The sequence below is a fragment of the Lepeophtheirus salmonis genome, chromosome 5, assembly GCF_016086655.4.
Source record: "Lepeophtheirus salmonis chromosome 5, UVic_Lsal_1.4, whole genome shotgun sequence".
Lineage (NCBI taxonomy): Eukaryota > Metazoa > Arthropoda > Copepoda > Siphonostomatoida > Caligidae > Lepeophtheirus > Lepeophtheirus salmonis.
Genome location: NC_052135.2, coordinates 28,016,307 through 28,088,395, shown reverse-complemented (window position 1 = coordinate 28,088,395; position 72,089 = coordinate 28,016,307). Strand labels below are relative to the sequence as shown.

The following is a 72,089-nucleotide window of genomic DNA, read 5'->3' as shown; positions in this document are numbered from 1 at the left end:
CAACTCATCTGTTGGCAATGCATGATACTCGCATAGGTAGGCAGTAAACATGATGATTCATCCACCCATCTAGGGAACTCTTGACGAGTTGATCTCGATCTAGGGATTGGTGAAGTGACTGAGCGAACTAATTGGGCTTCTCTTCTATCTGTAATCCACCTACCTAACCCAATTCTTCCCTTTTTTTAAAGTTTCGGTTCGAACTACCGATTTTATCAATATTTTTATGATCAGTATAAAATGATTTGATTGGTTGTCCCCATATAGTCCACTTTCTCCATAAAGTCCACTCGGGGACTTTATAGAGAAAGTGATTTGATTGGTTGTCTCCATATAGTTCACTGTCTCCATAAAGTCCGGCTACCCTTATGAATATATTAATTTCTTTATCTTTTAATGAGTGACAATGTGATATTTGAACAAAGTCTTTGATTATGAAATCATTTACTTCTATAATTTTAAGAGCTAAATTTTTCTCTTCAGATTTATACAAAGACTGATCTAAATTTCTGATGGTATTTTCTATTGGTAAAATAATATTTTTGAATACTTTATGTGGACAATAAACGAGGCTACCTCCAGTGTAATCTGCATTTTTTGTAATTTTAGTGATTTTGTCATCGTAGGATTCCCTTTCTGTTATTTTTGACATATGTAGACAAGATTCACAATGAGAACTATACTTTTCAATTTTAAAAATAATATAATATATTAATTTCATGATTTTATAGTTGAGGTTTTATTAATAGTTAGAAGCACAACGGGGGAAAATAACTAATAATTTTGATCCTATGTCTGAAACTATTTTAGACGATGATGATGGTCTTTCATCCTTACCTTAATTTCAGTAATTTGGTTTGTAAATGAAACTCAATTTTTGTTCATAATATAAAATATGCAGTAATTATGTCTTGTTATGAATAATAATAGTAAAAATTCAAAAATAAAATATATTTATTAATATATAATAACTATCATACACAACCAACAGGAAGTTTCAAATAAATTATATCTTTTAAAAATTATATTATCAGAGAAAAGAGAAAAAAATCAAAAGCTATTAAGCTCATTTCTGAAGTCAATAAATTAAAATAACTTTTCACTATCCTTTTAAATCTTATATAATTCCTTCTTTTCTTTTCTTTTAAAAAGAAAAAGAAGATTACTAAAGAGGCCAGACCTCAGCTCGATCTCCCTCCTCATGAGGAAAACTCTCTTCGTCTCATATTGGGAGGACTCATATCTAAAGTCCATCCAGATGTGCGGAAATCTATTGGAAAACAAGTTCCCTCAAGCAACTTTTTGCTATTAGAGTACGAAAAAGCTTTTTGATAAGTTCAAAGACTGTCTTCAAGGAAAGGCATTCTTTCTTGCAAATCAGACAGCTTCCTATAGTCCAGCCATGGAAGAGCTTAACAAAACCTTTGAGGACAGCTTTAAACTAGCAAAGGCTTACTTAGATGAGGTTAGAGCTGGAATGTCAATTCAAAAGCTCCAAAAAGCTGCCAAAAATGTGATGTACCAGGTCAATCAAATCCCAGAGGATGCTCTCGAAATTTGATTGATTTCCTACTCATTACTTTTGTCAACAAGAAGCTCTTGGCCCGAGCTGTAGCTGATTGGGAAGCTCTAATGATATTAAAGGAAGAGAAGCAAAAAATGGCCTTGACGGAACAAATATTCTTTGGGAGCCAGGATCTATTTTAAATAAAATTGATTTTTGTTTACGGCTTGAAGAGTATGCAACGCGTCATAAGAATGTTCCCGAAACAACCCAACAACTTTAAGGATACTAAAAATTCTAGATAGGGGAGGATTTTACGGTCATCAAATCGCATATTCCCATCCAGAAATTATTTCGAAGATTGAGAAAGAAAGAATTGCTCCTCCAAATCAGGAGATTTCCATTCTTGCTTAGAAATTGGACACAACTACGGATGAATTCAAATTTGATCTTGCAGACAAATTTGATAAGTTCAATCGTGATTCTGCGTCCTTATCTAGAAGGGATATTTTATCCCTAGCAAGTCAAGTCTTTATAATTTATAATGTAGTTCAAGCAGGTTCTTCCTTTATTATGGGAGGACAAGCTTAATTGCGACAAAAACCTTAAGTCTACAAACACCGAAGCTGTTAAAGTCTATACCAAAATGGTAAAGCAAATCCCTTTCTTGAGAGATCTTTGTTTTCCACGTTATCACAGGGGAGGCATTAAGTTTATTGCAGTCTTTAGAGATGCCTTCAAAGTAGAAATGGGTGTGACTGCCTATCATGTTGTAGAAACTGAGGAAGGAAAAATATTAAGTCAACTTGTTTACTCGAAAAGCTCACTAATGCCTAAAGCACTCCGAGAGAAAAGTAAGCTTGAAGACGTGTCGACGATTGCTCGAGCAGAAATTGTTGTTCTTACTATGTCGGTGACTATGGGAAATTATATTCAGAATGCACTGAAACCAATGGTTTGTCCTAAAAAATACAGTGATATTTACCTGTCTCTCTCTTGAATCTGCAGCGGATACAAAGAAGTAAATGTTCTTGCAAACCATGGGAAGAACGTAGAGTTTGCAATCAGAATGGGCAGAAGCTCTCTTAGTTAGATCTGAACAAGAATCAAGGTTTGCAAAGGAAATTAAAATCCTTAAGGATAGTTGCTCTGAGTCTGCAAAACGAAAGATAGTTCCAGGATCACCTCTTAGACATTTTCCTCTTTTTTATGACAAAAAGTTAGAAGCTATTAGACTTCAGAGTCGATACACGTGTCTTCCACTATTACTTTTGACATTACTAATCCTGTAGTTATTCTTAAGGGAACTCTGGCTGAATGATTCGTACTTGATACACATCAACAACTCTTTCATTGCTAGAAATTCATTAGGCTTAGAATCTGGTATTGGTTTATCAGTAATTATGGATATTCCAAATCTTTAGTTAGGAAGTTATGCAAAGTTCCTAGATGTCGATATGTAAAGTTTGAGTCGGCAAAAATGGCTCACTTACCTACTATAAGAATGGATCAGCCTATTCCATGGCATAATGTAGGAATCGACTATTTGGGTCCATTACACTGAAAACATCAGTGTGATGAAGCATATGAGAATTATTGTCCTCATCCACCAACTATGAAAGTCTGGATAGCTTTATTTACATCCCTTCATGCGAGAGCTATCCACGTAGAGATAATTAAATCTTGTTCCACTCGAGTTTTTTAAACCCTTTGAAGATTCGTTGAAATTATCTACTCGGATAATGCTCGACATTTTATAGCCGCAAACCGGCAGCTGCGATCATTTAAAATCTGGACTTCAAAAAAAGTTCAAGAGGAGAATTACTCAAGAGAACACACTGAATCGAAATTCAAATACCCCTGAGGCCCCTTGGACAAATGGAGTCACAGAACATATCTTTGCTATCTTTAATAATAAAATAAAAGTTCTTAATTGAAGAACTCATTGCCCATTAAAGATCTCCAAAAAATTATTTCTTAACTAATTGGGGCTATAAATGACCGCCCACTTGGAACAACTCAAGATGGGGAACTTATCATATCACCGAACATGCTACAGTATGGCAGAAATCTCTTCTCCATTAACACACCTTCAAATAATGCAATGAAAAATGTACCGTGTTCTAACATGTGGATCACTAGAAAACGGATATTGAATTTGTTTTGGTCTGCATGGTGCAAGGAATACTTACAGGAACTAAGTATACCTTCAAAATGGATGAAAGAATCTACACAACCAAAAAATAGGGGATTTCGTTCTGCTGAAACCAGACACCCTAGAGAAGAATCAATTGAGAATTGGAAGAGTCGCAGAAATCTACGAAAACAACCAAGGCATTCCTTCGTCTATCACTTTAAAGCTACCTCTATCTAATATGATCATTATCAAATCGGCTCTCATGAGCATAAACTCAAAAACAGGTTTTAGCTTTGGAAAAAGGCTTAGTTACCTTAAAATGAAAATATAGAACTAATTCAAGGATTGACCTATTTACTTAATTGAATTAATTAACTTTTCAGAAGACTGAAAAAGGATGTTGTTACTTAAGTGTAGTCAAACCTTCCGCTCTACCTCTCTTCTCCTCCCCCTCTTCGTAGACCTACCCAAGCATCCGCTAATGGCCTACAGTTACAGTTCGAAAACGAGCGTCAGGAAGCCTTGAGGCTCAAAATGTTTGGAGAGGAAGAGGCGCTGACCATTACCGAGCTGTATGATAAGTTGTTAATTGAAACATTAACATCCGGATTTATACTCATTAAATCCCCCAAAATGGCCCTTGTTAAGCTGGAAGCGACTGAAGGTAGGGACCTTGATATTAAGGCTAGCCTTGAAATCCAAGAAGAAATTACCTTTCAAATTTTTCATGGGCATCATAAGCTAAGCAAGAGTTCAGTCTCCCACTGCCTTACCACAAAGGGTAATGTCATCAAATCAGTAACTGAAGTAATCAACATTGCTGCGTATTTAGGATCAACAGAGTTCTTGAATAATTTTGAGACTTATGAAATCATCATGCACTAACTGAACAAACTAATTGTATGCCCAGAATTGGAGCCAATTCATTGTCCAAAATTGTCTTTCATCATAGAACAGATGACATAACTCATCAAGACAACCAACAGAAGGAGATTTTTACCTTGTCTTCTTTCTGTTTATATTCTGTGGCAAAATGTTAGTACGACCCTCCATGATCAAACCTTCAAGTCGAATTGCCTTACAGTTCCATGTACCAAGTATCTTTGAATTCTTTCAACAGCAGTTACCATAGAGACTAGCAGTAGATAAACACCCTGTCAAAAGGAAGTATTAACAGAATAACATATTCTTGAACTTCTTGGAGCGCGCGTTTTCTAGTCTGTTGTCCAGGTGTTCGAGACGTCTATGATAAAGTACTCCTGATAAGCTTGTGCGCGCCTACAAGGATTTCAAGAAACAAGAAAGAGTGATAGCTGAATGGAGTGCGCTGGTTTTTTATTGTTTGTTTTAATATACAGTTAGATACAAATTATTATTAATATATATCGGACCTAAGTCCATAAAATCCAGAAATAATTTAATTAATTATTTTTGGATTTTATTACTAGTACAATAGGCTGTCTGAGGTTTGTTTCATAAGTTAATACAGTCTAATAGTTTCGTTCACATAAATCATTAAATTGTCATTGATCTATTGATAAACTAAAGAATAAAAATATACTATTAAGTGATATAATAACAAATAACCTTATCTCCTTTTTTCTATCCATACATATAGGATTTTATTTCAAACCCATAATTTGCAATGGAATAGCCATTGTTTCTAGGATATATACTGGCTAAATAAAGGAAAATGGCTGTAGGTATTTCATTAAGGGGGAATACTTATTTCGTAGGTGGAGTACAAATCCCATACGGGAAAAGTACTGGGGGAGTAGTTATCCCATAAGGGATTTGTTCGGTGGAGTACTTTTTATCGGAGTATATATTCCAGACTACACAGGTGGATAGCATTATTTCCCGCTTTGCTCATAAATAGGGAATGTAAATTTTGGAGATCCTAGATCTTTACGAGAGTAATTTTCAAATATAATGATCAGCAATTTGCTGCTTAGAAAAGGATGCCCGACTCATGAAGTTTGGGTATTTCAATGACATTCACATATTTCAACATAAGTTAAATTAATGTAATTTTTACAAACTAGTTACATCTAATTACCAATTATGGCTGATGAGTGAGACGGGAGTCAGAAGATTCACATATATTTTCTCTCAGATGATAAATTTCGAATATTCGATTAATGAAGATGTAATTTAATAATACCAAAATTTACTGGGTCACACCTATATTTTGAGTTAAATCATAAAATATTAAGATAAATTTATATAATCACAGCACAAGGGTAAAACCCGCAATAAATTATGTTCAAATTCATATGAATTAATTCCATGATCCATAGTTCAAATAAGGATTAAAATATTGTTGATACAATAGTTGCTGTAACAAACTGTTACTATAGTGCTGTCTTATGGCTGTCGTCAGGAACGCATATATATATATATATTTTTTTTTTTTTTTTGTTTGAGCCTATGCCTAACCAAAAAAAAGAATTTATGCCTTACTACTTGATATTTTCAAAAATATTGTCCTTACTGAATAAATTACAAAGTGAGGGGTCATGTCCCTCATAGCCACATCGGTAAGGTAGATCTTTTAGTATAAATTACATATTGATTCATCCAATATTTAAAATTTATTATCGACAATATAAATATATCGAAAAACAAGGACAACACTACAGTAAAATTTGATTAAATGAGCATTTATAAGAAAAAGCAAAGTTAATAGAAGTCTTTCTATTAACCTTGAGAAAAAGTAATTTTTTGGTGTAGTTTTGGCTGGAAATTAAAAATTATTTTTTCTAGAGTGCTTTAAACATACTCTTTCATCCGTAAAGTTGGGCTAAAATTGACTAAGTAACTCACTTCATCAAATATGTTCCCAAAAATAGAATTAAAACCCCAATATAATAGTGAAACAATTAATTGTTTATTCAGAAATATATATTTATTATCATAATTTTAATTTTACATAAAATTAGGTACATTAGTCTTTAAAAAATGTTTTGCAGGGTAGAAGATATCTATATATTGAGACTATAATATCAATAATTGATTTCTTGGGAATATAAACATCGATGTTGATCTTTAATAAATGCTTGAAAGTCTAATTTATCTTCATTAGAGAGCTTATCTCTAAACCAATTTTCCTTCATGAGATTCTTTATTGAGTTGAAATCATTAGTAGTTTTGTACTCTTTGACGAAGTTTTTAAATGTCAACATTTCTTCTTTACTTAAACACTTTTTAAGTTTCAAGACCAAAGATTGAGCAGCTCCCTCTTTGATAGATGTGTAATTTGGCACTTTAGTTGACGTATGTGGTTTAATCACAATCTTTTTTCTTTTAGAAGGATACAGAGTAGAACTCGACTGTACATGGGATGAAATGGGTAACGGTCTTTTGACAATTGTAGATGTTGAAGGAGCCTGTTTGGGTGGTTGAGGTCTAGATATCTCTTTATAAAGTTCTTGATTGCATCTAAAAAAACTCTTTCATCTCATTTAATAAAGTATTAAATTTATCAGAGATGGCAAATCCTGGTTGAATCCAATCAGAAAGTTGAGACTTTACATTAGAACCAGAGAAACGTCTATCGAGGAACAATATAGCACCAAAATCGTTTTTATGTCTAATAACTCGTCCTATAGCCTGGTTAATTGCTCGATAGGCCTCTAAATTATACCTAATTAAAAGTATTAATATAACCAATAAATACTACTACTGACTTACCAGTCGTTTCCAGTAAGGTTAGTTGGATCTAAACCCCGTCTTAAGTCAAGATATTTTCGTTTTAATTCGATTCTAGAATCTTTTACATTTGGAAAGGGAATTCCTGTAATAATAACAACTCTAGCATCTTTGTCAGCAAAATCAATTCCCTCAGACACCTTGCCACGCATCACAGCCATAAAACTAGCTCCACTTGAAGAACGAATAGATGCTTTATAGTCATCAACGACTTGGGGAAGAATTCCTTTTTCCTTAGGTTCAATGAAAATAGGCTTATTTGCTTGCATAGCAGTCCAAAGAGAAGAAGTATTTTGCCAATATTCAATACATGAATTCATGACCGTATATGATGGGAAGAAAATTAAAACTCCATCGGGTACGCTCCGAAATATCTTGAGTATACTAAATCCTGAGGTAAAAAAAAAAGTAAGTAATAATCCAAAAAGACAGTATGCTTAAAAACAATTAAATATATTTACCTAAGGAATTTAAATATTTGGGATCCGATCTAGTTAGATAAGCAGAACTTAGGGGGGAAATTATCAACACCGTTTGGGGCTACACGTACTAATATTTGTTGATTAGTTATAATGTGATTGTTTTGAAGTTTAACTTGAAAGTCAGTCAACAGTTCAGAACAGAAAGAATCCATGGGTTTAAGAGTCCCACTGGTTAAAATTATGCTTCTTATTCCAGTTTCAATCAATGATTTCATACAAAAACCTGGACTGAAACACCATAAATTAAAAATTGTATTTTTGTTATTACTGCTTTGAAATGAATTCTTTTGTACATTCTTATCAATATGTAGTTTGAAGTAGGACTTGAGAAGTTCTTTTGTGTTGGAATTATCTTGAAATACTAGGTTTAAAACGCTAGATATAGCTCCTGTCCCACGGCCTTTTGCTTGTCCTCCAACAAGGCTTGCACTTGTCAAAAAGTTGAAGACTTTACCCAAAATATCTTTCACTTCAGAGGCATTCTCATTGTTGATGCCAGAACTTTCAAGTATCTCATGAATCTTATCTCCGTTGTAGTCTTGTATTGAGTTTTCTCGCAATGATATGAGTTCATTTTCAAATTTGATTATAATTTCTTTCAATGAGCAAATTTCAGGCACTGTAAATTCTGCGGATTCAAGGTTTTCTAAAAGCGATTCATTGTCAAAAATTTTGATAACATAATCCAATTCAGTGATAGCCACAGCTATATCCTTAGCATCAAATGTAAAAGAATTGGCATCTTCACAATTACGAAGCACATTATGAGCCTCATCAAGAATTATGACTGCAGAATCTAACTCGATATTGAGAGTTTTTCGAATTTTAGCATCAAAGAGGTAGTTGTAAGGTAGAAAAACTATATCTGCTCTCGAAGAAGAATTTCTTGAGTAATAATACGGACAAATTTTTTGTTTGTGGCCCATTTTTTTAAGATTTTCAATATCGTCATTCTGACAGGGATCGACGTTAGACAAAATTCTATCGATGTCTTTCTCATACTTATTGTAATATTCACAGCTCTTTGCCTGGTTACATGAACAAAATCAAATTCAACAACAGCAACAAAATTAATATCATGAAGATTATAAAAAATAAATAGACACTTATCATTTCATTTGATCTATTAATAAAAGGAATTACACGAAGTTAAATTGATTTCGTTTATATACCTTGAGTTTTGAACGACATAAAATATTCTTATCAATGTTTTTCATATTAAGAACAGCAGGATTGATACATAGTTGATCTCTCGAGCCCAAAACGGCGGAAGGAAAATGTTTGTAAGCTGTCGATGAGAACTCAGATATAACCTGTGTAAGTTGCGAATGAGTTCTGGAGGCATAAATTATACGTGTAGCAGGAGCTGTGGACTCAAGTCCACCTGATTCTAATTTCAGCTTAGCTCGAGCGACTTTATGGGTTTGGAGCCAAGCCAATGAAGAACAAAGAAGACTTAGCGTCTTTCCTGTCCCCGTTGGAGACTCCAATAAACCAAACTTTGCATAATTAAGGCATTTGATCACAGATTCCATGTAAGCAGTTTGAACAGGATAAGGCTGAAATGGGAATTCCACAACCACATCCTCAATCTCTACTTTATGGGTCGAGGCAGGACCCTTTACCTCAGCACCAACTCCACATTCGAAAGACGCTGAGGAACCGTTCATTTTTTTCACGGTGATAATCAAGTATCAACTATAGCAGTCAACAGAAGACGTCACGCTCATGCATACTTCTTCTAGTTTTGTTTTGTTCTCAACGCCCCCCATCAACTAAGCAGAAAACATAATATTAGCTACGTAATTACTAGGTATGTTAAAGGATTTCAAAAAATTTAGGTTTGAAGGATACCTTCATTTGATGTAACTTTTTAACGTCATTTCAGTGATGTCAGTATTTTAAATATTTATTCAATAGAAACGGAGTAATTCGATAGTTTTTGATTGGGAATTCCGACCTCCCTTCTCCGAGGTTTTATTCAATGTTATTGTTTGTTTATTTTGCTATGACGTATGTTTTGTTTATTTTACGTTATGAGAAGAGAAGAAAAGAATAAGAATCAAAGTGTATATATTTTTAATATTTTTTATGTACGCGATGTGGAGAGGACAATTTGTTGTAAAATAATATAATTATTAAATATTTTATACATATTTGATATTATAATTACTAATTAATTTGAATTAATATAATATTTCATACATATTATAATTGATAATTAATTTGAATTAATATAATATTTTATATTATAATTGATAATTAATTTGAATTAATATAATATTTTATACATATTATAATTATAATAACTATAATAAATTCCTTACTAAACACAGTTAAGGGACAACAATATAAAAAACAAATTGATAAGTCGAATAATCGATTAGTAACATTGGAATCATCAATTATGCGTGACATTGCAGCTATAAACGAGTAGAGGCAAAGAAACAAAATAGTTTATGAGTCCTTATAAAAAGCAATAAATAACATTACCAAAATTAATTTATCTAAAACAATATTGTCTTATTGCGAGCAATTAATCACAGATACAAGATTTTCCTTATTGTATTTGCATAGCAAAGTGGAATCGTTACTGCATGGAAATCTAACTCGTAATATTTTTAATCAGCAAAGTTTTAAAAATATTTTGATGAAAAAAAGTTCAAAACTACGTAATGCACATTTAGAAATATCAATTAAAAACTAGGAGGAAGCTTTTGAACTACCTTTAACTTTTAAATATGAATGTAATAAATATCATTCTCTTTACTCTATTAATAATCTATTGACACAATATAGCTTTCTACCTACACCAGCTTTGATCAATAATCAAAGTATTGAATTTTTTTAAGATCTTGATTTCATTGCCGTTGATAGACAACAAGGCATGTACATGACATATTCTTTAGTCCAACTAAAATAATGTCATGTATCATCCGATTTATATGTTTGTGATAATAGAAATGTAATGATTAGGAATAATGTCTCCTGCATTTCGTCGCTTTTCTATTTCAATTCAGTTAACATTAAAAAATACTATCAGATTAGAAAATTGGCACCATATACATACTTTTTATTTCAGCACGGAAGTAAAAGTTTTACTTTGTATACGAACAAACGAACAACATTGGGCATCCATTCTATTAACAATAGGTAGAATACACATAAGTTAATATCAAGGCTCTCGATAATCATCTTATCTCAAGGATGTACGGGAAAAATCAACAATATCTCCATAACAGAAAACTACGACATAGATGTCCCAAACTTTATCATAAGGTCATACCCCCTTTCTATTAACAAGTAACTTATTTAAAAATTTCAATAATTGATAAATTATTTACGAAGAGCCAATTAATAACTTTAAACTATATGGAAGATTTTGAAGGAAACAATGGTGTAATTAGTAGTTACTTATACGACAATATTAACATAACAATAATTGGCATCATGATTGGAGTATTGATTATTAGTCTCATGTGTCTACTGGGTACATTCAAGTGTTTGCTACGATATCAACTACATAAGTTTAAAGAATATGTCAATTGGTATCGTTTAAAGACAGTACATTCTAGTTCATCAATAAATTCTTAAACTTTAACAAAATAAATTTATAGAGTAAAGAGGAATATACTGCATTATATTTAATATTTATAATAAGATTTTATTCATGAAATAATAACAATTATAATTATTTTTCATGTATTATTAAAACTTCACATATATATTATCTAAAGTATCTAAATAAAATAACTACAAAAATATAAACGATTATCCTTGACTAGAATTATGTATAATAATAACAATAATTAATTAACATAAATTGAAGCATATACATTGAACTACATAAAATATCGACACAAATATTAATAATTATCTACCAAAAATTATAATTAGTTAGAATTATAAAAGTTATTGTAACTAAGATTGTAAAAATAAACAATTGGATAATTAAATTGCCCAAATAATTAATTTTTCACTTAATTTGTCAGGTGATAGATAAGAACTTGAATTGATTTGAGTAAATAGGAAAAATGGATTGAAAGTACAACTTCGGAATTATAAACGAATAATAAAAGTTATTGTAATTAAGATTGTAAAAATAAAAAATTGGATAATTAAATTGCACAAATATGTTATGTCCATGAAATTTTGTCAGATGATAGATGATAATTTCAATTGATTTTATTAAAGCGGGAAAAAGGATTGAAAGTACCACTTCGGAAATATAAACGATTATCCGTGACTTGAATTAATATTATTATTAATTCAACAAAAATTAGGAATTAATTCCTATCTCCTTTTTTTGTGTTAGTAGCGCCACTACAACGTTTTTAAAATTCCTAGTAATTACCTAGATTCACGAGAGGTTGCGATGATAAATAAGGGGTTTGTCAGTTGAGTCTACGTTTACTCAACACTCGTACTTTCCTTTTAAACTACTTTGACAGATGTTTAGTTAACTCGCGTCATAGCGTCAGAGACCCGCCTTGTTCATTGATACCTTGTCTATTGCTTTCAAGGACACATCTTTTTTTTAAACATAATACATGTAAACTTGAATCAAATGAATTGAAAGCAAAATATTCTTGTCGTTTATCAATTAGTTCTTGTATGAACAAGAATCCTGTCTCCGCTTAAGTCCTCTTGACTTAAAAGGATCACATCGACATACATGTAGATTATTATTATGAATTATCGGTAAATCTGGTTAATTTTTTACCTTTTTTGATGAAATACCGGGACTGTTAGAAAATAATAGTATATCGAATCTTAATCGAAAGATTTCTCCATATTATGTATATTAAAAAAGTTGAGAAAGTACAAGGTCAACCTATTAACAGTAGCTTTCTCTGTTTTATGATATTTTTTGCAATATTTTTGTCGGTAAACCCATATTAATTGTATCGAGGAGAATAGTGTCTCTATCTATTGCGTCTCTTAAAAAATGTACATACTGAACAATAAAACAACATCTCCAAAAAAATTCAAATTCTTTATATTCAACAATTTTTGTGTAGTCAACAATGACATTGCACCTGTTTTCCCCGCCTTTTTCTCATATAAAGCTTACTTCTTATTTACTGTGCCTCAGTTAGTTAAGTATGTTTTCTGGTTAAGAAATAGCTCAACGTTCTATATAAAAAAAATAATTTTCATAATATGCTAATAAATATTGAAGTTGTAAGATCCTCTTAAAATCCACAGATAAGCATAATATATCAAAATGAAGACAAACACAGAAGGAACCACCATGGCCCATGGCATTCTCTATACTTTTCTTTTTTACTAATAATTTTGTATCCTCCCTCCAAAAGATAAACTTATGATGGATAGGTTTGAGCATTTAATAAATTAGAGGGTAATGTTCATTCAAAATAGGGTAAGATTCCGCGTATTTAATGAACATTTTTATTTGAATAGCTATTTATTTAAGATGGACCAGATGTTCAAATATGATGTTAATCACTTATAGGGCTAGTTATGCGTATGCAGGGAATAAATTAATAGCGATGGAGTCAATCTAGCTAATTATGTTATGTACCTCCCCAAATGACGTCAGGAATGAATATTGCTTAAATGTATATGGAGAAGGACTTGTGTTCATATATATATATATATGTATAGCAGAATTGTAGCAGAAATCAAGAAAGAAAGAAGAAGAAGAGAGAGAGAGAGACAGAGCATTCTTTTTTGAGCTGGCGGTGTGAGTGACTCTCAAGGAAAAAAGAAAGAAAGAGAAATAGAGATAGAGACAGAGAGTGGGAGCGAAAAGGAGAAGCAGAGAGTGAGAGAAAGTATATAGAAAGAGAGAGAGAGAGAGAAGAAGAGAAAGAAAGAAGAAAGAAAGAAGAATTATATTAGAAGTTTGATGTGTGAGTGTATAACAATTAACTAAGTATATTTCAATCGATCTTTGTGTTATAAGAAAGATTTCTACGACTTTTTGGTAAAGGCTCATCTATATTTTTGTATAATCGAGTATCTGCGTGAGAAAAGCCTATTTGAAAAATGTCTGTTTTGAACCCTTCTTCATCAAGTGGGGATGAGTCTCCAGAATGTCCCCTATGTATGGAATATTTGGAACTGGATGATATGAATTTCTATCCCTGTTCATGCAGTTATCAAGTGCGTACTGCCTGGAATAAGGAATCGTAAAGAGCAAACATGATTAATTGTACTTTTTTCTTCTCTAGATTTGTCGATTTTGCTGGAATAAAATCCGTACTGAAGCCAGTGGTCTTTGTCCTGCCTGCCGTACACCATACGGAGAAAATCCCGTGGATTTTAAACCTCTCACTACCGAAGAGTTAGCAAAAATTAAAGCTGAAAAGCGTCTCAAAGATCAGGCCAAAAAACTAAAGATATCTGAAAGTCGTAAGCACCTCGCCAATGTACGAGTTGTGCAAAAAAATCTTGTTTTTGTTGTGGGATTGCCTCCTAGAATAGCCACTGACTCCGAATCCCTAAAAAAAAACGGAATACTTTGGTAGATTTGGTAAAATTCATAAGGTTGTAATTAATTCATCGAATTCTTACGCTGGAAATGCACACCAGGTACAATATTCTATAAAGCTATTATACAAGGCAGCTTAATAAAGTATTAACCTAAATTTCAGGGTCCTAGTGCTAGTGCGTATGTCACTTATTTGAAGTCAGAAGATGCACTAAGAGCGATACAAGCAGTTAACAATAAAACTATAGATGGACGCACATTGAAAGCTTCCCTTGGAACGACGAAGTACTGTTCGCATTTTATGAAAAATCAATCTTGTCCTAAGCAAGATTGCATGTATTTACATGAATTAGGTGGGTACTTTTTAATATCATTTAAACTTAAACAATTTTGTTGTGATCCATTTTAAGCATATACTATTTTATTTTAATATATATTGGCCCCTAGAAATAATTACTATAAAATTAAAATTTTGATGTTTTTAGTCAAAATATCAATATTAATTATTTTTCTTATGGATTTATATAATTGTATCTAGATAACCACGAAATATTCTATTGGAACGAAATCAATCAATGAGTTTATCATTTAAACATTTATTTATGATATATAAGAAATAATACTATTTGCCTCTCAGTGAAATAACTGTTGAGTTCGAGAGTTAATTTGGATTTATAATGCAAAATATATTATTACTATTCTTTACATATGGCATTACCATGAAATGAAAGTTAAAGATTGTGTAATCTCTTGTAGGGGTTTATGGAAATAGTTAATTTTACGTTGCTTTTTTTCTTCTTGATAATACAATGCCTTTATTTATTTCCTAGTACATTATTTGAATATTAATACCTTGACGGATGAAAAGTTTATTATTTTCTAGTTTGACTTTGTTTTTAAATTTATTTTCTGATATTTTCGAAAACCACATCTAGATAAATTTCTGATTTTTTCAACTAACTTTTGTACGTTCATATATTATATTTTCTTTTCCATATTTAATGTTCAATTATATTAAATAATTAATAAAGAAGGTAATTTATTCAATATGTACAAACACAGACATTAAAATTGTTCTTGAATGAATATATGTACAAACTGTCTGAATTTATGCCGTTTTAAAATACTTAATAGGTGATGAAGCAGCGAGTTTTACCAAAGAGGAAATGCAACAAGGGAAGCATACTGATTATGAAAAAAGTTTACATGAAGAAATTCAGAATAATATTCAGATTCTTAGCCACTCGGAATCCCCTCCTTTAGCTTCAGCCAATGATAAGTCCTCCCTGCTCTCTTCCTCGTCATCTTCATCCAGGGACGAACCTAAGTCTCCTTCACCCCAAGAGAACTGGCCAAATTTATCCCTTAGGTCATCTGCATCTTATCAAGAATCCAACTGCGAAAATATTAATAACATAATAAGGTATTTCAAGTACTCCTAATATTAATAATCTTGATTATTTAATTTTGCGTAATATTCATGATTCTTCATGCTTATTATTCTTTGTTTATTTCTTCCTCTTTATTATTTTCTTCTGATAGATCAACTATTATTTATATGCTTGCAGAGATGTTATTCCTTCATTTGAAGGAGAGCCATCTGAAGAGATGAAGAATAATGAAAACAACTTTTTTGAGGATAGTTTAATTAATTCAGGAAGTCTCGTCGTTGATCAACATGTTATTAATAAAAACATAGAAGGATGTAATTTTAATAGCAGTCATAATGGTAGTTTAAGACTTGGAGGAGCAAATGTTGGCTTTGAGTCTTCACCTGACTTACAAAGTATGGGATTTAAATCTGTCTTCAATATTAATTTAATGAATGTTTTTTTTTTAAATATACAAATGATAGAATGGTCTCCTTCATCCATAATAGAAGAATCCAAGGATATTGTGCATCATAGCACAGATGACGAAGATGTTGAAGAGGAAGATGAATTAGGTTTTGATCCTTTCCATGAAACCCAAAAAGCTTTGGCAGAAATGTTAGAATCTGAATCGAAACTCTACCAGGAAACCCCTGTTGTTGAACAGGCCCCAGTTTCTCATCAGTATCATTCATTTTCTTCCGCTAGATCAAAATTACCCCCTCCAGGTTTTAATATGGTTAATTTAAATCCAACTAACGTTTCTCATGGTAAGTTTTACACTTAGTGAAATAAATTCAAAAGAAATATTAATGCTGATATACTATATATTTTCTTCAAAGATATTCATAGTTATCTTCCTGGAAGTTTAGACAATTTATCTTCAACATCCAGTCAGTTTACACCTAGTGGATTTTTAAATGGAGATTATGGATATCGTAATAATATTCATTATCAGCAGCATCATCCTTCTGAAAGCCTATTGCGTACGAGCGGAGATAAATTGAATTATGCAAATAAAGACTGGCAAGATGGTCTTCGTGCTCTATTACCTAATATTAGTGTTAGTTTTGGGACTCTACCTACAACTAGTTATCATCATTCATTAGGTCCTCCTGAGCAACAACAGCCACCCAATAACACACAGCATAAATTTCCTCCTCATAATGAAAGAATTCAACAACAAACCCAGCACAGATCTGGTAAGAAATTAATATACCTACCAAGTTAGTAAATATCCAATCTAAACCATTTATTTTTACTTGTTCTTTATTCTAACTTGTTTTTCTTTCATGCATGTACTAACATTTTCTACATAATTCAGGATAAAAAATCCTGAATTCTATTATGAATTTATACAAAATATTATTATTCTTATTTACTTAAAATATATAATTACATGATATAACGAATTAATCTATTGATTTGCCAATGAGCGTCTATTATATGTATGACATGATATCAAACGTTTGATGTTTGACCTTAATTTCAATATCCATCAATACTTAATGGTATTATATTATTTTATAATTAACAGGCTGGAATAATATTAGCCCTAATGATTGGACAGTGTTGGATCCAGCTATTGTTGGAGGACAATTGGCTGACAGTCGTTCGGACTCTCCCCCTAATTGGATAAAAACAAATTTGGAACAATTGACCACGGATTCGCCTTGTTCTTATCAAGTCGGTTCCTTATTGCCGACATTTGAAAACTTAGGACTTTCATCTAACTCCTCTAGTGGAAATTCTTCTTCGTCTTCAGGCCATCACCATCATCATCATCAGTATAACAACCATCATCAGCAAAGACATGGAATGCATCATTGGGGACAAAGTACCCCTCCACCTGGATTTTCTAGAGCCCCTATTCAAAATCAATATTCAAATATGGGAACTAATGAAGGACATCAAATAGAGAGTACATATGGCTAAGACAAATGATAGAAATTATAAATGATGAATTAAAAGTGCGACTATGAAATATAAAGAAAGAAAGAAATTGTTATAATCAATAGCATTAAAAGAAATCGAAAAAGTTTTATGGCATCATGGATATTATAATAAATTCTATCTGTAGTAAGAAGCAAAAGAAAAAATACAAAGACAAACAATAAATGCGAACATCATTTGATTATTATCTATGGTTAAAAAAAAGATTATTTACCTTGTTGGTAAAGAGTAATGCCATCTTCATCATCGATAAGTTATTTCTTTGAATTTTTTACTACGTAAGCGACTAAATATAAATATTTCAGCACTTCATAAGCTATAAGCTAAGAATTAAGTTATTTTCTGCCTTCAATTGATATGACTGTTTAAACCATCGAATATGAAGGGATGTAATATTCTTCCTTTGAGGAAGAATGAGTGGTCAAATAAGTAATAGTTTAACAAAATAATTATTCATCAAGAAAATCTTCAAATTAGAAGGAAAAATAGATGGAAGAATTGACTTCGTTTTGTGATCTCTGTCTAGAACATATTTTATTAGTCTTTTGGAAGGGAAAAATGTCATTTTTATGAATGAATGGTTTTACCGTTATATGTATATGATCAAAAAGACAAGGTATTCATTGAATTAATAATTACATTAATAGCTCCTTGGCAAATGTGCCTCGATTCTTTTTTTTAATTCTTTTCTTTTTAATGATAAAATTAGTTTTGAATTACTCAAAAATGTATAATAATGACGTAAGATTATAGAAGGACTGTTTTGTACCATACTTATTGTCAAGTATTATCAAAATGCGTATTTTGACAAAAAAAAAGTGCATTTATTTACAAAGTGTATCACAAAAAGTTAGTACACTTACACTTGGAATTTTATAATATATGAACATATGTATGTACTTGAATGCAATGTATGTAATACATACTAAAGTATTTAACCAATTACATTACATGAACTATATACTCATTTTTATAGTGATAGAAAAGGAATGGTATAGGGAGAGGCATGAAATTCTGCTCTTGTTAAGGGTTCCGTGGGAGAGGTAACTACATACCCTAGTCACATACATACGTACATAGACAGGTAAAAATGAAGAATTACAGCAAATTATTTGTACCTGTGTTTATATATATATATATAAGCCAACAACCTTTTTATTTTAATGTAAATACATTAAAATGAGAGAGGAAGTACGAGAGTATTTCAGTGAATCCATGGACGATATTCGTCGAGTTACTATTCCCAAACCGGGTGTAGGAGACAAATTAGGACTCACTGTACAACGATGCGGCGACTGTGTTGTTGTCACTCGGATATTGTTTGGTGGTATGGCAGATGCTAATGGGCTCATAGACATAGGTGATGTCATTCTTGATATCAATAATATTCCAATCCATTCACCCGAAGATCTCATGGCCCTCATCAGTATGTCTGACAAAAGAGTAAACTTCTTGGTTAAGAAAACTCCTGAAAATGAGTTGGCCAAGTATGGAATTCCGAACACTCCGAGTCTCAGAAAAACTATTATCGAAAAATCTAACATAGATCAAAGAATTCTATACCACGTAAAAGCATTGTTCGACTACAACCCCTACCAGGATAGTCTCATTCCTTGTGCTGAAGCTGGTTTATCATTTTGCCATGGAGATATTTTGGCTATATTGAACAAGGATGATGCTAATTGGTGGCAAGCTAAGAAAGTTGGAGATTATAACTATGAGGAAAATGGAAAACTCATTCCTTCATTAGAATTGGAGGAAAGGCGAAAGGCTTTCGTTCCTCCCGAATCTAATTACACATCGAAGATAGGACTTTGTGGTGCTATCATATCCAAGAAAAAGCGAAAATCTATTTTTCGTGCTTCCCAATCAGTAGTTCAATTAGATAGAGCAGAATTGCAACTCTATGAGGAAGTTACTCTCATGAAACCATTTAGAAGGAAAGTTATCGTCATTGTTGGTGCTAGTGTAATGGGAAGAAGGACATTGAAAAATCGTATTATCAACGGAGACCCATCCAGCTTTGGAGCTGCTATTCCTCATACATCACGACCAAAACGTCCTGAAGAAGATTCAGGTTCTAGGTATTGGTTTGTTAGTACTGAAGATATGGAAATGGGCATTCGTCAACATGAATTTATAGAGTACGGTTCCTATAATAATAACTACTATGGTACTAAGTTAAGTAGTATAAGAGACATCATTAATGATGGAATGACATGTGTATTTGACTGTTGTGTAGCAGCTATGAAACTCCTTCGTAATTCATCTGAGTTCATGCCATACATCATATTCCTTGCAGCTCCTGGTATGGATGATATGAAACATATTTATGAAAATTCACGTGTTTCGAAAAGTATTATGACTTCAAGTAAGACTTTGTCAAACTTTGAAAGAACTTCGTCCATTCGATCTAGTTCTCGAAGAGCCAAGACTTTATCCTCCCTTAATTCGCTGTACGTAGAGGAAGATGTCATGAAAAATTTAGAGGAGAGTGCAAGGCTACAAAGAACATTTGGTAATTATTTTGATCTATCAGTTATTGATGAAAATAGAGATGAAACATTTAGAAGAGTAATGGAAGCTTTACATTGTTTGAGCTTAGAGGACCAATGGGTTCCTTCATGTTGGATTTTCTCATAAGGAAATCCTGAGATTCTGTGATTTTTCTTAACAGTTCAAATCAGTCTACTGCCATTAATTTTATTCACAATCATGTAATCTTTAGAATTATAAATTAATATTATATACCTTTCTTTTTGCTCTATAGATAATTATGTAACTATTTATTTATGAATTTGGTAAATATCTGAATAAATTTAATATAATATTTCATAACATTAGATCTGTTGATCGAAAATAATGTCTATTTGTTATAAAGTAGGTACCAAAATGGCCAAGGTAATTATGGAATTTTAGGTCTAGCAACAACTTTTATTTAAGTAAATACAATTGCCAACCTATAATATTTATAGGATCACGTGGGACTTCTTTTAATCGACGAACGTACGTATGATTTTATTTATCACTCAATATTGACCTTCGATGTATTGTAATAAGGATGTACTTACATATTATAGAAAGTTTATTTGACTTATCAACCTAAAATAAGCTTATCATGAACTAAAAAAAAAGTGAATTTAGCATAATATAAGTAATATGTCTACACATTAGGTCGATTTTTGGTGGAGCAACGGGCAAAGTAGAACTATGCTTCATTGTTTTATGGACCTTTCCCTATTGTACGTATGTTTTGTTTTTTGATTTTGTTAAGTATGATTTCATAGTTCTACTTTGCCTCATTGCCCAATACTCCACCGGAAATCGACCGAAAGAATAAACAACGAACGATACGGAGAATTAGGAAGGATCCATAAGGCAATGAGACACAGTCCTACTTTGCCTATATTATCCGTCTATACGTAACTTTCCTTCTTTTCTCTTTTTTTTTGTATTACGCAAAATGTATTATGTAACTCAAAGTGATGGTGATTGCCGATTGGTAATAATATGTTTCAAAAAAGGCATGCAGCAGCCTGAAGGTTACGTAACTTCTGATCCATTACATGAAAATCCTTCGTAATTTACATTGTAAGGAGACTTAAAAATTTGTGGTAAAATTATCTTAATAATCACTAATAATAATTATACTATAATTACAAAGAATTTGCAATATTTCTTATTCATTAAAGAATGCAAAAAAAATAAAAAAATGATTTTGATAACATTATTATTAGAAGTACAAATATTTGAAGGAAAATAGATAGTATCTGTTTGTCCTCAATACGAGACATATTGTTGAATACTCTTAAAGATTTCATTTTTACATAAATGTTTCATCTATATAGATGTTCTTCAAATTTATATAAGATAAACGAAAAATTATTGTAAACCTTCAAACTTCCTATAAATACTTAAAATTAATCCACTATTTTTTTTTTCGCGATAACATAATAATCTTTGAGTTTGTGTAGTCGAGTTTAGTTACCCATTAAAATTATGTATGATATATTTTTTTTCTCGGTTAAGTTTTAATTAATTCTTTTGAGACCGATCTGGATTAATGATTTGGCCCAGAGTGCGATTTGAAACCCTGCAGGGGTTATTACGGTCTTAGACTGATCTGGGATTTCCAGACCAAAACCCAACACCAGTAGTTTTGTACTGATATGCTTTTGATGTAATTAGTAGATAACTAATTTGATAAAGGTCCTACATAACATTACTTGTATATATAATTAATTGAAGAAACTCCAATTCATAATTTAATATGAAATAACTATATATTTTGGATGGTCATGCTCTATTCATTTAGTAACTACATGATATTAGTAGAAACTATATTTGTAAGACATTAAATCATCCATTGAGGCAAAAAAAAAAAAAAAAAGTGTGATGTATTTATTTTCCAATCATTATTATTATTTGCTTAATTATAGTGCTTATATAAGAAGTTACCACCAGTACTAGTTTTATTGGTGCAAAATACTTGTAAAATTGAGGTACCCCGCCAAAACGCAATCAAAAATTTTAATAATGTATTATTTTTGCTGAAAAAAGTAGTCCAAAAAATACCTTAAAAGAACGTAATCATAAAATATCTCAAAAAAATGAAAAGTAGGGATGCATTTTTCTTCATCTTAATCTCCCCGCTTGGTAAAACCGGCTGTTCCTAGGTCCCGCACTTTGACCTAAAAAAATAGAAACCTTGCACTTAATTATTTACTTTAAAAAAAAACATTTGAAATGCATTTCAAATTTAAAGAAAGAAAGTTTAGGGGCTTGCACATTTTTTGTAGCCTTTGGGTTCACTAAAATCGACCTTGTTATCATTCAATAAGTTAACTATCTTAAAATAGACATAATCAGCAATCCTCATTTAAAAAATAATTAACTCCTTTTTTGAGTAAAAAGTATGGTGTAAACTATTATTTTATATTTGAATGTCATAATAGGATCAACAAATATACTTAGGACTTATTTTTTAGCGTAAATCAAAAATTTATCTTCATCTTCCGGATCCTAATAAATATGTATGTTGATTTACCTCCTCTTTTTGACTTTTATTAACATTGGAAGGACCAGATGCATTTTTCTATCTATCCATTATTTTTTTTTCTATGAACTATTCGGACTAAAGGAATCAAAGGGAAGATCGGTTATGTATATCATGATTCATGTCATAAAATTACTTGTTCCCTTTCCTCCACTCTGATGTAAAAATTGCAACTTTAGAGCGCCCGGAATTTAGATCTTTCAAAACGTAAATTAGAAATCATTTTTTATGTATAAATTTCAAATTCTATAAAAATTGGTCATTAATTTCCTGAGCTAAAAAAGAAAGGAGACAATGTGTCTATTGATATTTTGATTTCTGAAATTGAGCAATTTAGGCAAAAAGGTTAAATACTTCTGTCATACATCTTAAAATATCATTAAATCCTAGAATTAGGCAAAAGGGTCATTCCTATGTTTCAGGCTCTGATGAAATGAAAGTATTCAATTTTTCCGAAGGACAAAATTAGAAGACAAAACAGGATGGAGGAACTCAAAGTGTATGAAGAACTTCTTCAGAATCTTTTCATTAATAAAATATTATGGATGCCTAAAAAGAAAAATATTTATCTAAGTATTTATTTTCTGTATTACTTTTGAAGATTAGATTTATAATAACAAAATCTTGGGTGTTGTCATAGCAGTAGGACACATGCATTTATCGATTTCATAAGATTACAGCCGTTTGTCTAGTGCAGTGGCTTTTAACCTGTGGGGAATGACAGAGTTCCCAAGTGAGGAATGACCAAACGGACTCCTTTAAAATTTTGCCAATTTTCACCAACTTCTCCAAATTTTTAACCAAATTTCAAATCAAAACCATTTACAAACTGTTTTAATAACAAAACAAAAAAAAACAATATATAAGGTATTGTAAGTTATGTTTGGGTAAAAGTGAAAACACTAGTTGGGTAAAAATGTCAACAGCGGCATCACGCAAACTCACTCCTGTCGTGTCTCTCCTTGATGTAACATGTGGTTAACAGAGCTACCATTATTAAGTAATTACTCTTACGTGTATATATTCATACTCTATTTTATAAGAATCTTCATCAATCATTAGTTTATTTTAATTAAAATATCTATGTATTTCTTTGACATCATACACTATACAGTAGTATAGTCTGTTCACTTTTAAAGCCATTACATGATTTTTTTAATTTTCTCATTTTATTCAATAACTAGGTATGTCTCCAACACTGTATTACTTTCGCTTGACGTCAGTGAAATGTTTTATATTATATAACAGGGTACAAAACAATTATGAAGAAAGGCCCAATTAGACAATTTCCAAAGCGTGGGTCGATGAGTTTTTGTGATTAGTTCAGATGATGCTTTTTTTAAAATAAAATATGTATTTTTTTTTTTTTTTTTTTGTTCACTTCAGAAATTAAATAATTTTTTTTTTATTAACTCAAAAATTAACAATATGGTCAGCTAAAAAACTTGATGGCGTTGTTTTACATATAATTATGGCTGTAAGCTTTTTTTTTCAATTTATTTGTTAGCGTTTAATTCATAAAGTATAAAACATAAATTGGGGTTACCAGCTATATGTAAGGGTGAATTTTTAAGTTTAGGTATACTCTCTTATAAAAGCTTAATGTAATAAAACTTTACAGCTGATAATAAGTTTTAATTTGAGGAATAGTTCTAGTTATCAAGTGAACTAACAAATTAGCTTTGATTCATTTGGTTCAAAAAGGGGGTGTTAGGAAAGATGAATCATGATTCTAGTTGTGAGGTTGATTGACAATTAAGATTTTAACATAAACTATTTTTATATGGTCATTTGATCCTAGCCAAACTCCAGCAAATACCATTTTTACAACACTTGAACACATTCGTTCTAGTTTAGCTTTAAATTACTTCGCTGAAATAACAGTATTAACGGAACAAATATAGTCCTACTTTCAAAGATGTGATGTAGGAGAATATTCAGTCGAAATCTTACTTTTAAAATTTTAATAACTCTATACACTTAAAATTATTTATCTGCGACTCAACATTTCAAATTATTATATAATTACTCCATACCTAATATATTAAATTATATCAGATAATCAAGTATCTGTTGAGTAATTCGTTGAAATATATATATTAGTGATGCAGCACGGCATTGCCTCGCTAAAAACAAAATATATACTGTGTATTTTGTTGTCAGCTGTAGATGTTTTTACTTTTTTTCTACTAATCAGTGTTCTGAACGTTGATTGGTTGAATTATAATTAGCTCCTTTTAAACTGTGAACAATTCTCAACAATCATTGAACAACAATTCTATAATTGGGAAGAATTGGGTAAATACCAACTGATTTCGGCCTTTTTCTGGTTCTTTCCGGATAAATGGTTGTGTGATACAATAAAGGTAACGACGTGAGATGTTAGTATTTTTGACAACCCGTCTTAACAGCAATAACAAAAGATTAAAATACGACCCGATGTCATATATATTTTTTTAGATTGTGACAAATGTGTTGGACAAGAAAAATATTATTTGTCAATAAGTCAACACAAATCTGGTATTTATCCCGATTGCACACAAAACATGTTGAAAAGGTTCAAAAGTAAAAAAAGAAGTATGGATTATTGGCAAACAATAATTTTAGAGAAAATTTCAAAAGAAGTTCTAAAGGTCTCCTTGAAAGACACAATTTTTTATTATTATTATGTTGAGTGAAACCCCTGATCGTGTAAGTTATTTCAATTTTAAGAGTAAATGCCGACAGAATTAGTGGAACGGAACGCTAAAACCTCATTTTCAGCTTTCAGTGGGCAAAAAAGTTTTGTGTTCCACTCAATGAACGTGTGCTCCACTAAATGCTAGTAAATTTCGCATTCCGTTCACAAGCCTGCATATAATCTTTAGATCAGTTTTGATACTTTTTGATTTTTTCCTCCTTGGCCTTGGGATACAAATACGAACTCAAAAAGTTATTTTGTCAAAAAAAAAAAAAAAAAAAAAATATTTAGTCTTTGTAAAGAAGAAAATTTACTAAAGGTTCAATTTGTAATTCATGAACATTGCAACATCCGTTCGTAAATTTGGGTGAGTTAATTATTATTTACTATTTTATTATTGCTTCGAAATTTGATCTATAGACTTTAGGCTACAATTTATTTTCATAAATTGTTCATTTAACATAAAACATGCTTTAACATTTTTTATGTTTCACAGAGTACGTCGGGAATGTCTCATAGCAAAACATAATAACATCAAATATTTGCATAAATGGGAAGCAGATTACTTTAATTATCGCACAATCTATGATAAATTGATTCGAGTGCCTTTCTTTGGTCCAAAAGGAATAATTTCACCATATATAAACTTTTATCCATGAAATTTAGGGAAAAAATGACTCTGAAGGAGGTCCTAGATTTACTTGAAGAAGAGGACATCGATAAACCTTAGGACTTAGTGATATTTGGTCCAGATGATGACGATGAGGCAACTGATATTGATGATGAGTACGAGGAGAGAGTTGGTCCCATGGACATTAATGCTGTAGGGATTTCTCCCTACAGCAGATTTTCAGTCTGCAATTTGAGTTTGTCAGGCAAATCTTCTATGGTAAAAAAGAAAAGAGGTGATTTGGAAACTGCTTTCATCGAAAAATATATAAACATTACTGACTGGAAGGATTCAGCAGGAGTCTATAAAGGTTCAAATTTTTTAGGAACTTTTAGTCGGTATTGTAAAGACAAAAAAAAAAAAAAATACATTCCCTGCCCTGTTTCAATTATCAAACGCAAATCATATATAAGAGGAGTAGACTTATTGGACAACAACATCTCTAACTATAAGATATCATGGCAAAAAAAAAAGATCGTACTGGGTCATATATAACTGGTCCTTAAATGTTATGATGGATCAGGGCTGGATACTTTTTCGAACTGTTGAACAAAAGAGACTAGTAGATGAGCCAAATCGACTTTATGAGGAAATTTGTTTCTGCGGTGCTTGTAAGATCCAAAAACAGGACAACTCTAAATACAAATGCAGTCATGAACAATAAATAAGAGTTATGATCAAGGCAATGAATTGATTTACTTCAAATATAACACAAAAATTGTTTGTCAAAGGTGCAAGCAGACCCAACTCGGACAAAGGCGTACTTATTATCGATGCAGAAGATGCAATGTGGGTATTCATCCACAATGTTTCGAATCTTATCATACTTCGCCAAGAAACACAATAAATTATATTTTCATTTGCTGATTGGAATATATTTAAAATATTGAATATGTATTTTCTTTTAATAATTTTATATAAGATGGTTTTTTTGCTTGGTATATTTAAAAAAATGAACATTGTATACGGGTTGTGCCCATACGTTCCTCAATGAACGTGGCTTTACAGTCCATCGGGTAGGCGTGAGGTCCAATTTAAGACATAATTAACCTTATTCAGGTTTATAAGAATATCATATTAAAAAAATTCTGTAAAAAAAAATAAGGTTAGTGTAGATGGCCAGTAATGGGTTAATAGTAAAAATATATTCCTGTGCCAAAAATTGTAACATTCAGAGGTGGTCCATGGCTCTTAAACTTTTGACTAAAATTGTAAAAATATAAACATTTGCTGACGTTTTTATTTTACTCACATGTAGTACGTTCTACATGTGAGTAAATTAAAATTTTACCAATATCGAGAAGAGAGGAGTGCACCAAATAATGGCTCGTTTTACGTATAATGTACTTTGTTTATTCATTAAAAAATCAATAGTAAAATTGGTGTTAAAAAGAATTGAATATTGATACTATTAAACCAGTAAACGTATTAGTATAACCATGAAATTGATTTATGCATAGAGACAAAGTTGGCATTATAACTTTATGGTATTATAACAATTGGAAATATCGATTTTTTCCGCTAATTTTTCAATATAATAAAGCAAAGTCTGTTGGTTGTTTTATTTTTTCCCTATCTTGGTGAGAACTCATTTTTAACAGCAAGCGTATCATATTTAAAAAGAAAGAAAAGGAGAGTACTTTTTTTAGGGTTGTAAGTGCTAAGCACTTTATTAGCGGGCTAGTTTTTGTTTTTTTTCAATAAAATATGGTTCTGAACGTTAAAATTTATAGCTATACAAAGCTTTTGTTAATTTATGGATAATTCTTTACTATGTTTGAATAATATTCAAACAGTTGGGAAACAACTAAAGGACTCCTGAGAAAATGTTTACCTCAAAGTTTCAGCGTCAAATTGAAAAAAAAATTGACAAAACACCTCACTAACACAAGAACTTAGACAGTATTTTGTTGTCAGCTGTTGATTTTTCTACTTCTTCTCCCGTTATCAGTGTAATGAACATTGATTGCTTCATTACATTATGATTTTGTTAAGTTGTGAACAATTCCCGACAATTAGTAAATAATAATTCCTTAGTTAGGAAGAATTTACTAACTACCAAGTACCAACTGTTATTTATTTATTATTATTTTTTTCTCAAAGGTTGTGAGATATCATAAAAGTAACGATGTGATGTAAGCAGGGATTACACAAAATAAGGATAGGAGCAAGAGAAAACATTTTCCTTTATGCTATAATTAGTTGTCCTTAGTGATGTTAATTGTTTTTCTTTTTTAGCTTACCCGTTTTTTTTTTTGGAATTGGTAATCTGACGAATGAATTTTCTTTTCCTCAACTGTTGTTATTATTATTTAACTACTGAGTAGTGAATTTATTTTGCTACTACCTTCAATTATATTCAAAACCTGATTGAACATTTGTGTGTGCTCATAAAAGATAACATTGAAAGTTTGTTGCAGAGTTATAATTGTAAGTTCTTGATGGACTCCTAGTAGAATTGAGGATCGATAATTTAATTTGGAGTAATTCTTGTCATTTTTTGTTCATTTCCTTCTCCCACCTCCTCCTTTGTCATAGCTAACTTTAGCTAATCTAAATAAAGGTTTATCGTGTTCATTTTTTTTTTTTTTTACAAACAATTTTCTTATTCTTTTCTATAACTTGATGTACTTATTCCATTGAATTACTACGAATGAATAAGTTCATATATCATTTTTAAGTGATTTTATGAACTTATAAAAATTTATTAAGAAAAAGATTTTAATTTTTGTGAGAATGTCAATCGTTATTTTAACCCAGACTCTAAACAAGTAAGAAAAAAAGGAGAATATATTATGTTCAAATCTAATCTTAAGGAGAGATTAATAGATACAGGCCATCAAAAAGTAAGAGCCTATTATACTTACCCTACAAATACCAAGAAACTTGTGATGCTGAATTCCTGTTGTTCTCTACATCCTCAGAAATGTTATATATAGTAGTTTCATCTGTAATCTTCTATGAAGACACTTGGAAAAAACACATCCTCCGAAAATTAATGATAAATAGAAATTTAAGACTTAATAAATATAATATCAAAGAACAAAACAGATTATTATAAACCGGTCAAAAAATCTAAAGGCTTATTTCCACATGTGTCAACAGTATTTAATTCATTGTTGGATAGTTTCATTCAACAACGCACTTTTTTCGCTCTTAAAAATGTCTAATTTTGTGCCTACAAACTAAGATGTGCAGACATAATTGATTTTCTCTTAATTGTTGAAGTAAAACGCTTCTCAAGCCCATCAAATGCTTGTGGGAGCTTACGGTGCACATGCTCTAAGCAAGGGACAGTGCTTCAAGTAGTCTAAAAAATTCCAAAGTAGTGATTTTGATTTTTAATCTGATATAATTTAGAGCATTTTCACGTGACGTCAGTATTTTTGATGTTGAGTATTTTGTGGGCCTAAACAACCAATGCTTTATAACAATGAAAATTATTTTTTCATTAATAATAACTAAAATAGTGAACTACTGGATGTCAAAAGGGGACCAACAAATAAAAGTCCTTAAACCTTACTTTCTTTCAAAAATATATCTTCCTATTGCATAGTTTTATTGTATTTTATATTTGACCTTAAAATATGTTTTTACATCGTTCCACAATCTTATTTTTATATTATATACAATATATTAACAATTACAATTGAAATAATAAGATATTTTTCTCTAATTACCCTACTTTTAAAATGTTGGTAAATAAATTGTACACAAATTTAGACATTTCATAAGGATTTTTAGTACACTTTCATTTCATTCAAATATCACTGTTTATCATTGACATAAAGTAATATTTTATGCAACTCTTATGTCTTTTTTATTCATAAATACATTTGACAGAGTTTAAATAAGATTTATTGGAAATTTGTCTATTTTATGTAGTAAAAATATCCACGTTGACTTACCAAGCCATAAAAGGTGTAAGATTAATCGATTTTGTTTGCAATATGTTCTACATATATCTTGAACGTTTGTCAATATGTACAAATTACGAATTTTTTTAATTCAATATATATTAAAAAATATATTTGTGCTATTTCAAGTCAATTAATTTTTTTGGTGCCATTCATTTCAAACTTTACCTTTTTTGTGTAATTTTCCAGTATTTGAGTTTTATGTTATTGTCTAAAAACTGCAAAAGCTTTTAAACCTGTCTGCAGGAGTATTTTTTGAGTATGCATAAATCAATATTTTGCCGTCTGTCAGAATGGAAGAGGAGGAGGATATGCTTATAATAAGCTTAGATATTCCTCCCTCCCATATTTGAAATCTAATAAAAGAACATTTTATACACCTTTTTTTAACTGCCCTTAATCAAATTTAGCTAGTGCGAAATTTTTTATTCGTTTATTTATTTTTTTCAAAAAGGGAAAAATTAGTTGTCCCTACTCAATTTTTATGATCTTCTGACAGGCGATCAGAACAGGTTTTACTGAGAGTGAAACATAAGCAAAATACAAAATATAGGGTTCTCTCAAGGCAGTAACTTGGATTTTCTTTGTACATGTTATCAAGATGCCATTTTTATTAAAAAACTATTTCAGAATAAATGTTGAATTACTTTTTTTATTTTTAATATAAAATGTATTTATCCGTTTTTGAAACAAGAAATTTGTCTACAAAATGTTTGTTAGAGAATCCCCCCTCACACACAGACACCTGTAGTCATGGGCCTCTATTTTTTACATTTAATTGCAAGTAAGTGCCCCACATCTTAAAACCGGCACTGATCCTGATAATGAAGACATTGAATGCTAATGATTTATTATTCCAGATTCTCTCAGAGTAATGTGTTAAAACTCCCTCGTAGTTTAGTAATTCAAGAGTGAATCGATGCTTAGAAATTTTTATCCATTATTACATTTAATTATGTATATGAGTCCCAATATAAATCATCAACTTCGATTTAAACGATGGCATAATGAGGTTCGTCACTTTATTTTTTCATTTGAGGGCTTACAAATATTTAAAATTTATCATTTTGGATATCACCTTTTTTTAAAAAGGCATATTTTGAGGACCTTCTTTATTAGATTTTTGTTTTGTCTATTATTAAATATTATTTATTTTGCTTACATTACATCAAATTTTCCGACTGGCATTTCCATAGGGAAGGGGGGCAACAGACCTGGTTCTAAGAGTTTTTTTAAATTAATATTATACCAAGCACATGGAACATGTAATTAGAATCTTCATCCCATAGATTTATTCATCGACCAATTTCACTTATGCTAAAGACACCAATTTAGGTGTGAAAGGAGTGTTACGTTTATCCTTGGAATCATATCACATGAAAACTTTGGGATTCCCATTCAATACATTTCAATGACTTTATAGTAATTTCTCAACAAATAAATCAACCAACTGTTACTTTGTTCATACATATACGTATAATCATTATTATTTATACATGTAAGTACATTAATTACGACGTTTTAATATAAAATATGACACTATTAAATAATTTCTTGTACAATATGTTGGATTAACTTTATGTTTTTATGTTGTACCTTATTTTTTTGCTATTAAAATTTGCAAATATTAACTATAAGAATATTTTTTTATTATTATATTATTGTTATTAGTCTTACAAAATAAATTATTATAGTTGCAAACCAATAATAACTAATGCTAATTTAATAGGTGATCGATATTTTCTCGTTAAACTATTTTGCCTTAAGCCATTTTGTCTCAAGGATATTTCCCCTTAATATATAAATAAATTAGATTTATTTTTTGGTTATAATTGATGTTTTCTTTGAATTTTTTAATCAAAATATATCATGTTTATTACTAAAAAATGTATTTATTGGTTGTTTTTCTGTAAGAATAATGATGGAATTATGCCCCAAAATTTCGATGCATACATACTATGAAAATCTCACCATGTAATGAGTTCAAAACGTAGTCAAAATATGTAATAAAGTTACAAACACGACAAACTATTAATGTGGATTAATGAACATTGATAATAGTAGGTATGGAGTTCTAGACACATGGAATAATCACACATGCAGCTTAGCTTGTCTGGAAGGAATAAAATAAAAAAATGACGTAGAAAAGAAAAAAAAACTAAAATATATGCAGGTAATACGCAGTACCAAAAGAGTATATTTATTTACTTCAACATGCTTAGGACTAAAATACTTGTAGTGCAAGGAATTTTAAAGCAACATTGTAAAAATACTGTTGAAATATATAATTCTAATCTACAATACTTAAATGAATAAAAATCCTGTATCTCGATTCAACTCGATAGTTTTAAATAAAACAAGATGAAAAAATTATTTTTCTGTCTCAATATTTTATAGATTTTCAAATTCAAATACGCCCATGAAGGGCCTTTCTTGAGAATTGAAAGTTATTTTCTTATTAAGATTAATAAAATATATGCACTACTAAATGCTGAACTTTAGTCATTACGGTACACTCTTATGAAAATACAAAAGTAGGTTATACAGTAGATTATGAGAAAATGATGGTGTTATGGTTTTAAATCTACTTAAAGAATTATTTCATAACGATCCAACCACAATATCACCTTTTAACTACGTCTAAAAGGTGTGCATTCTAGAAAACTAATTATATACATTTATGTATGTAGGTATTGATTCGAAAGTCTATAGGTTAAAAAAATATACTTTTCAACCACGAATTAATAATGATCTCAACCACATTTTTTTGAAAGTTAATTTTGTTCTTTTAAAATGTGGAAGGAGCAATATATTTTTTACTTTATTGGTTAGAAATATTTCCCAATAGAAAAGTTTTAGTTTACGAGTATAATTTTCATAGGTTTTGTTCACTAAAAGTAGCACACTATTTTTTCTATCGAACATCGAAAAAACGAATGCCCCAAAATTAACATTATAATTGCATAAGATAATGCAAATTATTATGAAAAAAATAATTATCATTTTTGTCTATTTTTCTTTGAGACATTGGATAAAAACTGATTTTGAGGGGGAAAAGTGTTTTTTTTATAACAATGTATCTATGTAGTTATTTATTATTTTGCCTGGAAATCACCAAAATCATTGAAAAAAATTATTGATTCTTTTATTATCAGTTGATAAAATACTATCAACATTGAAAAGTAATTCTTTTGGGAAAAATTCATAGATATTTTAACATAGGGGTAAGTTGCAACAAACGCGTATTTACTATTATTTATTATTTAATAAATTTACGTAAACAATAAGTAAGTTTGTTAACAGTACCCTAAAGAGGTTTGTGAGAGTGAATGTCTCCAATCTAAAATACTGACCAGTGATCTATAATACATTTAAATCTAATATCATCATAATCTGCTAATATAAATTGAAAGTAATTATTCACAACCTTAAAAGGCTTAGTCCAGGGTTGGACAAACTTTTTATCACAAGTGCCGCATTCAGATGTAGATTTTGTTTTTGAGATCCGCACTAAACATATGTCTTACATAAAATAATCTAAGACTTAAGATTTATTTAATGTATTTATTCGATAAAACGAATAATTCACCTATAACAGAAGTATGAGTGTGAATGAGAGCTGTGCATTTGGTCACAATTATTAACCAACTTGTCAAAATTAGGGGTAAGGTTGGTTGTGCTGATTCTTAAAACAGAGTAAAGACTTGTGTTTGTGATCAGGGATCTGTTCTTTGATGGATTAATTTGAAACTTGGAAAAAGTTTGCTTGCAAATTTACGTTGATGCAAATATCACAATAATTTATTTTGCAAAGTTTTTGAGGTTTTTAAATTTATCTGAGTTAAGAGATAAATAAAATTCAATCAATTATTTTTTTTTACTCAATTTCTTCAGAAAGTCATCAGCATACAAATAAATCAGTTTTAACTGCAGTTCTTCATTTGTTGTTTCAATATCACAGGCAAAAGTTGAGCTAAGCAAATTCATTTTTGGCATATTGAAAACATAACCATTTCTGTTTTTATCTCTCACACTCTTTCCATGCTTAACCAGCGCACATTTGTGTAGTAAAACACTTCGGTGAAATCCGCATTCATATCTTCCAAGAAACTTTGAAATTGCTGGTGTTTCAGTCCTGGTGTATTTATTGAATACTCTGGATCTATAACATGTCTGATTTGTAATTAAGATTTACAGATGCTTTCTTGAAAGATGAGTATGATGCAATGAAATAACAACACATTGTGCAGTGGAAAATCTTCCCTGATTTTATCGTTAAGACGTCTTACAAGCCAAGAATACTTACCTTTAAGTACACGGGCTGAGCCCCTGGGGCTCCTATAGGTTGCCAATTGTGAATTTCTATACCGGACTCGCAAGAAAAAGAGAAATTAATAAACACTGCTGTCTAGGGCAGAACTGACCCTAGATCTATTCCTAAAGGAAATGAGACTCTATGAGAAAGTAAAAAAAAATATTAAGGTCAATGAGGTGCGTGTCTAAAAACAGTCTAAAAAGGACAAAAAGTTACGGTGAAAAAAAAAGAGCTTTGTTGATGGTATGGAGCTAAGAAACAGCACTAACAAACAGAATACCCGTCTCAAAAATACAAGGCAAAGTGTCGAAAGTGTGGAAAGGTGGACACTATGGAAGTGCATAGAGAAACCAGGATAAAAACAGAAATGTAGAGGAGGTGGTGGATGAAATACCATATATTCAAGAGATTAACACTTCTCCGCAGTAATTTGTAGACACCATTGAGGAGGAAGAGTGTGGTACAGCATGGTACATTACCATGTTGGTCAATGGGATACCTTTCAAAGTAAAGGTGGATACAGGAGTTAATGTAGAGGAGGTGGTGGATGAAATACCGGATATTCAAGAGATAAACACTTCTCCACAGTATGTTACATTAACATGTTAGCCAATAGGATACCTTTGAAAGTAAAGGTGGATACAGGAGCTAAGGTTACGGTGTTTCCGAAAGGATATATTAAGACACTGAAAGTAAAAACGATAGAAATGGTGGGACCAACAAGAGGTCCAGATGGGAATCTAATAGAAATTGAAGGCGGATTGTGGACTGAGTTTGAGTGTGGAGAAAGAAAGCTAAAGGGAATAGTAATTTTTTGAAATGTAGAGGCCACTATTGGGATATAGCAAATAATGGGTTTAAAATTAAGTAAAAAAACTATTGAGAATATGTAATTTCCGAGTAGCAATCCCATGTGTCGAATCTGTAGCAAGGGAAGTTCAATTGTCTCCCATTTGGAACTTCGAGTGGACATATGCAGAGGTACGATTATGGTTTAGGTACATCCCGAGAAAAACTCAAAGTATAGCGGACTTGTTGAGTAGAAGCAGGAAGGATGCCCGAAGGAAAGCCATCCGTCGTCAGACAAAAGGATTGGAGCCGATATTAATTATATTACTATTGGAATATTCGATGGCATCCCAGCTTCTGACAACCGTTTAGTTGAAATAGAAAAGTTGACGATGGAAGATACGGTGATAAGGAAAGTTTCTGTAGGTGTAGAGGGAGGATGGTCTGAAAATATCAACTAAATTCCAGAAGAAATTAGACCGTTTTATCGATATCGTGATAATATTTTTCGTTGGGGCATAAGTAAAACAAGGTTAAGGGCGAAGGAGTCCGTATTCTGGCTGGGGTTGAATGGACAAATAGAACAGACTATATATTAATGTAGAAAGTACGCAGAGTTTGAAAGCAAGAGGAAGTTACCAATGATACTTAGTGAGTGGCCATCAGGACCATGTAAACTTGTTGCTTGTGATTTATTTATGTTTCAAAGAAAATACTATCTTAAAATAGTGGACTATTATACCAAATACATCGAAATGGAAGAATTAAAGAGTAAAAGTCCACATCAATAGCAGGAGTAATGAAGTCAGTATTTGCAGGATATGATATCCTTGAGACGTTGGTTTCAGAAAATGGACCCTATCTTACGAGTAGGGAGTTTTTTTTGATTTTGCAAAGGAGTGAGGGTTTAATCAGACTTTTTGAGTCCAAAACAGCGACACTGCAATGGTTTAGCTGAAAGAGGCGTGCAACCCGTATATCACTTTTTGAAGAAAAAAATTGAGATGTACAAGACGTGTTATTGGGGTATAGGTTGGCTCCATTGAAAAATGCAAAATCACCTACTCAGCTTCTCTATAATAGGGAGGTCAGAACAAAGATGTCAAGGATTACAAGGAAGCCGGATGATGAGGAAATGAGAAAAAATGAGGAGCAGCAACGAAAGGCGATTGAAAACTATTATAATGAACATCATCGAGTGGTTGGAAAAATAAATTTGGAGAGAGGGGACATCGTAAAGGTACCAGACCTAAACAGAGAGGGATACGTCGAAAAGAGAAATGGCAGGAGGGTGAGTGTAAGAATAGGAAAGCAAGCCTACGTCAGAACTCTGGCAAGTGCGAAAAGGAAGGAAGAAAATATGGATTGTTTATATTTGTATTTTTTTTAAAATGTTTAAGTAAAAAAAGGGGGATAATGTATATTACCCCTAGCGGAGTACTTTAGTATTTGAGTACGGAAGATATATATCTATATATATGCAGTATAGAATAGAATAGGGACAAGGGAAGAGGTCCCATAATAAAGAACTACAAGAATTTATTACACATTCCCTTTGCATTCCAGTATTGAGCTGTCCCAACTTCTGATTTAATTTCATGAATTTCCATCAATTTCTCCATGTCCGGAGAGACCCCAGCAAATTATTTCATGAAGAATTTAAAGACAGTCCCTTGAATTTTGAAGCCCTGCCATAGAAATAAACTGAATTCATCTTCCTGAAGGACTTCCTGGTGAATTTTAGAATGGAAAAACTCCAAAACACGGAGACTAATGTTCCACCAGGTATCATCCGACAGTGGGCAGCAAAGCTATACAGTACTTGTAGGGGTGAGTTGACTAGCAGAGTTCTTCTCAAAATTACTCTTAATATGCTCAAAAAGCTCATCCGCTCTCTAGAAGGACAAGTTACAGAGCTGTCAAAGCAGACCATTCTTGGAAGACTCGAATAAATTCATCTTTTTATCTCACATAATTTATCACCAAAATAAATAAAAACTATAGTAAATATCACGGTTGTGTCCGGTTCATGTTCAGTGGTTCTATTTTTCCAGGTTCTTTCATTTCAACTGTCTCGGTACTTTTTTATACATGATCAGTTTGGTAACAGGCACTTAAAACAAGAGGCGTCACTAGAAAATTCGGACCCAGGAAATTATATTCGATAGAAACAGGGCCGCAGCTACCTTATTCGCAGAGTGCATAGAACCTTAAGTTCCAACAGGGACCCTGGAAACTCGTATAAGGGTGCCTAAGTTTAAAATGTACTAGTGTAGGGGGAGCTTGGCATAGTGAAGTTTGGGACACCCTGGCTGAATAAATATTATAGTTCTCATATTATAGGGCCCTGACAATGTAAGTAGCGGACCGGGGTCATAATCTAACCCACCCCTTCCCTCTTGTATTTACACTGTCTGGTGTCTAAAACCCCTTTTCCATATGAAATCCTTAGCTATTTGAAAGTCAGATTGTACTGTATCACCCTGGCAACGTAAAAAATCATTGGAAAACGACTTTGTGCAATTACAAAAAAAAAAAAAAACTCAGATAATTGACGTATTGATTAAAGCTAATTCATTTTTAATAGTATATATTTTATTTTATTCATATATTATACTAGCTAAGGATTACCCGCCGTTGCTTGAGGTAAGGAAGAACAGGGAAATCACATTGAAAATGGTCAAATTAATTTAGAAAATATTAAGAAAATACTTATATATACAAATAATTATAATATGAATGTTTCGGTGTGTCTAAAAAAGATCCTGATAGTTCTAATTCTAATTCTCTTAGATTTTCACACTATATCAATCCCGTTAATTGAGGTAATCGACAAAGTAACATACCAACATATATGCATCTAAAAATTTGTCTAGATGAGATGTACATTTTTTATTTATTTCAAGAAATTCTCAAATCGAATTTCGCAAAGTAAATTGCAAAAACTTTTTGCACTAATTTTGCAAAAAAAAATTAATGTAGTTCATTGGAATTGTAAAAGAAACACAAACATACTAAAGTTATGAAGAATAATGTCGTCGAAAAATAACAGTCTATAACTGGTTAATTTTTTTCAAATATTGCAAAAATTATGTAATAAAATTTTCCTGTAATTGAAAATACTTAAGGATGAATGTTGCATTGACACTTTTTTGCGCATAAAGCATGTTCTTGTGTTATTTTTTCTGAAAATTGACGTTATATGAAAAAATGAAAAAAAAAGAGAGAACAAATCAAAAAAATTGGAAAATTATTCAGAAAATGACAGATATTTCAGTTAAAACCCAATTTTTATGCAAACGAATCTCCAGACAGATTTTTACAAACTTTATTCCATTTACTAATTTCACATTCCATTGGAAGTTCATTTTTTTCTCTTGAAATAAACAAAATTGTAATTTTCACCGATTTCTTTTTAGTCCATAACTTTTTTGATTTTGAATAAATTTAGAAAACGTAGTAATTTGTATGGTTGTTTTTGAAACGCCAATAACATAGTGATATATAACTCAACCCCCTATCTAGTCTGCTTGAGCTGCAAAACACGATTTTTGGGTTTTAGATATAGCATAAGCCCTCCTTCCCAAAAATCGACACCCCCGTCGTAGCCTGTCCCAGCTAAAAAAAAACATGCAAAATTTCATCCTCCTTCAATGGTTTAAGAATGTATAAAGGGCATCTACACACACACAATCTGTCTTTTATATATATATATATATGTTTATACAGATACAGAAGATATAGGAACTAAAGGACAAGAACTGAGACCGACAAGCAATATATTGCGGTCTCGGTTCGACTTTGTTGGTTCCAGTACTAGGGGTTCAAGTACAGGAACCTCAAGACCGCTAAGGGCACAACCTTGGTTGATAGTTATTTATTAATACTGGAATTATAATATATTCAGATTCTACTTGTACCTCCTATATGTACTTGAGACTCAATCTAGCTATTTTTTATTTATACACGAATATATTCAAGTTTATAGCTAGAGTTGTTATTTTCTTAAAGGTAGAAATAATAACAAAATACTGTCCCTGGTTATAAAAAATAAATTCTTAGCAAGACATTTTTCACCTGTTTATTGTTTTAGTGCTCGTTTCGCTATTAGCCGGTTTAAAGCTAATTAAAGCATCCCTAACCAAATTTTCCCATAACTTGTAAGTTATAGAGTCCTAGCTGACAAAAAAGTATCACCAAGACCATTTGCATGGACAAATATTGAGCACATGGTTTTTGTTTCGCTACTTTGTTTTAAAGCTTTAGGCGATACAGGTGATGAAGTAGAGGGAATGTAGAGTAAACGTGAGTAAAAGAGATTAAAATGGAATAAAATCATTTAGAATCAAATATTATTATTTTGAAAGAAACAAATAGAAAGTTTGACTCCATTAAATTAGAAGCCACAAGTTAGGAAGTTAAATGCATTGATAAAAACCATTAACATAAATTAAAAAAAGTTTCTTAATCTTCTTCCACCTCATATTGTATCAAAAACTGGTTAACATACTTTTTAAGAGTCTTTAAATGTTAAAGATTTTTTAATTTAGAGAAAATGCGACAGATGTAAAATATTTTATCATTTTGATACTAGAAAATATAGCAAGTATTTATAGATTTCGTAAATACTATTGGAATTTTTTTCAAAATTAAAGTCAAAAGCTAAAGTGATGATTCATTCTTGTGCAATGTATGATTTTTATGGACAAGAATATGTGTTTCAAAGGTGAAATATTACAATTGAATAATAATAAAAAATTAATTATAATTTCATTGAGTAATAAAGGGAAATATATATATAGGATGTAAATAGTGGTTTCTACTGCAACATTTTAATTTTGAATACAACTTAAATATTTAAATGTATAAAACTCTATGACTTAAGTTATGATATATGTAAACGTTTAATGTGTAACCAAGACAAAATGAATGGAATTGTTAATTACCTAGGTAGACACCATTGGAAACTTTTCCCTCCTCGCTGGAATGATTATTAAAAAAAACAAAAAACTTTCTTATCGATCGAGTGCGATTTTTACAAATTATTTTCTGGAAAAAAGTATTTTTAAATTATTCTGTCAGTCTGTTTTGGGAAGTGATGAAAATTCTTCTACTGCTGGTATTTATTGTCTTTGGATTCTCTCAAGGTCTTCGAGAGAGAGTTCCCTGTATCGACAATGGAAAATTTTATCGTAACCCTCAAAGAAATCCCTCTGTAGAATGGAGCACAACCATATGTTCTAAATATTATTTGTGCATAGAAGGAGAAGTTTTCGATTTTAGATGTTCAACAGGTCTAAATTTTGATATTAACAGACAAATCTGCGATTTTAAACATGTCGTCGACAATTGTAATGTAACAGCGGAAATTTCAATACCTAAGCCCCTCTTTCAAACATCTGAGCCCATATGTCCAAAAGATGAACATGCTTGTGCTGATGGCACTTGTCTTCCTACTCCACTCTTTTGTGACGGTGAGTATTTCAATAGAACATTATATTAAATGGATTACATTCATGTAATCATTTCTTGAATATCCAGACATATAATTATAAGTTGAAAGATACATAAATTGATTACTTTAAAAATGAATTAACATTTTTATGTTATTTGCTAAAAGAATCCTTAACAAATATTTTTATTTTTTTTAATAGGCCATGCAGACTGTTATGATGGCAGTGATGAAGGATGGTGCGATCCAGAGCATGACCCTAATGCCGCTCCACCCTGTGATGTATCAAAATGTTCTCTTCCTTTATGTTTCTGCTCCAAAGATGGAACTATCATACCTGGAGGACTTGCACAAAATGAAGTTCCACAAATGATAATCATAACTTTTGATGATGCTGTAAATGATGAAAACTGGCAGTTGTATCAAGAAACACTTTTCCCACAATCTAGAAAAAATCCTAATGGGTGTCCAATTCATGGTACTTTCTATGTCTCTCATGAATATACTAACTATGCTATGGTCAATAAACTTTCAAATCAGGGGCATGAAATAGCAGTCCATTCCATTACTCATAGAAGCCCTGAATCCTGGTGGGAAAAGAATGCTACCATTGAAGATTGGTTTGATGAGATGGTTGGTCAAGCTAATATCATCAACAAATTTGGCGGAGTTCCTATGGAGAAAATAAGAGGAGTTAGAGTACCCTTCTTGAAAGTGGGATGGAATAGACAGTTTTTGATGATGCAAGAATTTGGATTTGTTTATGATAGTTCTATTCCTGCTCCACTATCTGATCCTCCTGTTTGGCCATACACTCTTGACTACAAGATGCCTCACGCGTGTATTAATCGACGGAAATGCCCTTCGCGATCATTCCCAGGAATATGGGAGATGCCATTGAATCAGTTATACTTTGAGGAATATGGATGTGCAATGGTGGACTCTTGTCCATCATACTTTTCTGAAGAAGAGCTTTTTGGTATTTTTATGACTAACTTTAATAGACATCACCAATCAAATCGAGCTCCTTTGGGCTTATATTTTCATACAACTTGGTTTAAGGACAGGAAAAACAGAAATGCTTTTCAAAGATTTTTGAAAGAAATGATTGACAGAAGTGACGTCTATATTGTATCGAATTGGGAAGCAATTCAATGGATGCAAAACCCGACTCCGTTGAGCCAAATGTCAAACTTTGCTGAATGGAAAACCTGTGATAAACCAGTACCAATTGAGGAAAGGGCGTGCAACATACCAAAAGTTTGTAAACTTTTTTCCAGAGAACTCAGAAAACAAAGATATTTATACACTTGTAATTCATGCCCCGACACTTATCCATGGATCAAAAATGAATTTGGGCTTGACTTTTAGCCCGTAAGACTTAAAAGAAATAATATTTAATTTTTTGTTTGTTTTTAATATTAGTATAGGACTATTTTTGTACGAATCAATTTTATAGAAAACAATTACCTGCATATATATATATATGTTCATCATAATTATTTTTTTGCTTTTAGTATATATATATATCACATATGGTTATCAATTATTATAAAATATAAGTTAATATCAAAAATATGACGGAGGAATGTGGCATGACAGAAAAAATAATTACAATAACATATAAAACTTCTTTAAAAAAACAAAACAAGTTGTAGCAGTCGTCACAAGATTTTGAAAGTGCGGAATATAATATTTTTTCTTCATTGTTTAAAAAAATGGAAATTACAACAAATATGCTTTGAATCACAAGGCAATTTTTATATGACTAATTTCGCCATAATTGGGCGTACTTATGAATTCTTTCAAAAACAGCAGCTAAAGCAGCGTCAGCAGATTCATCAATAATGTTTTTCATATATTTTACAGCTTCTTCATCACTAAGATCTAGCCTAAACTTATCTTGCACTTTTTGGACAGTTTTGTCAGGCTCTAAAGCTATATCTGGAACGGATGCATCAACCATTAATGAAAAAAGATTTAGTATTAGATTTGCATATCTTCTTAAATGTAAGAAAGCTGAAAAACACTCCTTTCGAAATTCTGAGTAATGTTCAGTGCTATCCCCACCAAAGGCTTCTATCATTTCTTTGGATAACTTCATAGGAGGTGGATATGGTTTAGGATCTCTTCCAAGAATGTAACCGAAGTCGATATGAAAAAGTTTTCCTTCTCTTGTTAATAATAAATTATCTAAATGGCGGTCACCGACTCCAAGTAAATAAGTAATCACGCAATATCCTGCACAAGATTTAACATATGTATCCATGGCTTCAGCACTAATTCCATATGGTCCAGTCTCAGAGGGATTGTATTTGCGTAAAAAGTTTTGAATACTTCCATCGGTAGCAAGGATATCAGCTATGGCGTAGGAATTGACAAACTGAACAAAGCCATGCCTCGTTGAAGTTGGCAAAACAGGATATGGGGTCAATTTTAAATCCAAATTCTCCTGCTGCAGAATTCTGTCCATGAGTGTTATAATTTGAATTATCAACTGATCTTGCCGTAGATCATCTCCAAGTTTAAAAATTACAATATACTCTTCATCAGAATCAGTAATGAAACTGAGTTTGGCAGGCATTTGTGAGGATTTGAACAAGGTAGCTCTTTCAGGGATCATGCCTTTAATTTTTATGTTTGGATCTAAAGGTAGCTCTAATGGTTCAATACTTTGTAATCCCTGTGAAAATTCCTCAAAATCTTTATTTTGACCGCCCATTAAGAGGGCTTGCAGTCTTTCAATTTTCTTCTGTCTATTCCCAGATTCACAAGCTACAGCCTTCAAAAGAGATACTAGTTTATTGATAAAAACAAATTGTCTGTCCAAGATTTGCTTTATTTCAGAATGACCTCCAACGATTAGAGTCTCCATGAAGCGCTTAAAAATAATTTGATATCTTTGATTAATGAAGGGTTCTGATTTTACTAATTGAGATTGATAATTATTTTTTTCATTCTCCACTTCTATAATTAAATACCAATAAAAGTAGTTTGCAATAGCCCTATTTTTACATGCTCGTTCAATTAGAAATGAGGCTAAATGAGTATCCTCATCATTGCTCATCAAAATTGATTGTTGTTGGAATGAGGAAAAAACCTCCTCCTCCTCAGGTAAATTAGAAATGGATTCATACTTTAAGGCTTGCACAAGTTGAAGCAAGTAAAGACGAAGGTCCTCATCAGGAGCTTGTTTCATCCTAGATACAGCGTATTGTCGTAATCCTTGATGCTTGTATTGAGGTCCTAAGAGTTCCAGGGCGTCATCTACGTCCATTGGCGCCCATTTATTATTTATTAACTCCAAAGCTGAGTTTGCTTCGGAATCCAATCGCCAATTTACACATTTCACAAACTTGCTTAAAGCTTTTTTATTTTTAGCTAGATAAAAGCGATAACGCCACATCAAATCTTTCTCTTCGGAGGTCAAACTGCGCGTACTAGGATATGCAATAATAGCATTAAGTCTATCTCTTACTTCTGCATTAGGCTTCAAGTCTTTTTCTGACTGACCAGTTCTTTGAGAACGCGTCAACTTGTGGTGTTTGTTTTCTACTAAATTTTCATCCGTCAAAAGTTCACTAGAAAATACATTTGGATATCTCTCAGAAAGAGAGCCATCATGAGGCTCTAATCCAGCATCATAGTATACAATAGCAATGTTTTTAGATTCCATAAAAGCACTTGCAAACTCAATTGTCAAAAACAATAAATTACTATTCTGTTTTTCCTTCTCCTTGCGCTTTTCAACTTGAGCAAATGTGAGACGATCAAGCCAATCCACGTGAGCAATTTTACCAGCTCTATATTGCTTTGTTAAATTCATTAATTGAGCCAGATCAGGTCTAGTTTCCTCTTCCTCATAATTTTCTCCCTCAGGATGTAGGGATTCGACCTTACTATGCCCAGGTGTGGTGAGACTACCTTGAGTATCATTCCAGAGGCGCAAATCCATTTGCCCTTGATGAAGAACTCCAGTAGAATCGAATAGAGGGATATGAGTTCCCCCAATGGGAACTTTTCTTCCACATTCACCCTGTGAGTCATAGACCTGCATACACAAATCAAAATCATAAAAAATCAAAGAATAAATATGAAGAAAGAAAAAGGTTTTAGTTTTTACAGTTAAAAAGAGGAAGGCTTTTCGGGGCAAATCCGATATCATAAGAGGCAATCGCATCCATTGGTTCCATTCCCAACGACGCGTAAATGCTTTATAAGCTGTTCGAACAGGGATATGCAGAGCTTGACCCAGAGCATCTCCAAGGGTCGCCTCCACTGCTAGGTCCGGTGTTTTGGAAGAGTTGCGACCACTAAACTTGAGCAAAGGATTCTCTAGAAGATGCTCATAGGGATGTCCATGGAGGGTGCCCTCCATACTACAAATCTTGATCTCCAAGGCTGTTTCTGAGAGATCTCCAGAATACACGAAACGAAAGTCTTTCTCCATCCCGATAAGGAAGTCAGAAGTCTCCTAGTCAACTAGTACTGTTACTTCTCACTTATTACGGCTACTCCTTATGACTTAACAAATAACATTAAATAATACCCAATTCAATACAAATACTACGCCTCAATCCATTAATTTTTATTCAATATTTACTAACAAGTAATTATTAATTACTCTCTGTTTTCTTTTTCTTCTCAAAAATTGCTTTATTAATTATTTATTTGTTTTGTATATTTTCAAAGCAAAAGCTCCAATCACGCAACCTTTTGTGGTGAAAAAAATCATCATTTTTATGATTGAACTTGTATTAACTTTGTACAATTATAAAGCTTTTAAATATTTGTCGTAGTTATAACTTTATAAGGGGATATAATTTGGGACTATATAAAGGGGGACTTACATCTTATTTTCATACTATACCTTAGTATTATCTAGTTATATAATAGCATTGAAAGGATATATTCAGTAATTTATGAACATTTTTCAATAAAATTGTTTTAATTATGAGTACATATATCATAATGTTAATATTACGTATATATTTTTAATAAATAAAGAAATGAATTTATAATAGAAACTTAAGAATATTAAATGATAATCAAATAATAAGCATGAATGTGAAAATAAAAACATCATATAATTTGTCAGCACTGATCCAATTATTCCAAATAAATATTTTCGGTTTTTCTAATTCTAATTTTACGATGGAAGAATCTGAAGTCAATCTATTGTTTTATATATATCCAGATACACATCCCTCCTTCTGATGAGTGCTGTGTAATGGAATTCAAAGTCGTACCTTCTAGAGTTTATTAGATCAATTAACCTTAGAGTTTATATGTTTTGAGAGTCAAAAAAATAGTTTTAAGTTCCCCTATATACATATAGTACCAGGATATAATGAAGATCCCAGCTTTATATCAACATCACGCGGTATTTTAAGTAAGTCTTCCTTTTTGGGAACTCAAAATCAAAGTAGATATATGTTAAATGGATTTCTAAAGTAAACTTTAAAAAAATTATCAAACAAATCGTTTAAAATGATGAATTTGCCCTTCAAAAAAAAAATTATCAACTTTAAATAGGGTTTGCACAAGATTATGTAGTAATTCTCATTCAAACTAAACATTAAGGTTTAATGCTTTAATTCAAACTAGAGTAGGTTTGCCCGGTGATGCCTAACACATTAAGAAATTAAGGTGAGGTGAGTAGGTAAGAAATAGGCGTACTTCTTTCAAGCGATGAGGAAGTAGTTGCTTTATTCTGGGTCAGACGCCGAACTCCGTAGTCTCTCAGCTGCTTCCCTGAGCATCAAGGAAGCCTCCTAATCTCCAAAATACACCCCAGCTCTCAGGTTCCACGTGTGAAGCACTGGGCCAAAAGCTTAAACTCTACCGCCACCGTGCTTCTAGGCGCCAAGGAGCCCTTTCATATCCTATAGTACACCCCAGCCCGTGGTTTGTGTAGGTGAACTGCTGGGCACTAGGTAAGTTAAATTTCTCCACCGCCCCTTCCTGTGCATCAAGGAACCTACGAATATCCTTAAATACACCCCGACTCTCATGTTAAACTGGGCCTCATGGTAGTTTAAACTGCACCGCCACTGCATTTCTAAGCACCAAAATCCCCTTTTAATATGCTAGAATACACCCCCGATCCCCGAGTTGTGTATATGAGCTCCTTGTCGTTGAGGCAGGTTAAACTCTTCAACCGCCGCTTCTCTCAGCATCAAAAAACTGTTCTGTTATCTAAAATACAACCCGGCCCTCAAGTTTTATAGGTGAAGTACTGGGGCAAAATACAGTTTAAACTCTACCGCCGTCTCGATTCTAGGCACCAAGGAACCCTTCTACTATACCCCATTCCACGGGCTGTGGAGGTAAACTGCTGGGCCCGAGTCATGTTAAATCTCTCTGCTGCTGCTTCCTTGAGTATCAAGAAACCCTCATATCCAAAAATACAATCCGACTTTCAGGTTGTACAATTGACGTGCTGAGCCGAAATACAGTTTAAACTCTACTACCGCCGTGTTTCTAGGCAACAAATAACCCTTATAATATTTTAAATTACAGCCAAGCCCACCATGCTGTGCAGGAGAACTGCTGGGCCCGAGGTCAGTTAAATTTCTCTGCCACTATTTCCCTGAGCATCGAGGAACCCGCATAATATCTCAAAATACACACCGGCTCTCAGATTGTGCAGGTGAAGTACTGGGCCTCAAGGTAGTTTAAACTGTCCCGACACTGCATTTCTAAGCACCAAGGACCCCTTCTAATTTACTAGAATACACCCTTTCCCATCCATTGTGTGCTGCTGGTCCCTAAGGCAAGTTAAATTCTTGCACCTCCACTTCCCTGAGCCTAAAAAAAAACCGTCTAATATCCAAAATATCCTCAGGTTGTATAAGTGTAAAAAATGCTATTTTAAGGTAGCCATGGCCTCGAAGACAAAAAAAAAAAAAAAATACTAGATCCGTTTCTGGATCCATAAGAAGCTACATTAAAATTTGAGAAAAATCCATCCATTGGTTCGGCCGTGATTGGAAGACAAAAATACACAGAAACATTTACGTTTAATATATAATAATATAGATAATGTCAAGGCAAGTTGGACTACATGAATATGTATATAGTCCTAGACTATAAATATATAAAATAATCCATTTGGTGATAATTAATATTATATTGAATATTTGGTTAAATCATAATTAAACTTGAAATGGGCCGATTTGCTTTTTTCCTCTTATTTTTTCACTCCCTCCAGTATTAAATTCTAATTGTGCATTTTGCAATTCAAATTCTGAACAACTTTCTTCACCTATTGTGAATCTAAGATGTCTCCAGTGATTTTCTTTGTTACGGATTATTTTTCCTCTTCATCCTCAATTCTATAAATGTGATATTCTTTCAATCTGAACAGCCGGATTGCTCAACAAAATTTCACAATTTTTCCCCATTTCCAGAATTATTATTCTTTCATAACTCCAACATCTCCAGGGTGATCATCATCACCATCAACACTTCTCAAACGAGTAAAAAAAATTCAAGCAATCTTGATTAGTTCTGGACATCAAACCAATTGTTGATTATTTCTACTGGACTACCATTTGAAAAGAAAAAGAAAACTGAGAGTAATTAATAATTACTTATTAGTAAATATTAAATAAGAATTAATTGATTGAGGGGTAGTATTGGTATTGAAATGAGGTATTATTTAATGTTATTTGTTAAGTCATAAGGAGTAGCTCTTGCTTCTCTACTTTAGGTATGAATGGTGAAAGCTTTGGCTACTGTATAACTCAAAATTTGTGCGGCCAATCTTACACGTTCCTCCATTGCAGTAAATGTGAAGAGGTTGAAGCTTAAAAACAATTTTAAATTTCCCGGAATCTTTCCTCAATAATTCCAGAAAATCAGTCTTAACAAGAGATACTAATGTTCCATCCTCTGTAAGAACCATAAACCTGTTGTCAAGTAAATGATTCCTACAGAGCTTGAGAAGATGAAAAATCAGGGGAAATGTAGACACCTCTGATGGAATCAAATGGATTGGTGAAGAAAAAGTTTCCTTAGTCAATTCCAAGTTCAGAACGAAGCGTGTGGTTCCCAAGATCACAAACAATTGCTATTATTTCAAAACTATTTATCTCCATTTTGATTATAAATATTATCAAGCGGCTTCTTGGCCAATCTGGTATCAAAATGGAACCAGATTGGCTGTTTCCATTTTTCAACTAATCATCTCATAATAACAACTTGAACTTTAGAGTGAGGCCCATAACTCTTAGTGTCTTCATGTCAATTATATATTTTTTCTTAATTTGACATTCATCAAAGCATAGAACAGAAAACTTGTATTGAAATGTTTTGGTCTTGATCATTTCTTGAAGGACTTTGATGCTATCCTCTTGAAATCCTGGATTCATTTTAAACTGTTTAAGCCATCTCTCTTGAGTTCAAATGCTTGACATTTGCATGATTTTCTTCTGTGTCAAATATTCAAAAGCAGGTCTACTCATTAATCTTATTATCAAGGCAGTAACAATATCTTCGTTTGAGTAATGAGCCAATTTTTGATTAGGTGTCAAAACTCTCTTAGTCTGAGCTGGAGTACATGTTTCATGTCATGAAGAGTCTTTTCAATTTTGCATTAGTTTTTTTCCTTCGCTTCAAGTCGCTCGTGTTTCTTTGTGAGAATGTTTACCTTTAGTTTTTGTTTAGATAGATCTGCTTTCGTTTTCTTAAATACTGGTTTGAGTATCAGTATTTTCCAGAAAAAGGGAATATTCTGTCTGTATCCTAACATCCTTATTCTTTTGCTTCGGGTCCTTTATGAATAAATTGGTCACCATTTGTTTGGTTTGCCCCCACATTTGCCCCGGCAACAAGGTGAAACAAAATCTCCATGGTGTTCACCTATTCATTATGATTTTTCGGGAACTTTTTATTACATTGATCCTAAGTCTTAGGAACAGTGGAAGTAGGAAGTTGCAGACTTGGTACTGTATCTGTTTTTACCCTCTTTCTTGAGTCAAACTGAGAAGCTCATGTTCTAGGTCCCTCTTGTAGCTTCCATGTTCTGAAGAAAATTGTGGTATATGCTATCAACAGGACTATTGCACATATTGTAGGACGATTTTTTTCTAAGGGACTAGTCTCAGGAGGTTCCATTTAAATAATGAATTATTCATATTAAAACTTTAATGAAAGATATTTTATATCGTTGGTTACCTTCTATCCATATATATTAGAATGCATTATCATTTAGATCCAAAGGATGTTTTATAATTATATTCTAGGTAAATAGTTTATTTAATTATTAGTAAAGTATCACTGTGATTTTTATCCCGTTTGTGACGTGATCTGCTGTTTTCTGGTTATTAGTGTTGATTAAAATGCCACGACCTTATTTATATGGTACTTGATTCGAACCAAATCAATAGAATTAAAGGATGATAGGATCACATTATTTTAATATAGTATTGTTATCAGAACATATTTATAACATCTAAAGTGTATTATAAATTTAATTCTAATTAAGTTTTAAAATAAACAGTTTGGGATGCATTTAAGTATGAACCATTTCTAAATTGAATTTCTGATTTCAAATTTAACGATGTCAATGGTAGATCAATCCAAAACTGTAATAAATAACATGCTCTGCTCTATCCTGCTTACTGCTATACACTTGAGTTTTGATATATAATGGAAGATACGGATTACTGTTTTGAATAGCAAAATCAGGTTCTAAATAATGAATAAATTAAGGAAAGCATAAAAGAGGTTGCACGAAGATAAAGAATCCTAATCCTGTGGCTGGATGTTAATAGAAGAAAAAAAGACTTATTAATTTCGTCACTGGTAGGAAAGAGGAGGTTGCGTGAAAAGGATGGGAAATTGCACGTTGTCCCATCCTTGACTCTCTCTGCTACACAAGCTTCAAATCCTCCACATCTTCAGAACCGTCTTGTCCTGTGAAAACAAGAAAATGACCCTATCTTGTCGATTTTACGAGACGAAATATCCTGAAACGGATGATGTGGTTATGGTAAATGTCCGATCTATCGCCGATATGGGTGCTTACGTTCATCTCCTGGAGTATAACAACATTGAGGGGATGATCCTTCTCAGTGAATTGTCAAGAAGGAGAATTCGTTCCATTAATAAACTTATTCGTGTGGGAAGAACCGAACCTGTTGTTGTTATTCGTGTAGACAAATTCAAGGGTTACATTGATTTGTCCAAGCGACGAGTGTCTGCGGAAGACATCGAGAGGTGCACTGAAACATTCTCCAAGGTAAAGATAAATCCTCTCACCATTATCTAAGTCATATCTCCTTTTTTTTCTTTTGTGTTAAGGCCAAAGCCGTTAATTCCATACTCCGTCATGTTGCTCACCTACTTGAATACGAGACAAATGAAGAACTTGAGGAACTCTATAAAAAAACTGCTTGGCATTTTGAAGCTAAATCCAATAAGAAAGGATCCAGTTACGACTATTTCAAACAATCCGTTGTTGACCCCTCACTCCTAGACGAATGTGACCTTGATGAGAAAACAAAGAAAATTCTTTTTGAAAATATTCAACAAAAGCTAACTCAACAAGCGGTCAAGATCCGTGCCGATGTTGAAGTCGCTTGCTATAGATATGAAGGCATTGATGCCATTAAAGAAGCTTTGAGAGCGGGCATGGCTTGTTCACAAGAAGATGTATCAATCAAAATTAACCTCATTGCCCCACCATTATATGTCATTACTACATCAACGCCTGAGAAAGTTGTAAGTATTTGAAACCTATGCTTCATCCCCCTCTAAAAGTATTTTTAGTCAATTCAATCTGTCCATAAGAAACAGTTTTAGTTATATCATAGGAAATGAAATTATAAAAATTTCAATACATATAATACCTAGTTCCAAGTATTAATCTTGTGCATTTATATTTTTTCTTCTAGGAAGGACTACGCGTAATGCAAGAAGCCTGCGACGCAATTAAGAGTAAAATAGGAGAATATGGTGGAAGTTTCAATATTCAAATGGCTCCCAAAGTTGTAACTGCTACTGACGAAGAGGACCTAGCTAAACAATTAGAAAGAGCTGAACGTGAAAACGCCGAGGTTTCTGGTGACGAGGATGAGGAAGAGGAAGTCGGTATGGGTGGAGGAAAAGGGATTGATGACGAAGATGATGATGAAGATGACCAGGATGATGAAGAGGACGAGGATAGTGATGATAAAGAATAAATCAATACTTTTTTATATTCATTTTGTAATATGTATTGAAATGAAAACACGCATTTTTCCTAGCTAATAAGGCTTTTACTTATTCATAGAGTGGATTTGAATAACTATTTACAAAAGACATAATAACTACCATCTCGACTAAATAAATGATGTCATACTAATGCCATTACTTATATACTCCATTTTCATGTATGTCTGTTTAAATTAACAATCATGAAGATAAATTAATCAAAATTCTTACAATTAAAATACGATAATATAAGGCAATTTGAAGCCTTATGATGATTAGAAACCGTGCAACTTTATATAGAAATCTTAACTTGCGCCCCAGATAAGCACTAAGTTATTAAGAGTACAAAGTAGGTACGAAGGTATTTGATATGATCGCAATTACAGCACGTGTTACAATTTTGAAATTCCTCCCCTTTTTACTACCTGTTAGCGTACTTTATATAAAGCCCCTCATACCAATATGTTGTGTACAAGTTGCTATATTCTACAAACTTTGACTAGTACAAGTTACAACTAAAAAAATAAGTAATAAAGCATTTCATATGAAAAATTTCCCGTCTATTTGTGATAAAGATGATAGAATACAATTATTGTACCTTTAATAGGTTGTTGATATATTTAATTGAGTAATATTGAACTTTTTTCATAAAAATTACAAATTAACTAATATTCTGTAGCCAAGGCCGGTTTTACCTTCAGTAGTGCTCAATGCAAAGATAAAAGGGTGAAAGACTTTTTTTTTTATAAATAATTTCGAATACACATTTTTTAGTAAATAAAGTGCAGGGTCTTATGTTTTTTATGAACTAGATTTCTTAATATTTACTTATTGCGAGGTGCCATTTTTATCATAAAGAGCGGTGTTTGGGGCAATGCCCCCTCTAAAACTGGTACTGTATGTATCACATATTAAGTTCAAATGCCACAGCTATATTAATTCTAAATATGTAATATATAAATAATTTCAATAGATTAAAATAACCGGAGTTGTAATTAAAGAAGGACTTCGAGACAAAAAAATCTCTGTGTACAAATTCCAGCTTTTACACAAAACATAAATAAAGTATGTTCCTTGTTTCTACAACTATATTATATTCTCTTGGAAAGGTTGTACGCAAAAGGTTGACTCTCTAACTTGTAAAAATATATATTGTGCTACTCATACATATAATGTTTTACATATTATCTGAAATTATTTCAGTTAATTTTGAAGCAGCTGAGAAATGTTACGACATTAAGTTACTGGATGGCATTTCTTAGTTTTGGATATTTTAAAACAGCCTTGACGTGTAGTTTTAAATAGGGTGTATATTTACGAATCATTCAAGTGTATCGTAATTTATATTGTGAGGAGTTGTGGATAATTGTGATCAATTATAATTAGAGAATTAGTAAGTCGAATTAGATTGAAAAAAAAAAATCTTAGCAGTCAGTCGTTATAGCTACATTAAAGTTTAACTTATATCCTTGGCGTAAACACATAATTACAGAGAAATATTTGTTTTAGTTATAACTAAAATCTAATCAAGGAGATAAAACAAATCCTTATACTGGAATTTTCTATCAAGTGAAAGTAACAATAAATAAATACATAATTTATTTGACTTCAATAAATGATTTTATTATATCGATAACTCGACCATAACCCATATAAACATAAGTTGATTTAGTTAGTAATTTTAAATTTGTTCTTTTCTAATTGATTATTTGAAGCTCTACTTCATAAATTCGAACTTTGAAGTATTATTAAGAGCTTTACTCAAAAATTGATTAAATTTTATAAGAATAACAGATGATCTAGTAAAATAAAGATTTCCTATATCTTGCTCCAATAACACTTTTTGTTCGACTTGAGGTTTGACGCCTTCGACCTATTGCTAAAACTTCAGGCTCTGAATTATCCACGAAATTGTTTTCGCTATTGATATAAAATAAATTTTCAATTTAGAAAAAATAGTAATAGAAAGCATATGAACTTATAATATAAACATTTAACCCAGTTTTTAATTATATTATATTAAAGCAAGAATGAGCAAACTTATTGGTTTGAAATATTTCGATAAAAAATACTTATCAAAATGCTTTAAAACACATACCTTCCCCCAATGACAACTGGTCTTCGATTTAAGGAACTAGAAATAGAAGTACCAGAGGCTGTATGGCCAATCACAAAAGGAGCTCTACTTTGAGGTTCAGGAGAACGAGGAGGATTAACACTTCCAATAACAACGATCTAATAATATTTTGTGTGGTTTTAAAAGAAAATTAAAGTAACTTCCCCCTCAATGAATATTTTACCTTTTTACACTCAACGTTAGGATCTCCAAAGTATTTTTCTGGACAGTCACAATAAAATCCAAGTGATCGTCCAGTTTTAGTACAGAGTGCTCCAATACCGCATGGACTGGGCTGACATGGATCTGGTTCAATTACACACTTTGTGTTATTGCAAATATATCCTTGATTACAATCTCGATCAATCTGAAAATATTTACATGTTGATATCTAATTAATATGCACTCACATATGTACTTACAACACATTCGGGGCCACACCTGATGAAAGGGTCTGGTTTTGGAATAAGCCCTAGTTTACAGTGGCATGTTGGATTACCATATGCATTTTCTTCACAGATAGCTCCATCCCCACAAGGAGAAGGATCACAAGGATCCGGTCTCACAATACATCTGAAAATAGTTTATTCACATAAATTTAATTTACATCTACATATTCCATTGAACTTCGTAGTTTAGGAATATACAGTACAAACTGAATCATTGCTAAATATGTATTGTAATTATGCATAAAAGTTACATTTTATAACTAACTAGTTGGTGACTATTTTTATATAATATTATTAAAAAAGGGGGAAACTAAAAGTGACGTAATTCAAGACAAACGTCTTATATTTTAGTGCATACTTCCCACCTTCACTTATGTTATGTTAGAAATCAACCCATGATGTTATATAATAACTTAGCATATGGGAATAACTTGTATGAAGGTGGATTTAATTATATTTGAATAGCAGTATATATTTTTTGAATAACAAAAGACTCGTCATAGACTAGGTACAATAAAACTGGATCATTTACAAAACTAATATCGAAATAGAAAGCAAATATTAAAAGTGAAAGTGTATATGTATTTGACTGCACATATAAGGTTGTTCGCACCTTTTCTTAGATAATAAAGGAAACGTATTTTACCCAAAGTTGAAAAGAAAGTACTTACGTCTGAGTTTTGCAAATGTATCCACTGTCACAATCTGAGTCAATTACGCATTCTGGTCCACAGCCAGTAATTGTATCTGGCTTAGGTACTAATCCCTTCTGACATCTAAAAATACCAAGACATATAATTATAATAGGTAAAGGATTTATATACTAGCATGGAATACTGACCTGCATATTGGATTGCCGCTAGTATTGACCATACACTCTGCACCTGGACCACAGGGAGAAGGATTACAAGGATCTGGCTTCTCAATGCATTTACCTGTTTGACAAATATATCCTCTATTGCAGTCAGGATCTCTTTTGCATTCTGGTCCGCATCCAGTGATGGTATCAGGCTTAGGTACAAGACCAAGCAAGCATTTGCAAATAGGATTACCATTGAAATTTGGGTAGCAAGAAGTTCCAGGTCCACAAGGAGATGGATCACATGGGTCAGGCTTTACTATACATTTAAAATCATTGCAAATATAACTTGATTGGCAGTCTGAATCTCTTTCACATTCATAACCACAACCAGTTATGGTATCTGGCTTAGGGATGAAATCAGAGAGGCAGTGACATACAGGATTGCCATTTATATTAGCCTTACATGAAGTGTTTGGTCCACAGGGAGAGGGAACACAAGGATCAGGTTTTTCAACACATTTAGAAGACTTGCAAATCAAACCAGAGTGACAATCTCTATCGGTTACACATTCAGGGCCACAACCTGTAATCGTATCAGGCTTTGGAATCAATCCTGCTCGACAATGGCAAACTGGGTTTCCATTATTACTTTTCTTACAAATAGTACCAGGGCCACATGGAGATGGTTCACAAGGATCTTGTTTTTGAGAGCATTTTTGATTCAAACAGACAAATCCTCCATGACATTCTGCATCAACAAAACATTCAGGCCCGCATCCAGTAATGGTATCAGGTTTGGGAACAAGTCCTTTATTGCATTGGCATACTGGATTTCCATTTTGATTTTCTCTGCATGTAGTTCCTGGACCACAAGGTGAGGGGTCACAAGGATCAGGTTTTTTTGTGCATCTTTGATTTATGCATACTTGGCCATTTCTGCAATCTGGATCAATTATACATTCTGGCCCACAACCAGCTATGGTATCTGGCTTAGGAACAAGACCAGATTGACATTGACATACAGGATTTCCATTTCCATTTTCTTTGCACGTAGTTCCTGGTCCACAAGGCGAGGGATTACAAGGATCCGGTCTGTTTGTGCATCTTTGGTTAATACAAACAAGTCCATTTCTGCACTCTGGATCAATAGTACACTCTGGCCCACAACCATTTATGGTATCTGGCTTAGGGATAAGACCAGGATTACAATGACATACTGGATTTCCATCAGCATTAGTTTTACAATTTGTTCCTGGACCACATGGTGATGGAGAGCAAGGATCTATAATAGTTCTAGTTTGTGGAAGGGTAAGAAGACAATGATTTCCACATCCATCAAAACAGCATGGAGCTGCACCAGGACAATCGATGTCTCTTACACCCACAGACCAGCAAGTGTGATATTCCTTCCCAGCACAGAGGAATCTACTTTTAGGAGCTACTGGAGGACATTTATTACCAATACTAACAGACTCTACAAATTGTATGTAGAGAAACCAAAGAAACCAGCCATTCATAGTTGAAGTCATGGTGGATTAGTTACTTCACCCTTCGATGTCAGATAAGTTGTTGTTTACTGAATTTTTTGATGTAATCTAATTGGATTTTTTTTCTTTCCTATGGTTGTTATTGCCGCGCTCTTCTTATTTTTTTTTTGTTTTTTTTGTGTGTACATTCATACAACATGTATGTAGATTTAACCTACACTTTTTTGGAACAACTATTCTTACTTACACTATTTTGAATTTTACATGGAAGAATTTATTTAAAAAAAGTGATGTTTATTATAAAACGACTTATTATTCAAGAAATTATATGGTTTATATATGTCATATTTCTAAAAATACAACAGGACTATTTGGATATTTAATCAATCATTTGATTGAAATATTTATGTTATGGTCTCTATTTAAATTATATGTTAGTGCAGAATTGTAATAAGTATACATATTAGAACCAAAATGAGTGGATCATTCCTCTGGCTACTTTGAGGAATACTAAATTGTGTTGTTTTAAGTGTGACTAGTTAGGTAATATATATTCAACAACTTTATTATGGAATAATGACACCCACACCAAAATATTTTATTTTCATTACGTAAGGGAAAAATGTTTTCTTACGAAAAAAGAAAACAATAAAATACTCATTTGTGAGTTGGACCAGAAAGCAAAGTACCGCATTGGTCTAAATAAAACTATATAATAATGCGTGGGTAGTTAAAGGGTGTATGTGTACCACATGTGTTAAGTATATACATGAAGTAAAAATCACAAAATACTTTATACGAAATTTCAAAACAAGTAATTAAAATTCAGTGAATTGCACCTTGCACAATTTTTTTTCGTTTAAAATGCAATCCTTTAAATGTATGAGCTCTTTAATTTTTTTTAGTAGAAGTATATATCGGTCTATTAATGTTGAGTCATTCAAAATCCAAGGTGGTGGAATGGGAACGTGTTGCTCAGATTCTGCATTCTGATTTGCTGAACTGAGTGACGACACAGATATATTAGTCACTCTAAATATAAACAATAATACAACAACGTGAGTTGAGACATTATAGATCCCATTCACTCAGCAATATCAAACCCCAAATTTGGCAATGTCTTTTGTATCTACTTTTGTAACCTCCTTTACTTTGTGCTGCTTCTATAGTCTTGTTTGCATCGAGGTTGTCATTCGAGGCGCTATCTGCTCCTACGATTTCCTTCTTGTGTGAAACTACATTTTCGGCAAATAATGGTCAAATTTCGTAGGTTAATTAATGCCAAAAAATAGTCTTTCCAATATTATTGATTGGAAAAATGGGCAGGCATGGATTTAAATTAATTCATTGGCTTGATTTATTACTTTTCAATGTAAATTATTTGTATTCTTTTTTCCGTGAAATCGAATTACAACAACCTCCTGAATCACTACAGTCAAACAAAAAAAGTCATAGTAGTACTATATGTGTCGTGGCCTCTTTTCCATTGCCAGGCTATACATCATATTACAGTTTTCCAAAGGATTCTGCATTGCTCCGAAATGGGGTGAAGGGCTGCAAAATAAAAGACAAGCTTAATCCAAAAACATCTCTCATCTGCAATCACCATTTCAAGAAATAAGAACAAATAAGAAATTGTATTCCTGTTCTTTTGGAAACGGACCATAAGTATTATTAAATTGTGTATTTATCAAAAAGAAGAAATTGTTGAAATATTCATGATGTATCAAGGGAGAAGACGGAATCGACGGTGGACAACAAAATACATAGGGTATTTTTGTTTTAGCAAGGTAACGCCGTGCCCTCAAATGCATGTTAATGATTTTTGATGAAATCATATATTCTATTTAATTCAAAGGTAAGTTCAATAAACTTTTATATTTTTTCTCAGAGAATTCCCGTTTTGAAAACAAAATATTTAAAAAAAAATATTGAGAAGATTGCTCATACATCATTTTTTTTACTCCATGAAGAAAACGGGCCCACAGTATCGTATAGATTTTGAATGAGAATTGATAGTAATACTTGAGATAGGGATTCAGCAAACATTGAATATTCCTTAAATGCTCGATATAGTCACGGTGTAATTTTCATAATTTAAAAAAAAGTACTAATTTATTAGTGCGTGATTAGTTTCCATCACACGTAAATATTCAAATAATAAGTAATTTTAATAGATCAAAATGAAATGATAATTTAAAGTTGTAATAAAATTAGGTACTATTTAAGCTAAAAATTGTAACTTGCACAATCTATTTATACAAGTTACAATTTGTACACGACATATAAATTATAATTTATTATTTTGAGTACATGTTGCAATTAAAAAATTAGATGGATAATTTAAATGAAGAATTCAGAATACTTTTGGTTAGAATAATGCATAATTATATATTAATATAATTTATTTGAGCTCATTTTTGGAGACAAAATTAAGGTTATAAAACAATAAAATAGCTAGACTAGACGACGTCGTTCAGACAAACTCCAAAAAAAGAAAAGAAGGGGAAAGTACATAAAAAGATCTACAAATTTGCAGGTTTGTACAGAAAATTTACTTAAAAGTAACAATTTAGAATTAACCACATTTTTAATGTCCCATACATTTGAATTGTATCACGTGTAGTTCAAAAAGTCAGTAACGGTACGAATTGGGTTTAGCGGTTTACTTTGAGAACATTAAGTAACTTTTTCACTAAATATTTATTTTTTGTATGTTTATGAATAATATTTTTTATAAAAGAACTGAAGTCGAGTTCATATTTTCTTAGTCAAGTTCAAGTTTTCAGTATCCATCCCGGTTCCATTAGAAAAGGCACGAGTCTGGACTCGAGCACTGGTTTATACATATTTCCATTCCTAGGGCAAGCATAAAAAATTGAGTTAGGACTGGAGATTGACATCATGTTGAACAAACCAGTAAACTATTGGAAACTGTTAGAGCCCAAGTATTTTTTTTTTTTTTTAGAAGTCGAAACAGTTTAAATTAGATCAGAGTCCGAGGAGCGATGAGACTTACTTCAAATATTTAACAAAGGTGGGGCACAGAGAGTAATTAACTTTTTAAAATCTAAATTAAAAGAGTTATTAGGCGATGACGAACAAAGTAAATACTCATAGAGTTATACAAGAACGTTATGTAAAAATAAATGACATCTCGCAGGTGTTTAGGTCAACTCATTGTTTTACAACCGTATACAATAAAGTTGGAGTTGAGTTCTCATCTTTAAAAAAAAAAAAATTGGAAAGTACATTATATAAAATAAAAAATAATGAATTTGACTTTAGATTAGGTTTAGAAACGAGTGCGTGTAGCTAAATCTCCGCCAGGAAGAAGATTAAGTACTCCTAGGATAATCATGAAATATTAGTTATTTTTTCTCAAGTTGTTATTATTACTTTTTTATTCTGGAGGAGAGAACATCCAAGTATTTTTTTTTGACGTAAGAAATTGCATTATTAATTCAAGAAAATGCTATCTTGAGATTTAAAGTTGATAATTTTATTACATAAAATTGCCAAATTTCCAATAAATCTTGATGAAATTTGGAATAAAAAAGACTTTACATTTGCATTGAATACTACTTGATGCAAATGATAAATACTGTTATTTGAATTGAATCAAAGTAATTTGTACTATAAATCCCTAAACATGGCTAGATTTGTACTTACTTTTTATCGATTAGGGACGAGAAAAGCAGGATAATTAGAGAAAAATATCTATATATAATAGTTAATTTTTAACTACAATATGGAGATGAGATTTTATAAGGATCTAATAACATATTTTTAATATAACTTAAGGTCTGATCACTGATATATACAGTGCCGTATGTCAGGAAGATTTTTCGGTCCGCTTTACAAGGGTGAACGGTTGATTTTCAGTGGTGAACATGGGATATTTAAACAGGGCAAATGCTACAACATAGATTAAATCTTGCAAGAATATCGTCCAATGGACTGTCTGACCATTATTTTATTCAGGCAAACATTGGGAAAAATAAAAGGAAAAGGAAAAACTCTAGACGGAAAGTCAATGCCGAACTATTAATAAAGGAAGGAGTATAATGGAGTATAAAATGCACGGTGCAAGAATGAGAGAAAATTTTTGAACTATACAATTAAGTCAAACAATTTAAACCTCCTTAAATATTTTTAAAATAATAACGGATGAAGATAATGAACAAGATTATAATATACCATGAAACGGTTACATCGACAGAAAATAAATTATGTTCACAAGTCTTGATGTTCTTAACTCGCATGTATACGTGGTGATGTGTTTGAAAAAAATGAAGAAAGAAATGCATGTGTTCTTTATTATGATTAGAAGAAGAAGTTTTTCCTCTCTTTCCTTGACGCAAAGGTGTCAATCAAACTGTCCATGTCTTCATGGAGCACCTTGTCCACCATCATCCTGTCCATATTCAAGAGGGTGAGGAAGGAGAGCCTCTCCTGGTCCATGGTGGTCCTCATGTGGTTCTTGAGCCTTCTGAGACAGGAGAATGACCGCTCCGCCTCACAGCTGCTGATGGCCATTGAGGCCAGGATAACGATCAACTTGTATAGCTCCGGCATCAGGCGGAACACTCCCGAGCTTATTAACTCTGCAGCAATTTGTGACGAAACCATGTCTTCTGTGTCAATATCTGCCTAGAGAAACATAAATTTTGAACATATAATGCAAAGTGAAACATTATAATATTAACCTTGAATTGCTGGAAGATTGCATGGTCTGACTGGAGCTGCTCGAGTTCAAGTCTGTAGTGCTTGGCGACACGCTCAATGACACAGATCTCCACTTCACTGTCATTGACGATAGCAATGAGATCCATTGTGATGTTTGTATCGTCGGGGCAAATCTGCTCTCAAGCTCTAATACAATCTTATTGATTGCAACATCGAAATGTGTTTCACGGATGTAGGATTCAGTTGTTCCTTTCCACTTTATTCTCCTTGGAATCTTCGCCTCCTTGAATTCCAAATCAATTGAGTCCTCCTGATCAAATACTGATTTCATCTCAGACGACTTCAACTCAGCAAGTTTCCAGATTGATTCAAAGATTTTCTCATTCTTAAGATCTTCAAGAGTCCTAATCCCTAGGTTGACGTGTTTCCGGGCCTTTGTTAGGTCAACCTTTCTGCCTTGAAGTTCATCTGACAAGCTAGATGTGTGTCTGAGGAGTGTCTTCAACAGTTCAATGCCGAAAACAAATTCGTGACTAAAGATGCTGTTGAGTAGAGAAGTTGCTGTTGAACTCGACAATGTATCTTTATCTTTTCTCATTATTATGAGGGTCTTCATGATTCTGACCATCCCTAGAGATACAGCGTGTACAGCATCGTAGCGGAGACCCCCAAAACGGGCCTAAATATGATATTTAGCAAAAAGCTTGAGTAGATAAAGCTCTCCAAGAAAGTACATTAGTTAGAGATTTATGTACTGCCTGGCTCATCATTTCATATTAACTACGTGTGATTGTGGAGGAGAGTAACACTAAAGATTTCTTGATTGTTATTTTCTATATTATTAAAGCAACTTTTGTTTGTTCAACGACACCGAATAACTTCAAGTAATGCCGGGTATATAATATGATATCTGCAGTAAATATATATATATATATATAATAGAGTTTTTGTCAGTCTGTTTGTGACTAAGACAGGCTTTTTTGAGGGGGGCGGGAATATAAGGGGGCTCATACTATACCTAAAACACAAAAACTGTTTTTGGAGCTCAAGGAAATTAGATAGGAGGTTATGGTTATAAATCAAAAAGTGACGGTCGTCTGAAACAACAACTTAATTAATAAGGACGTTTTCTAAATTTATACAAAATCAAAAAAGTTGAAGGCAAAAAAGAAATTATTATTTATACATGAGTTGAGTAAGAATGAGATTTATTTTGATTTTTCTTTTATTAAATCCATACGATTAATTGATTACATAGTTATTTGGCTGTTTTTAAATAATTTTGTTTGTGAACCCACACTTCTAAGGGCATCATGCTCTTTTACAATATTATATTTAATAAAAATATTACATATTCTTAGTATGAGATTAAAATAATGAAGAACAAATTAATTATTATATGTTATTTCTATTTTAAATGAAGGCGTTTAAAGGTGTGTTTAACTTAATGTCTCATTTCGTCTATTCATGCCAGTGTTTGTTCAAGTTAAACCGTTATATTTTTTCCATTAAGACAACTATGGAGGAGACTATGTATGATAAACTGTTATGTATTAAAGAAAAAATCAAACTGTTGTATGTTTATTATCACTTTTTTTTAAGGAATAGAGGAGGATGAATTGTTATTGGAGAGCACAAAATTTTTAGCAAGGAATTGAAGACAAGGATGGAATTTATCTCTGAGAGCATAATCCAAAACTAATATCGTTTTTTTTCTCAAAAATATCTGAGATTATAGTAATTCGGGACTCTTATCGTTTAGAGTAATTTTCACCATTAATCGTTAAGACAATCACCAAATGCAAAGTAATCTTTGAAATTTTTATATAAAAGTGTTTTTATTGATTCTGTATTTTTTTATGAACAAGAGATATTTTCTTTTAAACGCTGAAAAATGATGAAAAAGACACTCTTCTTTGAACCTTTATAACTTGTTTTAACTTCCATAGTGATAAATGATAAGAAATATCATTTTAAACAATGCAATATTTTTTTTTTAAACATATTCAAAAAATATGTATTTCCAAGAATTTTTGTTCGATTTTTAATTTTTGTGTAATCCTATTTTTTATTGGGGTGCACCATAGAGATAAAATATCTATATATATGTTTATATATGAAAATTGATTGGTTTAATTTTAATCATCACCTGTTAACCTGTGAACTATTCCTTACAATGATTGAATAGTTTTATAGGAACTGGTCACGTTATGTGAGGTACTAGTATCGTAGCAAATACTCATATAATTTGAAACAATAATTATGACTGAAAACATAATGAAATGTGAAAAATCCAAATTCAAAGCAAATTTTATATCTAGTGTTGTTAAAAATTGGAGTCGTGGTGAAAGAGCGAATTTGATTGGTCGAAAGAGATTATATAAAAAAGGAAAAAAAGTTGGCACCCTTGCATATTGTAAATAACTTCTCAATATTGTTATTGTACTGATCGTCAACAAAGGAACTTCCCCCTGCTGCTCTCTCAGTTAAAGTTATATCCTAAACGATACTCTTTTAATTGGGTGGAATAGATATTCATTTCTTTATCAGGTATATTCGGAGTCAGCTCTTCGGTTTCTTCAATTTGGTTGACATGTCTTAAGAATCGTATATTCCTCCAATATACCTTTCACGTCGTTATCTTTACTGTATCATGCAACCTTTCTTTCAAAAAGAAAGAGAAAAAAAAAGGCCTGAAACCATCTGGTAGTTAGACAAATAAGTCAATCACACCAACTGGTATTTATTTCTTAAGTATAATTAGACTACCATTTTCAAATTACTCTACAATTTTTAAAATGAATTACATATAAAAAAAATATTGCGTTAAAATATACTACCTGCAATTTGATTGATTTTTATGTAATCTGAGTGAAATCTCTTCTGAAATAAAAAGACACGTCATGGGAGATAGTCGATAAAGGAGGCAGTTATATTGAATAATTCATAATATATGGAATAAAATTTAATAAATTTTCTAAAATATTTAGAAAGAGTGTTTTTCTCTACGATCAATATATCACTCAATAAATAAAATTTAAAAAGGTTTAAAACTGATGGTCACCCCTGTATATAACTAGTGATGAATATCCGGCGTATTTTTTAGCTTTAGTTTTTTTTTCTTTTTTAATTAAATGGTAACTAAATAAATTTGATCAAAGTTATGATTTTTTATTATTACATTGGATATTTTCCTAATTGTAAGACAAATATTGCAATATTTGTCTTACTCTCTGTCAATGTGAGTCAAAAATCTCATAATATATATAAAGTAACATCTTGCAGAACAGTTCTTACCAAAATATGTTCTTTTCGACGGAAAAATTAAATAAGAAGTCACGCAACTTGTATATAGTATATCGGAGACCACGAGAGGACACAGTATACCACTTCTTATTATGTAGATGAAAGTAATATCATAAATTATAATTAAAGATAATTTTCAGTTACATTGTTTTAATATATATTTGAATTTCTTGTTTAACTAGCAGAGATGGAGAAAAGCCAGTATTTTAAGTCCTAATAGACACCAAACTTTTTGTTATCGAATCTTAAGTCTTTTCATGAGTCCAGGACAGGAGTACCGGAACCATTTCAAAGTGGGTGGTGGTGGAAGGGGAGGTCAAATATTATATAATTATGCAATTATGCAACACCATAACCTTACAACTTTTCATCGTTATTGTTCTTCATAAATTAAGAGGGATATTGCTACCTCCTATTTCGTTGATGCCGTATAAATGATTTGTATATACAATACATATTTATAAATAATAAAATTAACAGTCCATTCAAATCTTATATAACTCATCGTTAATATTATGTTACTTAGCCTAACTTGAATTGTGTTTTTCCCCTATTAATTTGTACATTTAAAAATGAAAAAATTGCAATTTGTTAAAAATGGTCGGAAGTATTATATTTCGAGTCCAAGTTTCAGTTTATGGTAATTAATAGTTACTAATCATATATAGATTAAAGCAGATAATTTAATATTTTGGAAGAAAAGGGAACTTAAAGTGATATGCACATAATTTAAGTGGACTATGTTATGGAATACAAGTACAATACTTTTTTGTTCTGCACTTAATTTGCACTATGCACATTTTACATATTAGATGCTGCATAGATTTGAATAATATATTTCAAAATTCTTCATTGATTCTCAATTAAACTGATGGAAACATCTTTTGTGTTTTGTATATAGTTGATAATTTTTTTAATTCACTTAAATAAGAGTATGGCAATGCAAAACGTGGACTTGAGAGATGGATTTAGAATTATATCAGTAATTTTATGTTTTCAATAATAGACAAAAAAAATAATGTTTACAAAAAATGTAGACAAGGTTTGGCAAAATTTTTTTTACTCAATATTATAAATCAAAGTCTTTACAAGTCACCTGAAGGACATGCAGGAGTTGATGACAATCTGATCTGACAAGTGTTACTATTTAACCATTCACTAAGTACACATTTGGTTATGAGCTCCTGTTGGTTTCTGTGTCCAAAGTGCCGCATATAGAAAAGTCCAGTAGGCTCAAATCTGGTGAGGAAGGGGCCATATCTCTTTACCCATTTGCCTTGATACATGTGAGGATTTTTTTGCACCTTTCGAGCCTCCTGGCTTTCACACCCTCTGTCATAAAGTAGTGTGGGGTCCTTGTGAAAGAAACTAATCCCAAGTTGAGCTTTATGGGCTATTGCGATGGTCCTATGAGCCAAAGATAATCTGTTTGTGAGACGATTCATCGACTTGGTGGTATCTTCCCTTATATTCTTCTCCAAACTTAATAAGAACTTCGTACCCATCTTTAAATTAAGCCCTCTACTTCCTGACATTTTGGAGAGGTCTTCTCTATTCTTTGATCTTGGCTAATTTAAAAACTAGGCTCCTAGAACACTTAAAAAACTCCGTAATCTTTATTACTTCAACTTCAGTATCTAGAAGATCTGAGATCCGTTGCGTTTTTGCTTGTTGCTCACTCACGATGATGAAAAATTAAATGATTAATATAGTTTGTTTATGTAAAAAGATCAGCAGATACAGAATATTAAAAAATTAATCACTAAACCTTTTCATAGTAATGAGAAAATAAACATTAATAAACAGTGTACGTTTTGATGCCCTACTCCAGGGGTTCCCAAAGTGAGGATCGCGAGATACAGATATGGGTTAGCAAAATGCATTCCGAAAAACAAATCCAATTATTTATAATTTTTTTTTGTAGTATATATATACATTAGCTAAGGGTTACCCGGCGTTACTCGGTCTAAGAAGGGAGAAAAATGACATTTGATGAAAAAATGGAAAAAAATGAGAGAAAAAATTGAAATTTTTTTCAGAAAATGACAGATATTTCAGTTAGATATCAATTTATATTTGCCAAATTTATATGCTAATGAATCTTTAGAAAAATTTCCACAAACTTTATTTAATTTACTAATTCCATAATCCATTGAATTTTTTTTTCTTTTTTTCATCTGAAATAAACGAAATTGCAATTTTTTTTTTGGCCCATAACTTTTTTGATTTTGAATAAATTTAGAAAACGTAGTAATTCGTATAGTTTTTTCGAAACGCCAATCACTTATTTATAAATAACTCAAACCCCTATCTGGTCTCCTTGAGCTGGAAAACCCAGTTCTTTTGGGCCCCCCTTTATATAACCTCCCCCAAAATCACCATCCCCGTCGTAGCCTGGTCCCAGCTCAAAAGAGGGACCCATGCAAAATTTCAGCCTCGTAAGTTCAATGGTCTGGACACACACAAAATCTCTCTTTTGTATACATATATGAGTTGATATTAGAATAAAACCATGGAATTCTAGCTGAGCGTTGAGTTGTTGTATTGATATAAAGTATCAGCCTAAAGAAAAGACAGGAGACATAGCAGCAGTTTAGTAAAACATATTGTTCCGGTACAACCCCTTCTCAAAATAAGAGTCACTAAATAAAATAGCTTATACATTTCCCATCAGTTTTTTCTTTCTTTTTTCCTACACAAAAAACAAACAAACAAAAAAAACATTTCCTATTTTTATCTTACGACACAGTAAGCGACAGTTCAATTTACAGCAGCACCAGTCACACAGTAACTTTCCAAAACTCTTTTGGAAACATCTGAGAATTATTGACAGTTGCAATGAAACGTTTGTTATACCAATTAAATCGAAGAGGCCACAGAAACAGGACAGGCTAGCAGAGAAGGAGATACTCTGTGGGCCTGACAAGCTAGCAGAGAAGGAGAGCCCACCGGAGCATGCGATAAAAGTGGAGGTAGAGATGCAAGCGGAGCAGGAGGGATCCGCGAAGGTAGAGAGCAGACAAGCATCTCTGTCCTCAAGTGCGTCTATCTTCGGCAGAGGTGGAGACCTCTGTGGCAATATCTATCACCAGTCAATACACCAAGGATCGAAAACATCAATAGAAATTTATCCAGTATGGATTTACATGTTTCATAATCTACGAACAAGAACACCTCCAATGTTTTGTATGCACTAAAGTTCTGGCACATTACAACCTTAAGACGACGAAATGCTTCTACATTTGAAAACCAAGCATCTATCACTCGCTGATATCCCATCTGAAAAACAAGTTCTTATCGATCATACAAGAATCCCAGCTAAAGCTCAAAGGGCATCATATCAGGTGGTACATTAAATTGTGCAGGTTAGAAAGCCAAACACAATTAGCAAAACCTTAATTAATCTTGCTACTATAGCTAAGAGTCGGAATTATAAGCCAATTTTACACAATGCATAATACTTGCCAGCAAAACACTTAAACTAAACCTTAAACATCTTCTCAACACCGGGGCTAAAATTGTAAATTATATAAAAACACGTCCACTTAATATCACACGGATTTTCTCTATGTGAAATGAACTGGGATCAGAGTATGAGGGATTGCTGTTCCATACCGAAGTCCGATGGCCATCGCGGGGAAATGTGCTCAGCCATCTGTATAAACTGCTAGACGACTTGTGGCTTTTTCTGATAGATCCCACCTCAATGACCCTGGATGGATAACAAGGCTGGTGGATATGTCTTGCATACTTGATAATTAAATTGACTTAATCTGGCTCTGCAAGATAAAAACTCCAACATCTTGTGAATGAATGACAAAATCTACACATTTAAGAGGAAACTTGAGCACTGGTCAGGGCGAGTGAGAGTGGAAAGTTTCATTATGTTTTCTGAGCTTGACGACTTCATTGAGGAAAATGCACAGAGTCTCAAAACTATGCTGAAGTGCATCATGGCGTGCCTTCAGTCTCTACTGGAACACTTCAACATGTATTTTCCTGAGGAAACTACTCCAGAGCAATATGACTGGATAAGATCACCATTCACCTTAACGAGGGCTCACATTCAACCGGGAGGACGCATTGGTTGAGACATCAAATGCCAGAACCTGACAGACAGCAATTAACACCAAAATGCAGGTGGAGTTTTGGATTTCGGTCGAGAAGGAATACCCACAGCTGTTCAAAGACTCTATGCATCTTCTGATTTCATTTGGCTCCACTTATTGTGCGAAAAAACGTTCTCAGCACTGACCTACATAAGAAATAATTACAAATCGCGGCTAAACGTGGAGAAGGATCTACATGTGGCCGTCTCTAAAATAAAGCCCAGATTGAACTTGCTTTGCTCCAAGAATATTGCCCACCCATCTTATTAGGTTGCACCCCTTATCTCTGAGTAGTTTTGCCCAGAGAAACCCTGGTCTTCACTGTTTTAACTGTTGAGAAGCAGTAAGTCACTGATCAGCTGCTTCATATGAACGAGCTCTGACCTCACTGTGTGTGTCGATCGAGTGAGTGAGCCCCTTCGTATGTGTTTGTGCAATCTGTCTAAGAGAAAAGATACTCAATCACGCAAGAGCGCAAACATAGTGCATGTGCGTGGCTGTGCATAACATTATAAACTACCTCCAGTGTCGTTGGGGTTTGTCGGTTTCTAGCATCGTTATTTCGGGGGTCGCAGGTTGAAAAGTTTGGGAACCCCTGCCCTAGTTAGTAGACCTACAAGACTATCTCATGAAAGTTTAAAGTATAGGCTACTAAGATTCGCTACTTATGTATCTTTTGCAATGGCCTTATCTACAAATAAACTATTTATAGTATTATGCATAAATTCCAGGGGAATGATGACAGTAATACGTATTTTTATGTACGTATGTAAATTAATATTGTATTTATATTAAATATGAATGTCTATGTGTGTGTGGGTGTGTCCAGGAAGACCGGCCAAACCAATGAATGGATTTGGCTCAATTTTTTTTTACCTTAAGTCGCCAGAGACAGTTTTGTTAACAATTGTTTTAGCCTTCAAGGCCATGTCTGCCTTAAAATAGCATTTTTCTAAAAGCAAATTTTTTGAAAACAAACAACTATTTCATATAAAACAAAAAATATAGACTGTAACATTTTAAGAATTATTCTCACTCCACGTTGGAATAGTCTTTTTTTTTTTTAAAGAGATTCTTCTTTAAGCCTAAAAAAAGTGTGCAAAGATGAATATAAACATGCCACTACTGTCATTCTTAAAATTTTACGGTTTTGTGTTTTATATAAAGCAGAAAAGGCCAAAATTAATTTTAATTTCTTAATGTCTCTGGGAACACTGGGCAAACCTACTCTAGTATATGTAAGTCGTGGAAAGGAACTTAACTATAATCTATTTATAAAAAAAAGACAATCTAGTTAATATATTACACGGGGGAACAATTTTAGAATCAAAATTTCTACCAATGAAATGAACCCAAGAATATAATTTATCATTGAGTGCAAAATCCAAAACTGATCTCAGATTTTCTTCGAGCCATCAAAATTCTGAAATATCTAGGATTATATTAAATCGGGCTATTATCCTTGAAAGTCATTTGTCATTATTAAGACGATCATCAAATTGAAGTTTTTTTTAAAATATATATATTCCATATGAGATCATTATTAATAACTGGTATTGCCTTTTGTTGATAAAGTATTATGTATGAATATGGTACCCCATTTATACATAATGTATAAAAAATCAAGCTTCAAGTGGATAAAATAAAATATTGTTTCTAAACGTATTACTCATAGGTTCTTAAAAAGGGTTTCTAAAAACTTTTATCCAATAAAAAAGCGAAATTTATACATAATCGCTTATTTTTAAATCATCAAAAATTCCCTTTTCATAAGAAAAATCCTAAAATACTAAACTGATGTCAAATTTAAATGAAAAAATATCAATTCCCCCTTATTACATACATGATGTAAGTTATTTCCCGACCATATTGATATGTATGTGTCGTGTACAAGTTGTGGTTATATAAAAGTTGTAACTTGTATAAAGCTATTCTACAAGTTGCAATATGAAAAAAAATTAGATCAATAATTTTCAATGAATAATATAGAATACTTGTCATGAGGATAGTACAAATATTGGACACTAGATGGTAGATATATTAATATTATATTTTTGACTTTTTATTGACAATTATATTACTTTTAAAAACATAAAAATTGTTTGTTTCTATTATATAAAAAAGAAATCAATTAATAGTTGGTTATCAAAATGGCTGATGTAATTAAATCAAGAGATATGAGACGTGGAAATCGTAATTTGCTTAAATATGTTACAAATACCACATAAATGGCAACAGATACGCAAAAATGCAACATTTAAGTAAAATCAATAGTTTAAAAATCAAATATTGGGATTTTCAATGACTGATCATATTTTAAAAATAAGGACTTAATAAATAGGTTTTAATTTAAAACAAATCTTCATTTACATGATGTAATACAATTTCTTACGTGTGTAGAATATATATGAGTAAGAATTTAGTCATTTTTAGGTAAATGAATTAACACGATTCATCGGAAACCCCTTTCAATTCTACAGTAAAAGTAGGTTTTTTTTATGGGGGAAAATTAAATAAATAATTTGATATGTATTTTTATTAAATTCAATGTTCCTTTTTAAATAATTAGTTAAAGTATCGATTCAATTTTTATGAGGATTTTAATTTTACTTTATTGTGTTTAATTTAATACTTCGCTAAAATATATACGAGCTCAAATATCAACTCATTAATATACATTATTATTTAGGTTTATCATTCTTTATTTCACAATAGAGGATTTGAAATACCTGTGTAAACAAAGGAAATATTTAATATGGGACATTCTATCTGTAAACATAAATTATTTCAAGGTAAGTGAATGATTTCTTGGAAATACATGTATAACCTCAAGCATTTTAAACGAAAACAATTCGTACCACCCCAGTCCAGCAATGGATATTATCATATAAATACATATATGATTTTGAAAGGTCAGTCATAATAACTTGTAAATAGAAGGAAATTGAGTCTGTTTTGATGAATAGGTATAATTTGATTTAAAAATTCAATAATATTGCTTAGGCAAAATAAATATCGTATTTTTCTTTATATTTTAATGCATTATGAGAAGTTTTATAATCATACTATTTAAGCCAAGTATGCCCCGCTCTATTCGATAACTTGTTGCCAACCAGAACGCCCTTTCATAATGCCCTTTTCCTAGAAGCCCTTGTCCATATTGGCAAAGACTCCTTACAACCAACTTTCACAGACCTCTATTGAGGCCAAATTTGTACCCCAATCACGTTGCCATAGACACGAACATGTATTAGTCACTTATTGACAGGTCAAAACTGTAGGGTGGATGCAAAACAACTTCCCATCAAAGCTCCCAGAGCTTCTTGTGCGTCATCAAAGATGTATGCGTCCTGTTGCTGTCTTAAAAAAACACTATGCCTCTCCTATTCTAGTTTTGTTTTTAATGTTTTTTTGTATTGAGCCTTCTGCAAATCGTTCA

At 32.1% G+C, this 72,089-nt stretch overlaps 6 protein-coding genes, 2 long non-coding RNA genes and 1 pseudogene across 9 annotated transcripts; 4 read left to right on the top strand and 5 right to left on the bottom strand.

Annotated features, from left to right (window-relative positions):
- Positions 1–6,530: 6,530 nt before the first annotated feature.
- Positions 6,531–9,591, bottom strand: LOC121117774 (regulator of telomere elongation helicase 1 homolog). The gene is given in 5 exon segments (XM_040712267.2): positions 6,531–7,287; positions 7,335–7,743; positions 7,814–7,871; positions 7,873–8,862; positions 9,007–9,591. Coding segments are annotated over 5 exon segments (2,160 nt in total). The 5' UTR covers positions 9,505–9,591; the 3' UTR covers positions 6,531–7,082.
- A 4,104-nt stretch (positions 9,592–13,695) lies between these two features.
- On the top strand, positions 13,696–17,926 carry Cnot4 (CCR4-NOT transcription complex subunit 4). The gene is given in 9 exon segments (XM_040711998.2): positions 13,696–13,963; positions 14,032–14,304; positions 14,306–14,392; positions 14,455–14,644; positions 15,426–15,714; positions 15,860–16,077; positions 16,147–16,431; positions 16,504–16,863; positions 17,199–17,926. Coding segments are annotated over 9 exon segments (2,217 nt in total). The 5' UTR covers positions 13,696–13,846; the 3' UTR covers positions 17,597–17,926.
- Positions 17,927–17,988: 62 nt separating this feature from the next.
- On the top strand, positions 17,989–21,621 carry LOC139905414 (protein PALS2 pseudogene; annotated as a pseudogene).
- A 17,433-nt stretch (positions 21,622–39,054) lies between these two features.
- Positions 39,055–42,071, top strand: ChLD3 (Chitin and LDLR binding deacetylase 3). Of its 2 annotated transcripts, XM_040711737.2 has the most exons (3): positions 39,075–39,346; positions 39,992–40,515; positions 40,696–42,071. In XM_040711737.2, exons 2-3 carry the CDS (start codon positions 40,140–40,142, stop codon positions 41,862–41,864), a joined length of 1,545 nt encoding a protein of 514 aa, XP_040567671.1. In that variant the 5' UTR covers positions 39,075–39,346; positions 39,992–40,139; the 3' UTR covers positions 41,865–42,071. The 2 variants fall into 2 exon arrangements, with proteins under 2 accessions (XP_071744639.1, XP_040567671.1); XM_071888538.1 differs by having other exon boundaries at positions 39,055–40,515.
- On the bottom strand, positions 41,929–45,241 carry Pi3K59F (phosphatidylinositol 3-kinase 59F). The gene is made up of 2 exons (XM_040711736.2): positions 44,617–45,241; positions 41,929–44,544 (listed from the first exon to the last, which is right to left on the bottom strand). The coding sequence occupies exons 1-2, from the start codon at positions 44,941–44,943 to the stop codon at positions 42,262–42,264; spliced, it is 2,610 nt and encodes an 869-aa protein (XP_040567670.1). The 5' UTR covers positions 44,944–45,241; the 3' UTR covers positions 41,929–42,261.
- Positions 45,242–47,508: 2,267 nt separating this feature from the next.
- On the bottom strand, positions 47,509–49,798 carry LOC121117349 (uncharacterized). Its single transcript, XR_005864156.2, has 2 exons — positions 49,674–49,798; positions 47,509–49,593 (listed from the first exon to the last, which is right to left on the bottom strand). It is a non-coding gene; the product is annotated as an uncharacterized lncRNA (long non-coding RNA).
- eIF2alpha (eukaryotic translation initiation factor 2 subunit alpha) lies at positions 49,589–51,744 on the top strand. Its single transcript, XM_040711754.2, has 3 exons — positions 49,589–50,739; positions 50,802–51,221; positions 51,395–51,744. The coding sequence occupies exons 1-3, from the start codon at positions 50,431–50,433 to the stop codon at positions 51,680–51,682; spliced, it is 1,017 nt and encodes a 338-aa protein (XP_040567688.1). The 5' UTR covers positions 49,589–50,430; the 3' UTR covers positions 51,683–51,744.
- A 1,545-nt stretch (positions 51,745–53,289) lies between these two features.
- LOC121117864 (zonadhesin) lies at positions 53,290–57,105 on the bottom strand. The gene is made up of 6 exons (XM_040712382.2): positions 55,099–57,105; positions 54,929–55,033; positions 54,231–54,381; positions 53,993–54,175; positions 53,791–53,927; positions 53,290–53,612 (listed from the first exon to the last, which is right to left on the bottom strand). Exons 1-6 carry the CDS (start codon positions 56,586–56,588, stop codon positions 53,492–53,494), a joined length of 2,187 nt encoding a protein of 728 aa, XP_040568316.1. The 5' UTR covers positions 56,589–57,105; the 3' UTR covers positions 53,290–53,491.
- A 3,618-nt stretch (positions 57,106–60,723) lies between these two features.
- LOC139905413 (uncharacterized) lies at positions 60,724–62,209 on the bottom strand. The gene is made up of 2 exons (XR_011780123.1): positions 61,256–62,209; positions 60,724–61,199 (listed from the first exon to the last, which is right to left on the bottom strand). It is a non-coding gene; the product is annotated as an uncharacterized lncRNA (long non-coding RNA).
- Positions 62,210–72,089: the final 9,880 nt, after the last annotated feature.

Bases quoted from the DNA above. Each gene is read 5' to 3' on its own strand.
- LOC121117864 (XM_040712382.2), bottom strand. From the start codon at position 56,588: ATGACTTCAACTATGAATGGCTGGTTTCTTTGGTTTCTCTACATACAA. The intron at 55,034-55,098 runs GTCAGTATTCCA...TGGTATTTTTAG, and splicing joins AGCGGCAATCCAATATGCAG to ATGTCAGAAGGGATTAGTAC. The intron at 54,176-54,230 runs GTAAGTACATAT...AAATATTTTCAG, and splicing joins GGTGTGGCCCCGAATGTGTT to ATTGATCGAGATTGTAATCA.
- Pi3K59F (XM_040711736.2), bottom strand. From the start codon at position 44,943: ATGGAGAAAGACTTTCGTTTCGTGTATTCTGGAGATCTCTCAGAAACA. The intron at 44,545-44,616 runs GTAAAAACTAAA...TTGTGTATGCAG, and splicing joins AAGCCTTCCTCTTTTTAACT to GTCTATGACTCACAGGGTGA.
- ChLD3 (XM_071888538.1), top strand. From the start codon at position 40,140: ATGAAAATTCTTCTACTGCTGGTATTTATTGTCTTTGGATTCTCTCAA. The intron at 40,516-40,695 runs GTGAGTATTTCA...TTTTTTTAATAG, and splicing joins TACTCCACTCTTTTGTGACG to GCCATGCAGACTGTTATGAT.
- eIF2alpha (XM_040711754.2), top strand. From the start codon at position 50,431: ATGACCCTATCTTGTCGATTTTACGAGACGAAATATCCTGAAACGGAT. The intron at 50,740-50,801 runs GTAAAGATAAAT...TTTTGTGTTAAG, and splicing joins GCACTGAAACATTCTCCAAG to GCCAAAGCCGTTAATTCCAT. The intron at 51,222-51,394 runs GTAAGTATTTGA...TTTTTCTTCTAG, and splicing joins CATCAACGCCTGAGAAAGTT to GAAGGACTACGCGTAATGCA.